General features: G+C 39.7%; 3 protein-coding genes across 14 annotated transcripts in view; 2 read left to right on the plus strand and 1 right to left on the minus strand.

Annotated features, from left to right (window-relative positions):
* FPR2 (formyl peptide receptor 2) overlaps positions 1 to 1237 on the plus strand; it is a 7167-nt gene extending 5930 nt beyond the window's left edge. Inside the window, exon 2 of the mRNA XM_045532614.1 lies at positions 1 to 1237. This exon is cut by the window's left edge and continues 238 nt beyond it. Coding sequence (XP_045388570.1) covers positions 1 to 829 — 829 coding nt within the window. The 3' untranslated portion in view covers positions 830 to 1237.
* A 9931-nt stretch (positions 1238 to 11168) lies between these two features.
* On the minus strand, positions 11169 to 38349 carry LOC123624622 (zinc finger protein 577-like). Of its 12 annotated transcripts, XM_045532625.1 has the most exons (8): positions 36527 to 38334; positions 35137 to 35299; positions 24297 to 24388; positions 23836 to 23917; positions 19494 to 19691; positions 17563 to 17689; positions 16413 to 16505; positions 11169 to 13494 (listed from the first exon to the last, which is right to left on the minus strand). In XM_045532625.1, exons 5-8 carry the CDS (start codon positions 19506 to 19508, stop codon positions 12326 to 12328), a joined length of 1404 nt encoding a protein of 467 aa, XP_045388581.1. In that variant the 5' UTR covers positions 19509 to 19691; positions 23836 to 23917; positions 24297 to 24388; positions 35137 to 35299; positions 36527 to 38334; the 3' UTR covers positions 11169 to 12325. The 12 variants fall into 12 exon arrangements, with proteins under 12 accessions (XP_045388581.1, XP_045388582.1, XP_045388583.1 ...); XM_045532626.1 differs by lacking the exons at positions 35137 to 35299; positions 36527 to 38334 and adding an exon at positions 31345 to 31402; XM_045532627.1 differs by lacking the exons at positions 35137 to 35299; positions 36527 to 38334 and adding an exon at positions 25970 to 25990.
* Positions 38350 to 42524: 4175 nt separating this feature from the next.
* LOC123624624 (zinc finger protein 613-like) lies at positions 42525 to 53245 on the plus strand. Its single transcript, XM_045532628.1, has 6 exons — positions 42525 to 42590; positions 43209 to 43252; positions 47217 to 47417; positions 48557 to 48683; positions 48966 to 49058; positions 51444 to 53245. The coding sequence occupies exons 3-6, from the start codon at positions 47403 to 47405 to the stop codon at positions 53126 to 53128; spliced, it is 1920 nt and encodes a 639-aa protein (XP_045388584.1). The 5' UTR covers positions 42525 to 42590; positions 43209 to 43252; positions 47217 to 47402; the 3' UTR covers positions 53129 to 53245.
* Positions 53246 to 62799: the final 9554 nt, after the last annotated feature.

Raw genomic sequence — 62799 nt, forward strand, 5'->3', positions numbered from 1 at the left:
CACCCTACCATTCCTCATAGTCTCCATGGCCATGAAAGAAAAATGGCCCTTTGGCTGGTTCCTATGTAAGTTAGTTCACATTGTGGTGGACGTCAACCTGTTTGGAAGTGTCTTCCTGATTGCGCTCATCGCTCTGGACCGTTGCATTTGTGTCCTGCATCCAGTCTGGGCCCAGAACCACCGCACCGTCAGTCTGGCCAAGAAGGTGATCCTCGGACCCTGGATTCTTGCTCTGCTCCTCACCTTTCCAGTTTTCATCTTCTTGACCACAGTAACTACAGTGAATGGGGACACATACTGTACTTTCAACTTTGCATCCTGGGGTAACACCATTGAAGAGAAGTTGAAGGTGGCCATAACCATGCTGACGGTCAGAGGGATCATCCGGTTCATTGTTGGCTTTAGCATGCCGATGTCCATTGTTGCCGTCTGCTATGGGCTCATTGCTGCCAAGATCCACAAAAAAGGCATGATTAAATCCAGTCGTCCGATGCGGGTCCTCACTGCTGTTGTGGCTTCTTTCTTCATCTGTTGGTTCCCCTTTCAACTGGTTGCTCTTCTAAGCACAGTCTGGCTCAAAGAGATGTTGTTGCTTGGCCAGTATAAAATCCTTGATGTGCTGGTTAACCCAACGAGCTCCCTGGCCTTTTTCAACAGCTGCCTCAACCCGATGCTCTACGTCTTCATGGGCCAGGACTTCCGAGAGAGACTGATCCACTCTCTGCCCGCCAGTCTGGAGAGAGCCCTCACCGAGGACTCAGCTCCAACCAGCGACACAGCTACCAATTCTGCTTCACCTCCTGCAGAGGCCGAGTTACAGGCAATGTGAGGAGGATGTCAGAGACATTTTGGAGCTTTGTCTCGTCCTACCCTGCTCCCAGTTCCAGCTTCATCTAACTTGAGTCACACCGAGCTTCTAGTATAAGTGGCTCAAGTGTTTACTAAAGAAAAATACTTTTGTACCCCTGATTTTGGGGTAAGAAATAGATAATGAGGCTATTAGCATTATTTTTGGCTTTTAGACCTCAGCCTGTACCACGGGGTAAGTGGAGGTGGGAAACAAGCACAAGTGAAAACAAAGAGTGGTGGGAATTTGTAAGGCTTGGATGAGATGGTATATATAAGGGGAAGACTTTAGTATTTCACCCTAAAGCAAAATGTTTGCTGTAGGTTTTTTTTTTTCTTTTGAGACAGGGTCTCACTCTGTTGCCCAGGCTGGAGTACAGTGGCATCATCATAGCTCACTGCAGCCTCAAAGTCCTGGACTCAAGCAATCCTCATGCCTCAGCCTCCCGAGTAGCTGGGACTACAGGTGCGCACCACCACCCCAGCTAATTTTTTAATTTTTTTTTTTTTTTTTGTAGAGATGGGGTCTCACTATATTCTCCAGGCTGGTCTCAAACTCCTGGCCTCAAGCAATCCTCCCACCTCAGCCTCCACAACTGCTAGGAAAACAGGCATGAGCAATCGCACCTGGCCTGCTGTAGGTTTTTTGTAGCTGTTTTTTAAATCAGACTATGGAAGTTTTCTTGTTTCTGGTTTGCTAAGAGTTTTCTTTTTCTTTTTTTAAAGTCATGAATGGCTGTTCCATTTTATCAAATACATTTTCTACATATATTAAGAAGATCATATTGTTTTCATTCTTTTATTTAAATCATCAGTTGTCCGTTTCATTGAAACTGTCAAAGTATTGGCATGAAACAGTGCAATAACTGTGTACAGAACTTGTGATTTCTTTCAAATAATGAGAATGTAAGCTATGTGAGGGCAGGGATTTTGTCTGTATTCCATGCTGAGGGATTCCCACTCCTGATGTGTAAAATACTTTCTGGCAGGTAATGTGCACTCAATACATATGTATGGAATGAATGAATCCACAAACAATAGTACCACCTAGGTGTCAAGTGAGGAACATTTAATGTCTAATTAAAATTATCCCCAGGCCTCATAACACGAACCAGGCCATGTCCAGCCCACAATATTTATAAATTCCTGTGTAGCTTACATTTTCATGAACACCTCTGGTTTTGAGTTTCTGATACAAATAAAGGACTCTGGCTAACTATTGTCTCATGGCTACGTTTTTGAAATATTAAATAAATCAACCCTCAAGGCTACTCAGCCCTTTCCCTTGCTTTCTTCAAATAGCCATTCACAAATGGTCCTTCACTGTGTAACTTACTTTCCTGATGCATTAGCAAAAGACACAACTCAAAATGAATATCACACGGTCCTGATATCAAAGCCTCTCACTCAAGCCACTGCTTTATCCGGTCAATTTTCTTCTCCCTTTCCCTCATGTCCCCCCTGAAGTTCTTTGCATTTCCAAAGCCGAGCAGTTCCCAAGAAATGTATACTTTTTAATGTCCAACTAAGGTGTGGCCATAGAAAATAAGGAAAAAGGAAAAACTACAAGAGGCAAAAGCCAGGAGACATGAAAAGAGGTGTCCCTCTAGGTGGGAGAACCGGTGCTTTCAGATTGGCTCCACTGCCAGGGCAAGGAATTTTTCCTCTTCCTGCCCACTGCCCTTGGTTAACTGTAATAGAATAGTGCCTGCTCCATCCTCCCTGGTATTTTCTTCATTGGGAATTTTCCTTGTGGATTCCCAATTCCCACTGCATCTTTGTGTATTGGGGTCTTTGGAAGCTGAGGATTCTTACAAGTTTATGGGATAGTTACCACAAAGAAACACTTCTAGACCTGACTGAGTCTGAAACTCCAAAGCAGAACTTTGGGGATATCACCCTTGGGAAGGATGAGATTACTTCCTCTGTTTAGGGAGAAGAGTGGAGAGAGATGTTGAGTACCCAAAGATGTAAGCTCTGGTCAAGATTGCCAGCTGCCTATGCAATATTCATCCCCCTTCTTCATTAACAAATGTGGGCGGCAATTTATTTAACTAAAATAATACATTTCTCAGTCATCCTTCCAGCTAGATGTGAATAAATGCTAAGCAATTAGATGCAAGGATTGTATCACATCAGTACATAAGAGGCTGCCTTATTTTTTTATTAATAAACTTTGGTTGGTCACTGTGTTAGTTATTTTTTGTTGCATAGCAAATCACCCCCGAAAACGTAGTGGCTTAAAATAACAATAATATAATTTATTATCTTTTACAATTACTATGGGTCAGAAATTTGGGAGTGGCTTTATTAGGCGTTTCTGGTTTGAGGTCTCTCATGAGGTTGTAGTCAGATGTCAGCCAAGGCTGCAGTCATCTGAAGGCTTGATTGGGGATAGAAGATTCACTTCCAAATGACATACTCCCATGGATGGTGAGTTGTTGCTGCAAGTTGCTTCCTGTCTACAGATTGCTTGAGTATTCTCACAACATGATTACTGGCTCTCCCTAGAATGAGTGATCTGAGAAAATGTTAGGTCAAAGTTTTATTCTTTTTATGACAAAGAATTGAAAGGTATATAGCATTACTTCTTCTGTAACTCCATTGGTCAAGGCAATTGCAAATTCTCATCCAGATTCAAGTGGAGGAGAAAACTCCCTCACTTCTCAGTAAGAGGAGGGTGAATTACCTGTAAAGAGAACATATGCCATATCACACACACAGAGTTGATCTCTGCTGCTGGCAGATTGGGCAACTAGCAGTGACTGTATCCAGAATGGTGAGTGAAAGTCCATGTTGCTGATCCCAAGTACAGTCTCCATCCTTGCCACCAAAACTAGAGGAGGAGCAGGGAATAGGCTGGAATGATCAAGGATAGAAATGAGATTCCACTGAGTGCATCCACTGTTTTTTCTGGAATACAAGAGACCGCTTAAGACATCTGTTAGTCCTACTGTGTTCCATGTTAAAGTCAATGGCAACTATAACAATACACTTCAAGGAAGGGCTGCTAATGGCCCAGACCTTTCATGAATAAAGGTTTGGGTCACCTAACTAGGCAAAGAATGATGACCAGCTTAGGTACTTACTGAGGAAAAACAGTATATATATAAAAAAAAAGTGAAGGAAGGTAGTAAGAATACCTGTCATGATCATGTGACCAGTTGCAGAATTGGAGATTGTAATTTTAATGACTATTTCTTCCTTATTTTGTCATGAATATGTTTGTGTGTATATCAAATGTTTTTTTCTTCCTTCTCTATTTCCTTATCATATAATGTAAAATGTATTAATAATAATAATGTGACATCATGATATTTATGTATGTTTGAGGATATAAAACAGAGGAGTGACTATCACTCCAAGACTATGCATCCTCTTCTGGAGAGAGCATGCATTCTTGGTTGTAGGCAGGATAGATGTATCATGTTAGGCTGAAGTACATTTTGTAATTGTCTTCCTTTGGAAATTAAATATGATTTAAGGAGAGGTACATGGGTGCCTAGCTGACAAAGATGAACTGTGATGGTTAGTTATATAAGTTCTATTTCTCTAGTGGAATGCCAACTTATACAGCGTGTATCTGCTAGTGTTTAAAAGGAAACAGACAAATGATAACTGTAAGTTTATGGAGATGGGTGGAAATGGGATGGAAGGAATGGGGGAGGTGACACTTCTCTAAGTATACGTCTTTGTATAGTGCTGACTTTTGAAACCATGTTAATGGCAAACAAACATTGAATTATAGTAGTATGTTTTACATATTAAAATGAAATGAAATAAAATGTTGGGGAAAACTTTAAAATGGAGTATGCAATGTCACACCTTTCAAACAGTCCCTTCTGACAGTATTGTTTCTCTCTTATTATCAGTTTTTCTTATTTTGTCATTATTATCAGTATATGGTCTATCTACTATCTTTAAAAAAAAAAACAAACTCTTGTACCACACACATCCGCCTGTACTTTATAACCAATTTCTCTGCTTTCCTTGACAGCAAACCCAAGGGTCACTTCCACTTCCTTTCTTTACTTCCTCTTTTCACATTTCCCCACAACCCATTTTACGGGGATCTGAGCAGGGAGTACGCCACTGAGACGACTCTCACCAAGAACAACAGCGACACCTGTTGCCAAGTTGCAGCACCGCAGGTTCAAACATTCGGTGCTTGGCTAAGGGGCCAATGGGGTAAAGCTACCTATCTGCGTGGTAGCAATGCAGTCTCTAACCCCTACACATATATGGCTGTTTACCACTCCTTTCATCTTTAAATATATCATTCTTTTAGTGACATCACACTTGTTTGATTTTCTTCTTACCTCACTGACTTTCTCAGTCTCCTCCGCTAGCTCTTCTCTGGCTTCTAAATGTTGGCATACCTAGGGACTCAATTTTAGACACTTCCATCTATTTTTATTAATGCGGTCATCCTAGCTGATGTGTTCCTGTAACTTGAAATACCACCTGTACACTGATGACCCCCAAATCTCCATCTTAATCGATAACCTCTCCTCAGAAGTCCACATTCACATCTACCTCCTCCTCTGCAGCTCCGCTTGAAAGTCTTAGTAATATCCCCGACGTGGCATGACCAGAACAGAACTGTCCATTTGACTCCCTCACAACAGCTGCATGCCAAGTCTTTCCCAGCATCCACATCTTTCCCAAACTTAGAAAAAGTCACCACCCTCTACCCAATGTCTTAAGTCCCAAATATAAACTATTCCTGATTCTTTTAATCAAATCCATCACCAAGTCCCATTGGCTCTATCTCAAACACATGAACCAAACCCGTGTGTTTCTTCCCTAGCCACTGCTACCACAGGAAACCAAAGCACCCGCCCCTCCGCGGGCGCCTCCGAGCCCCCGTGCCTCCGACTTCTCACCTTCGGCGTCGACTCAGTCGCACCTCGACAGTGAGTAACGGATCTAGCTACATATCCGATTCTGGTCCCCAAAACCGCGCGTGGAAGCTGCAGCATTGGAAGATGAGTTAGACGAACAGCGAGATGGCCATTTCTTGGCCGCTGAATTGCACCATCCTGGACAGGAAAGGGAACAATGGCAGCCGATCTTCTACTGTCCTTTGTCACCACTTCCGCAGCTGCAACCAGAGACATCGCGCATCCTCGGGAACTTGCACTCAGTGCATCCATACAGCCTCTCTCCTGCATGAGTTCTCTGGTGCAGAGTGAGATGACATTTTGTACTAAAAGCTCTCTGACATTCTATATGGCTTCTCTCCTGTATGAGTTCTCTGGTGTATGATGAGTTTTGACTTATACCGGAAGGATTTTGGAAGTTCACTGCATTCATAAGATTTCCTTTCTGTGTGAATTCTGTGATGTCTTTTAAAATTTGTCACCATGCTGAAAGCCTTTATACATAAATTACATTCATAGTACTGGCCTGGAGTGTGGGAGGTTTCAAGTATAGTATGGGAAAGCGATTTCCCATGACCATTTAACTCATCAGAGTTCATTTCTGAATGGCTTTTACTCTGAAAATTTGAATATGAATTTTGTTTCAAAGATATTTCTCTTGAGTCACATTTATGGGATCTTTCTATATGGATGGAACAAAGTTTTTGCTCAGAGAAAATATTTTTCCCAATGCGTTATTTTCACAATCTCTCTCCACAGGTTCTTCCTTCTCAGTATCTTCCTGATACCAATCATATACTTGCCACATTACTTCTAGAGAGAGAAAAAAAAATCAGTAAATGGTACTATTATCATGAAATGAAGAGGGATAGAATTGCAAGGCAATATTCAAAGAGAATTCAGAAAGTGATCCACAGGTACACAATATAAGTCTGAGACATTCAATAAAAGAAAAGAATAAGTTATGAACTAAGGGGACATAGGTGTCATCAAACTTGGAAAAGACTCTAGGAATATTTGAAAGCATACTACAAAAGGTATATGAATATTGGTAGGAGGTGGTGAAGGGTAGTTTTGTCTAACAGCCTTCAAAAGAAGAGTGACTTAGCAAAATAGCAAGGAACACATAAAATAGGCAAGGATCTGATCCAGGATGGATAAAAAAAGAGGTACCTCTTCTCCTAGGAGTCATATATGGAAATATGGTGCTATGGTCTCAACATGCCCCCTCCAAAATTCATCTGTTGGAAACTTAATCCCCAATGCAACAGTGGTGGGAGGGGAGCCTAATGTGAGGTGTTTAGGTCACGAGGGCTTCATCCTCATGAACAGATTAATGTCATGATAAATAGGGCTTGTGGGACTGGGTTTGCTCCTTTTTGCTCTTCTGCCATGTGAAAATATAACATTCATCTCCACTGCCCTTCCACCTTCTGCCATGTGAGGATCCTGCAAGATGGCCTTCACCTGATATCAGATACTGGCACCTCAATCTTGGACTTCCCAATCTCTAGAACTGTTTAAAATAAATTTCTGTTCTGTATAAATTACCCCATCTCAGGTATTTTGTTATAGCAGCACAAATGGATTAAGACAGATAGTAAGAGGAAGAGGAATCATTGATATTGAAGACCTCTTTTCACTCACTCTAAGTCACCTTTAAAGGTTCAGAGACTATAAAAAAATAAGTGTTAAAACAACAAGGATTCCAACCCATCAGTGGCCAATTAGTACTTTGGTTCCAATAACTCCCATTGCATTGGTTTCACTCACCTGGACTGCACTGATTTGGGAAATCTCCCTCTACTGTTCCTCGTTCTCTGTTCTCCAACTGGACTGCTGTTTCTGGCTTGGTAGCTTGATAACCTGTCAAGAAGCAGCCACAGAGAACCTGTGCAGTACTAAAGCCTGTGAGGAAAAGTTCTGTTTCAGGGAATATACAGTATAAATCTCAGCAATAAAAACTGTTCATTTGGAAAGTGAAATTATGTGTAATCACTGTATGATCATAAATAAAATACATTCTAAAATTCCGAGTTCAAAATCATTGAGGATATCAGAGTACTCATAAATTGTGGCAATAGAAAAAGGACAGGCAATTAATGGGCTTACACTGAGATATTTAGGAAAGTTATCTTTACCCAATGACATTAGGTTGCTATAATTCTCTAACATCACATCCCAGTAGAGGTTCTTCTGAACAGGATCTAATAACTGCCACTCCTCCCAGGTGAAGTCAACAGCCACATCATTGAATGACAATAAGCTCTGTGAACTGTAACCCACCTTATGAGCATTTAATGTTACCCATTACACATACTGCAAAAAAAACACACATAAGGAATAGTCCTTCCTTCAAGTAGTTTCTGATCTTGCAGAGAGTGGCAAACACAGTCCTTTGCAGAAACTTTATGTATTTCAAGGTATTATGGTTTAATAAGGATTAAGACAGAGTATTCTCAAACTAATATGTGGGCACAATTAGGTAAGGAAATAATAGTTCTGAAGAAGTCAAGCTGGAGCTACACCTAACATGTTTAGTATAAGATTAGCATTATGTGTTCTATAGTAAGAAGTGGAAGAAATGGGGACCAAGGGTCTTCCAGAAGGAAACAACATGTGTAAAGGTATTAAATATCATTCTAGATTAAAGGAACTCCAAATAGTTCACTGAGGCAGGAAAAAAAGGCTGAAGAGAACAGATGTCCACGTGACAGGCAGGAACAGGTCTTGAAACAAATGTATACATTTCCTGTAGACACTTGATAGCCACTGCAGTCTTTTTCACATACAAAAGTATTTTATGCTCAGAACTGCATTTTGGAAATTGATTGTGTTACATATTAAATCATAATACTCATTAAAAAACAGAGTACTATGTTCTATGTATCATTCTAAACATTTTACATATATTTACACAATGATCTGCACAATGTAGTATGAAAATTACATTAACAATGGCTGGATACTTTCTGGACATCCCTCATAAACACACACACACACACAAGTATATATATATGTGTGTGTGTGTATATATATATATATATATACACACACACACACTAAGAATTTTGTAACAGTTTTAACAATTGTTGAATATATAAGTGATATCCATATATCAAAAATTCATAGTGCACTGAAACTTATACTCTCCTGAGGCCTCCTAACTACTAACCCCACCAGCATCCCTAGGACCTACCACATATATCCATAGTGCCTCCATATCCCCACACCTCACATTTGTCCCTGTTCACAAAACCCCAGACATCTTTTTTCACACAGACCCTTCAAATCCTCAAACCCAGAAAACGGAAGCCCCAGATGACTAAGCCACCAGCCCTTGCTCTCCCTGACCATTCCCTGAAGGCTAGTGGCTCTACCTACCAGTGTCTGTCAACACCCACAGGAAACGACCTTTCACTCCTCTCATTCCTTTTCCACCCCAAACATAGTCTCCTGAACACACTGATCTTGGACACCTTGGCTGGTCTTTAACCAACCCCAGTGAATAACCTTCACACGTCAACTGTCACAGCCCTAAGTCATGGATTCCTACGGTGGCAGGTTCCAGAGCAGTAAAAAAAAAAAAAACTAATCTCGAACTCTACAACAGTGAACAAAAGCAGTCCGCTCACCGGCCTGGTCGGGCTATTGCGCAGACTCAGTAGTAAGTGGAAGGAAACCAAGTCCCTCATCCAAGCCCGAAGCCTTTAGCTTCTGGCTCTTCCGAGAGCTGATTTCAGTGACGCCCACAGGAGGCGGCCATCTTGAAAGAGGTGCCAACTGACAGCTGTGGCCGTGGCGCCGCCTCGCGGAGAAGGGAAACGGTTGCAACTGATCTCCCAAGGCACGTTAGCACTAGCCCAAAAGCCGCAAGCGGGGTTGCTCATGCTGAATAGCACTTCCGTGATCCCACCTAGCTTCGATGAACCTCAAGCCAACGTAAAGGAATCAGCAGGTCAAACCTAAGCTGACAGAGAGCTTACTTAGTCTCACTGCATTTTTGAAGCCTCTGCCATTCTGGAAGAGTGTTGAGGTATGGACATCAACGAACCTATTGGGCAAAGAAGGGATAGGGCAGGGTAAAATCTGAGGATGCCTCTGGCAAAGTCGTAACCTGGAGAAGTGAAACTGGCTCCGGAAAAGTGCTCCAGGCCTGTCTCTGTGCAGGGATCTTGACCATAGAAGTTCAAGAGCAGAGCGTTTACTGGGAATGGATAAACAGGGTTTCCAGAATGCTCCGTTGATCTGATTGGTATTACATAGTTGTCCACATATAGGTGTTTCCATTATATGTCAAACTGTCATATGTGTGTATGATTGCGTTTAGTGTACTTTTTTTTTTTTTTTGAGACAGAGTCTCACTTTGTTGCCCCGGCTAGAGTGAGTGCTGTGGCGTCAGCCTAGCTCACAGCAACCTCAACCTCCTGGGCTTATGCGATCCTACTGCCTCAGCCTCCCGAGTAGCTGGGACTACAGGCATGCGCCACCATGCCCGTAGTATACTCTTATGTAATGGTATATTTTACAATATGAATGTTTTAATGATTACACTTGCCCTGTCTTTACACAACTGGCAATTAGGTAAGGTGAGTGGTTCTATTTAAAAGTTTTCTTGTTCCCTACGCCTTATTCCCTTTCTCTAACTAAATACCATTTGGGTCTCAGTGGTCAGCTCAGCAGTTACAGAAACTTCATGGAACTCAATAGCCGAAATTTCCCCATAAAGACAACTATGTTTGGCCAGCCCCATATAAAAAGTGACCTAGGAGCCCGGAAGCTCATGTGAAAAGTTCCTAACATTTACCATTTTTGCTCCTTTTACCTGCTGGATCTTGAGTGATCAGCATAGTATGTCTTTTTACAGAGGCATCAGAGGATTTCAGTCCTCACGGGGTGGGGTGGACCTGTGGCCTTCTAGGTCCTTAATTGCAGCCTTTTGACTCAATCCAAATTTTACAGAACAAATCCTTTTATTAAAAGGGGTGCAGCAGAGAAAGATGAAGCTTTTCTTGCCTCCTTTGGTGCTTAAAAAAAGAACAATCTTGGCTGGGTGCGGTGACTCACGCCTGTAATCCTAGCACTCTGGGAGGCCGAGGTGGGAGGATCGCTCAAGGTCAGGAGTTCAAGACCAGCCTGAGCAAGAGCGAGACCCCATCTCTACTAAAAATAGAAAGAAATGATCTGGACAACTAAAAATATATATAGAAAAAAAATTAGCTGGGCATGGTGGCACATGCCTGTAGCCCCAGCTACTCGGGAGGCTGAGGCAGAAGGATTGCTTGAACCCAGGAGTTTGAGGTTGCTGTGAGCTAGGCTGACACCACGGCACTCTAGCCTGGGCAACAGAGCAAGACTCTGTCTAAAAAAAAAAAAAAAAAAAAAAAAATCACAGCATGAGATTCTCTGATTATAGAATAAAATATTAATGTACTTGGATTATAATTATTATAGTTAATTACGTCCCTAGGAATATGCTTTTCCAAATTTACTTAATGGCTAGGTGGGAATTTATCATGGTATGAATTTTCTGATATCTAACATCATTGTGGTAGGCAAGATAATGGTGTCCCAAAGATGTCCATGTCCTAACATCCAGAACCTGAGAATGTGTTAAATTATGCGGCAAAGATGAATTAAGGTAGCAGATGGAGTTAAGGTTTCTAATCAGATGACTTTAAGATAGGGAGATCATCCTGGTTTATCTGGTGGTCCCAATATAATCACTAGGGTCCTTAAACCTGGAAGAGGGAGGCAAAAGAACCAGTGTTAAGAGTGATGAAAAAGCTGAATGGCCATTGCTGGCTTTGACAATGGAAGGAGGCCACAAACCACAGAATTTGGGCAGCTTCTAGAAGCTGGAAGGGCAAAAAACAGATTCTCCCCTAGAGCCTCCAAAAAGAAATGCAGTCTTGCCAACAGCTTGATTTAGCCCAGGAAGATACATTTTGGACTTGAGATCTCCAGAACTGTAAGGTAATAACTTTGTGTTCTTTTAAGCCACCAAAGTTTTGGTAGTTTGGTGCAGCAGCCATAAAAAACTAACATAATTATACTTCCAGATTCATTATATTCATAGGTTTTCATTACATAATACAATTCCTAGTGTTCAAGATTTCATTTATTAGGGAAGTCTTTCCAAGACTCCCAAGGTATAAAACTGTGATACATGAATGAGTCTGGTGAATTTCTATCATTTCTTCCTTTCAGGGGTTTCTCTTTTCTATAAATTCTATATTTTACTAAAAATGTTTTCCATATCCACTGTCTACAGTTGTCTTTCTCTATTTCTCTGATACATGATGTGGTACAATTTAGGACTGGAAATACCATCACAATCTTATATATTTCTGTAAGAATTCTTTGATACCAATTCAAATTTATCTCTAGGCAAAGGCTGCCCCATAATACCTGCATTTCTACCCTATATGATTTCATTGATGCTTAATAAGTCTAACTGCTCACATAAATGTTCTCCACAACCACTGCATCCATAGTTTCTGCCCTAAATGAACATATAACATATGCTGACATATAAAGGTTAGAGGATTCTTGCTAAAAACTTTTCCGCTTTTCTAGTATCAGAGAATTTTTTCTTATACAATATCTGTAACATATAAGACATAATTTATTACCGAAGGTGTCACATTCACTTCATTTACAAGGCTTAGTCCCTGTTCAAATTCCTGATTAACTAATAAAGCTTGACTTCTTGGAAAAGATTGTTCCACAATCACTACATTTCTAGCCCCTAAGAACTCACTGATGTTTAATAAGGACTGGGTTCCTGAGGAAGGTGTTCCTGCAGGTATTGGGTTCATAGGGTTTGGTTCTTGTGTGAGCTCACTCATATATAAAGAGGTATGACTCCCTGATGAAGGTTTCTCCACCTTCAGTGAATTTACAGCTTTCTCTCTTGTATGAGTTTTCTTATGTTTAATGAGGACTGACATGTGGGCAAAGGCTTTGCCACATTCACTGCATGAATATGGTCTCTCTCCAGTATGAGTTCGCTGATGCTGAATGAGCTTTGACTTGCTTCTAAAGGCTTTTTCACATTCACTGCATTCATAAGGTTTCTCTCCTGTATGAATTCTCTGATGTTTGGTCAGATCTGACTTAAAATAGAAGGTGCTTCCACATTCACTGCATTCATAAGGCTTCTCTCCTGTGTGAAGTCTCTGGTGTGCAATGAGGTATGCCTTCTGAGAAAAGGCCTTCCCGCACACACTGCATCCATAGAGTTTCTCTCCAGTATGAGATCGCCGATGTCTATTGAGCCGGCACTTCCGGCTAAAGGCTTTTCCACATTCATTACATCCATAGGGTTTCTCTCCTGTGTGGGTTCTTTGATGTACCATGAGCTGTGACTTTCTGGAAAAGGCTTTTCCACATTCATTACATTCATGGGGTTTCTCTCCTGTGTGAGTTCTCTGATGTTCAGTGAGCTGAATCTTCCTCATGAATGTTTTCCCACATTCATTGCATCTATGAGGTTTCTCTCCTCTTTCAGTTCTCTGATGTCTAATGAGCTGTGCTTTCTTGGAGAAAGCCTTCCCACACTCACCGCATTCATGTAGTTTCTCTTCTGTAGAAGTTTTCTGATGGTCACTGAGCTGTGATTTAATGCTACTGGATTTAACACATTTGTGGTATTTAATTCCAGTAAGAGTTTTATCATGCTTGATACGGAGACATGACTTCCCACATCCACCAAATTCATCAGAATCCTTCCCTGCATGTCTTCTATTCTGGATAACAAGACCTAAATGAGATTTCAAACTTTTACAATGTGAGCCAAACTTATTGTATCTTTGTGTTAAAGGAACAATACTTTTGCATAAATCAAAATTATTTTCAAGGGCATAACTTTGCTGACATCTTTCTAAACTTTTAAGCTCATTTTGGTTTTCTGGGTGCCACTGCATATGGCCAATCTCCCACATTTCTTCTAGAAAAAATAATAACATCTATGATAATTTGGGGGCGGACCCAGAAGGAGGTACAAAAATGCCATGATTTTGGCTGGCTTTTGTAAGATTCCAGTCTAAGGAATGTACCCCATGCTCTGTGAAAAAGAATAGTATTATAAAAGAGCAAAAGGAAAAACAGATACTTCAGAAACAATGATGGGTTGTCTAAAATGAATAAATATACCTTGGGCTGCTTTCCAAAAAGGACCTTGCAAAATGGGGACAGAAGTAGAAACAGAAACACATTGTGACCAGAACAGATCACAAATAGATGGAGGGTATGGATCTATTCATTTAACAAACACTGAATGGGCTTGTATTTGGGACACTAAAGTGACTAATAATATATTCTCTGTCTCCATGAAGCTGTCATTCTAGTAAAAAGAGAATCGACAGGTAGGTAAAGTAAGAAAATTACAGAATGTGAAAAACAGTATAACAGAGGTGACAGAATAGTGGTAGGTCAATCTTAGATAAAGCAGTCATCCACAAGAAAAGTAAACTTGAGCTGACATCATAGGGTAAGGATGAGTGATGGTAAGCAAAGAACAAAATGAAGAACATTTCAAGAAAAGGGAATAGCCAGTGCAAAAACCCAAAGAAAGAAAAAACTTAGGTATGATCAAGAAATGTAAGAGAAGCTGGTATACATGGAATCTCCTGAGCTTGAGTGAGATGGAAATACCTAAGTTGCGCAAGGCTGGCAGAATTGAGAACATAGAGATTTTGTAGGAAGACTTTGTTAAAAATTGGAATTTATACCAAGAAAAATGGCAGTAAGCCATCAAACATTTTTTAGCAAGAAAACATGTTGTGAAGTGATAGTTCCAAAAAGTCACATGATTCTTCTATGGAGGATGAATTGGAGATAAAATTATACAATAGAAAAGACAGGAAGCTATGGTAGAGTTCACATGGCTTGAGCATGAATAATTATAATGGAGATGTAGAAATGTGAAAAAACAAAGGAAATAAAATGGAAAAGGAAAAGACACGTATGGAGAAGAAAAAGCTAAGGCTCACTATTAGAATGAAGGGTGGAGGTAGAAAAGGGAAGAATCAAGGAGAGCTCCTCACTATGTGGCTTCAGCAACTGTGTAGGTGCTGGTGCCATTTAACAAAATGAGAAAGATTAGAGGCGTAAGTCTGGCATCTGGGGGGAATCAAGTGCTCCATTTAAAAGTTCGTCAGGTTTGAAATGAATAATACATTTTCAAAATAGAATATCAAGTACTCAGGTCTGAGTGTGGAGAAAGTTCTAAACTTAAGACGGCAAATTTAAGTCATGAGTATATGAACATTATTTAAATACTTGGAACTGCATGGGACTGGATGAGATCATTTAGGAAGGATGGATGGAGAAAGAGGAAGGAGTAAGAGCTTCAAGCACTCCCAAGTCTTAAGAGTCCCAGAAGAGGGATATGCACAGAGAATATGAAAAAAACCATCAAGAGACATGAAACCCTGTCTATGCTAATCAAGTAAATAAGCAACATGGGTTTTAGCAACAAAGGTCTGGAACTGGAAAATCAGAGTGAAGACCTGCAGCATCTCATTCCAAGATTACTGGTCAAATATTCAATAATCAACTTGTTACTAAATCTTTCCCTTCTCATTCCAACTGCACACCAAAAACTAAACTTTCCCAAAACATCATTTTAGAGTAATACTATAGGCAATACTCCAACTTTCTATGTAGATGCTGAGATATTACGATATAATGATAAATATGTAGTTGGTCTTTGTCCCTGGCTCCATGTGGCCAATTTCAAGCTAATCTTTTGACAGTTCCCACATGGTCTTGCACATTGGCAGTTCCACACCCTCTAGAAAGATTTCACAGGATTACTGTCCTGGGTGCAGGCAAAATATAGAATTAGAGGGCGGGTGAGACTACCGAAAGGGAGATGTCAACTTGAGGCTGTCAGAAGACAGAGTTTCAATCTTTAGCACATATGAATATGCTCTATGATGGTGGAAATATCTCGGAGAGAGAATTCTGTCTTCACATTCAGAAAGCAGGAAATCTTTGGACAGCTGTTCTGGAAGCTGGCAACATTCAGGGGATGAGAGCACAGATCAGACATTAGTAGCAAAGATGTCAATTTGGGAGCCTCCAGCATAGGACACAGAGCTTGGGCTCTGAGAATGAATTAAACTTTTGATAGGAGAATCAAACAAAGGATAAAAAAACAGAAGCTGAAAAGGTAGGAGAGCAGGGGGTAAATAGGTAGATAAGAGCTGCCCTGAGAGACCAGGCGTGGGGGGCTTTCACATGAACTAAGGTGAGGTGATTGTCAGGAAGGAAAACAGAAAGGGGCATGGATATGCCCAAGGAGAGACCAGTGCCACACACAAAGCAACCTGCACGGGTAGTGAGGGGAATTTCAAAGCAAGAAAGGTGGAGAACAGGAAGTTCGACAAGCCATGAGCAGGCTGGGAAAAACAGAACCAGGTAAAAAAATCAAGGTCCTAAATGAGATGGGCTGTAATCAGATCCAGAACAGAGAAAAAAAGGACATTATCCTTTGACAGCAGATAAAGAACAGCCCCACTGGGAATGAACAAAGATACAGAAAGGTTTTGATTAGGATTTTGGGTCACCAGTTAGAAAAGTTCCCTAAATAGCCTTTCAAAAGCTGTAACAACTTCACTGAACAACTGGGATTTTCGTGCCATCCCCCCATTTTCTTAGTTTTCACTCACTTACCTGGACAGGTTTGACTATGGGCTGCTTCTACTATCCATGGGGGTTTTCCTTCTTCCAACTTGAAGAGTGAATCTGGTTTGGTACCTTGATACCCTATAAACAGGAAATCACTGAACACTTGCACCAAGTATGTATGCTTGCGGAATCTATGAAGACTGGAGAGAGTTATATTTCAGGGACAATATTACTTGTACTTTGACAGAGTAAAAACCTTTTACTCAGGAAAAGAGCACATATACTTTAGGCCAAGGAGGAAAATAAAAGTCTGTGACACACTTCACACCCCTTAGGATGGCTACAATCAAAAAAACCAAAATGAAACAAAGGAAAAAAATTTAAATAGAAAACAAAACAAAACAAAACAGAAAATAACAAGTGTTGGCAAGGCTGTGGAGATACTGGAGCCCTCTGTACTCCTGCTGGGAATGTAAAATGCTACTGCCACTGTGAAAAACTGTTTCTCAAAATATTAACAATAGAATTACCATATGATCTAGCAGTTCCACTTCTGAGTATATATCCAAAAGAATGGAAAGCAGGGTCTTTCGAGATTTGTACACCCATGTTCACAGCAGCATTATTCACAAGAGCTAAAACGTGGAAGCAACCCAATTAAGTATCCATTGACAGATGAATGGACAAGCAAAATGTGGTACATCATACAAAAGAATATTATACAGCCTTAAAAAGGAATTTCTGACACATGCTACCTCATGGATGAGGACATTATGCTAACTGAAATAAGCCAGTCACAAAAAGACAAATACTATACAATTATATTTATATGAGGTACTTAGAGTAGTCAAAATCATAGATACAGAAAGTAGAAATATGGTTGTTAGGGGCTTGGGGAAGGTGGAGGAATGGGTAGTTATTGTTTCATGGGTACAGAATTTCAGTTTTTTAAGATGAAAAGAGTTATGAAAATATATGATAGTGGTGGTTGCGTATCATTGTGAATGCATTAAATCCCACCAAACTGCATACTTAAAAATTGTTAAAATGGTAAATTTTATGTTATATATATTTTATCACAATAAAAAAGTCTATAACATACAATGCTTTACTCCAAACCATTAAATATTTAAGGGACCCTATGGACTTCACCCAGTGAAAAAGAAAAGGTAACTGACTATGATGCTGTCCTTACCTACAGACACTAGGTTGCTGTAGTTCTCCAACATTACTTCCTTGTATAGGACCTTTTGAGATGGGTCCAAAAACTGCCACTCCTCCCTGCTGAAGTCCACAGCTACATCCTCGAATGATAACGATCCCTGTAACAACACATTCCAATGCAATCTGAGGTGTGTATCAACAGATGATGTGGAAAAGAACAGGGACAAGTTCTGATCACTTTCTCCATAATAAGTTATGCACACTGTGACTTTTTCACGTACCACAGGACCCTGGAATTCCACAAATTCTTCCTACCCTAATAAAGCACTAAAGCAATATTTGCATAGATACGAAATAACATGCAATAAGAATGTTTATTATTTCTTTGTTTATAATATTAGAAAACTATCAACAACCTAAATGTCTATCAAAAGCAGACAGGGTTAAACTACAGCACATACCTCCATCTATAATATACCATACATCTGTTAAAATCAACAAGGTAAATGTATACATACAGATACCAATGATCTTCAAGGCATTCTCTGAAATGAAAAACTCAAGCCCTCAAATTATATATATAATATGATCCAAGACATGGAAAAAATTTTAACAATTTATAGTTATATATGGGTAGGTACACATATGTATATATACAGAAATGTACATAAACATAGATATATTCTACCATATGTCCATGATAAAAAGGGACTAGATGGAGACTCAAACTATTAACATTTGTTACTCTTTGGGTTGCAGTCCAGGCAGGAAAAGGGTGAAAGGGGATATTGTCTTTTGGCACAAATACTTCTGTTTGTTTGAATCTCTTGCATGCAAAGCCATGTTATCATCTGGGACCAAAACAAGAATAACTGGTACTGACTTCATTTTGTGGACCTGGGGTTAAGAAGGTAAGAAAGAAGCACTGTCAATATCTGTACTCCCAGGTGTTACCAAGGAGGAACTTTTAGCTGGCTCCTGTCAAATCAATACCAAAAATTTGACTGAGAGAATTCTTCACGGAGGACCACTCGAGGTCAAGCAGCCCATTCATTCTATTGGATGATCTAGGCTTTATCCCAGGGTAAAGTCAGACTACCAGCCAGCTCTGTTTTCGAAGCACACTGTTTTGTTTTTTTTTTCTTTTAGAGAAAGGGTACAGGGTCTCACTCTGTCACCCAGGCTAGAGCGCAGTGGTGCAATCATAGCTCACTGCAACCTCAAACTCCTGGGCTCAAGTGATCCTCCTGCCTCAGCCTCCCAAGTAGCTGGGACTACAGGTGTATATCACCACATTCAGCTAATTTTTTATATTTTTTTCAGAGATGGGGTCTCACCGCTGTCTAGGCTGGTTTTGAACTCCTGGCCTCCCCAAAGTGTTGGCATTACAGGTGTGAGCCATCACACCCGGCCAACGCATGCTGTTTTTGAAGAATTCTGTCCAATCTAGCTCTGCTTTGGCATTACCCGCTTAGTTGACTCCAAGGAACACAATAAGAAAAAACCAAAGGGAACATCCTATACCTTTATTATAAGGCTGATAATAAGGACACTGTTTAGCACAAAACCTCTCTGAAGAAATTTCTTAAGATCTAAGAGCAATAAAGTGTTTACTTCCGCTGAAGAACTGCCTTGCCTTCTCCTCACAGACAATGCGAATCATGACACTTTTGATATTATTCTTGTTATTACAGCTACCAAAAAAGGCGACACTGTTCAAAGCTGAGGCAACCTGCAGGGTCTTACAGTCAAGGTTCCAACATTAAGAACTTTGCACAAACCCCATGACCTACACATCTCACTTCTTAATTTGCCCATATTTTAAGATTATAACTTAAACTTATCTTCTGACAGATCCTGATTTTTATTAACATATACTGTCTCATTTAGCCAGACTGTCTTTCACAAGCTTCCACAGATCCATTGGGAAACAAAGGATAAAACAGGTATAACAAACCTCACCTGGGCCTTGGCCATTTTCTTCTGTTCTTAAGAAAGGGCTGGCAGCTCCAGGGTGTGCTCCGTCCTCTGCCTATTCCGGACCTGCCGGCAGTTGTGGTCAGGTATCTCAGGTCAGGCTACTACCAGAAATGATGATCTCCCTAGCCTGGAACCTCCTTTTGCTATTACTGAAGATGTGTTGTTCCTGTAGGCTAGAACCTGTGGATTCAAGACCAAATTCAATTACAATAGGACGTGCACCGGGGACCATAACTCTCTGATTGCCATTTGGACTCACACTAATATAAAGTCCCAATATTTTATCTGTCTCCTTAACATCCTGGAAGCTTTAACATCATGGGATGGCGCTCCATATGAAGATATGAAATGGACAAGAGGAATGTCTTTTTTTGGTAAAGCTGGAATGGAATGGATGTGAAAGAAAAGATGGTAAACAAAAACCACCTCATGGTATTGTCCACTGCCAGGTTCTCACATGGATCAATTTTAGGAAAGACAATGTATAGAATTAGTAGCTCTGGAAATCAACTTAAAATCACCTGCACCCACATGCTCCTAAATGTTTTGTTTACTGCACCAGGGCAATTACTCCAGTTCAAAGACCAAGGTACTAAACAAATCATATTTTGTCTTATTTAATCCTCAATACTATTTTATTTCCATTTTAAACACAAGTAAGCTGAGGCTTGGTGAGGTGAGTGTGTTTCGCAGGTTAACATCCTTCCTAATTAGCAATGTGGGAATTTGAATCCCCAGCCAGCTCTCTCCATCGTGACACTTCTCTGTTGTAACAGCCTCACAGTGCAAATTTGTTCTCTTTCCCACTTACTTTTAGAACTTTACTTCCCGGTGCCTCACACTGTGCGGTGGCCACATAGTCAGGGCTGAAAAACAGAGCCCCTGTGGTCACTGTACATGCTCCACCAGCCACTTCCACACAGGCAGAAATGAAAAGGCAGCCCCATTCTTGCCCCAGAAGCAGCAGATCAGAGGCCAACATCCCCAGAAGCCAAGCTCTGGAGTCATACTAACAACTCACAACTCTAAAGCACCAAGATGGTGAGATCAACTTGAATTTTGCTTTCACCCCGGCAAGTCATTCCCAAAGACCCTCTAGCTCTCCTGTATCTTCCACCCAGAGCGCTCATCTCCAACCCATTTTGTGACCTGCTGCTAAACACCCTACTGAACAAGCATACTTCCTCCATCTCCAATCCTGAGACTGCTTGTCCCATACTCAGCCCTTCAATCTCATCTCCCTGCAGTGCCAGTTCAAAAAGAGTGGTGCACAACTCAAATGTAGAACTCCATGTGGATGTTTGAGAGGCAGAAGAGGCAGCTAGGCATGAATGGGTTGGAGCTGAGATCTCTAGGATTGGAGGATCCAGGATACAACTATTTCCCAGAAGTTCGTGGCAGACTTTCCCTCACGTCTCATAGATCAGAGTTGCTCCAAATGCTCATGCCTGGAACATGTCAGTGAAACTGGGAATGGCTATATAAACACCCTGGTTGGCAAAACTAATCCGAATTTCCTACTGAACTGAAGTTGAGGTTAAATTCCCAGATAGATGACTGCCTAAATAAAATGGGAATTTTCTTAACAAAGGGGGCATGGATGTCAAGTTGGCAGCCAACAGTATCCAATAAAAAAACTAATAGGTTACAGGAGAAAAACCACATGACCATCTAAATAGATACTGGAAAAACATTTCATAAAATTTGATATTACTTTTGTTACAAATCCATAAGAGGCCAGGAATGGAGTGCCTACTTCCTTAGACTGAATAAAAGACACACATATATACACACATACACACATACACTCGTATGTATCTCTTGTAAAAGGATAAAGTATAACATCATTTGTATAAACTTTTAAAGACATAAACATTATATATTGTTTGTGGATGCAGATATACTTACAAGTCCAAAAATGAGTATAATATAAAATTTCACGTTAGTGGGAAGGAAGGAGGAATGGAGTTGGGACTTGCAGTTGGGACCTTAGTATTTCTTTCCAAAAGAGAAGAAAAAAAGAAAAAGATCTGAACAAAGAAACAAAACAATCTCAAATCCAAGACTGTATATGAGAGCCAGTGACACACTGGAAACATTCCTACAAAGTACAGAAAGGGTGCAGACAATCACCATTCTCATTCATCATTGGTCTGACCATGCATCCCAAGGTCATTACAAAGCAAAAATATACCTACAGGCACTGCCTAGGTCCACTGATAAAGGATTCATTGAATGAATAATTTTAATCCATCTAATAGAATATTACATAATTACTTAAAATGTTAATATGTACTTACTGAAATAAAAAGATACCCATAATAGGCCAGGTGTGATGGCTCACACCTGTAATCCCAGCAACTTTGGGAGGCCGAGGCAGGAGGATCACTTGAGCACAGGAGACCTAAGAGCTATATACCAAGCAAATAAAATGCACGCACATCACTTGGATCATGATTCATATGATCCAATATCATAAGACTATTTTGAGATGATCAGAAAAAAACTGAATATGGACTAGTTATTCAATGAAGTAAAGGAATTGCTATTAATATTAACTTGGATACATTTGCAAATTGCCCAGTGATTATAAGTTTTTTAAATGACCCTACCAGTTACAGATTCATATTGAAAGATTTACAAGTTTAAAGACATGATGCCTTGTATTTGCTATGAAATTCTCCAGAGAAAAATATAAGTGGAGGAGGCATAGATGAATATGACTGGCCATGAATTGATAATTGCTGATGCTGGGGGATGGGCACATATTATACTATTCTATCTACTCTCAATTTCCATTAAAAAGAACAGTCTTCAGGATTTGATTTCTATCTAATCTTTACAGTACAGTGATTCCAATATTATATAAACACTCACAGATTATAGAAAAAGAGGAAAAGTTTCTCCACCAATTATATAAAGTCAGTATTTCCAAACTGATCAATAGAATGGAAAAAAAGAAAATTATAGAGATAGATGTTTATTCATTGATTCTCATCCTTCCTCCTTTTCTAATACATACATTTAAGGCTATAAATTCCCTCCACTGACTGCTTAGGCTGATTTCAACAAAGGTTTAATACGTAGGATTATTATAAAATGCAATTCAAAATATTTCCACTGTGATTTTTTTTTTGGACTCATAGATTATTCAGAAGTGCATGACATAATTGCAAATCATTTGGTATTGATTTATAGGTCAATTCCACTGTAGTTAAAGAAAATATTCTGTATAATTTTAATCTTTTGAAATTTATTTAGACATGATTAGGTAGTAGGTATGATAGATACATAGATAAATATTTATTTAGACTTGCTTTTTAGCCCACCATACAGTGACTTTGTATAAATATCCTTCATGCCTTTGAGGAAAATTGTTGGGTGGAGTGTTTTTAGATTGGTCAAGTTAATGATGTCATTCTAATCTTTCAGGATTTGCCGCTATGGTAGGCTGGCAACCTGTTTCTGTAAATAATGTTTTATCAAAACATAGTCACATCCATTTGTTTATGTATCCTCTGTAGCTACTTTCACTCTACAACAGCAAAACTTAGCAGCTGCAGAGACCATCCCACTTTCAGAAACTAAAATATCTATTACCTATCTGCTCCTTTACAGAAAGTTTACTGACACCTGTCAATCTATAGCCTTTTAGCTTTTTTTGTCTGCCTGTCCTCTCAGTTACTAAGAGAAAGGTATGTTAAGCATCTCCCACTATCACTTGGCATTTGCTGTTTTTCCTTGTTGCTATACCTCAGGAATTCTACTAAGTATATACTCAATGGAACCTTTTAGGCACCAAAAAGACAGGTACAAAAATGTTCATATCAGCAGTTCTCAAAATAGTCACAAGCCAGTAACAACTGAAATGTCTATTGATAGTGGAATGGATAAATAAATTGGGGTATAATCATCAATGGAATACTATGCAGCAATGAAAAGAAATGAAGACTGCTATATTCAACAACTTAGGTAAAATACACAATGAAATACTGAGCAAAAGATAGCCACAAAAGAACATGTACCTTATGATTTCATTTATATAAAGTATACAACCAGACAAATCTAGTATGATGTTTTTAGGATAATTACCTCTGGAGAAGAGGGAAGGGATGAGGACTTCTGAGATGCTATAATATTCTATTTTTTTAACCCTGTGTTATACTTAAAAAAAAAAACCTTTTTAAGAAAACAGACCAATTTCACTTATAAATGTAGAAGCAAAAAATTTTTCATTATGTAGCATTAAAAATTTCAAGCAAAACACTAGTAAACTCAAATTCCACATATCCATCATATAACTTCAACAATTACCAATACACACCTATTTGTTTTATCTACACCACTATTAACTCGCTCTCCACCAAGGGATTATTTTGAAGCACTTCCAAGACATCTTTTCATTTCTAGATGCAAAAATATTAAATAAAATATTAGCAAATAAAATACAGTCCCAAATTAAAAGAACAAATCATTAAGGAAAAGTACGTTTTTTTCCCCCAGGAATATTAGATACTGAGAAATCTAGCAAAAATAAATCAAAGAAAATTTTAAAGAGAGGAAAATTATAAATTAAAATACCTTTAAAGTTAAAAAGCCCTTGAGAAAGAGAAATAAAAACTTGATAAATCAGTGACCATTTATTGAGACCATATTATGTACCAGCTACTATACCTTGTATGTACTTTAAGAACATTTGCTCACTTAATCTTAACAACTCCATAAAGTATGAATTATGACAGCTTTTTTTCACAAATGAGAAAACTGACTCAGAGATTAACCTACCCAAGTCAGAGGCAGAAGCAGGCTCTTCTTATTCCACAGTCCATACACTTGCCACCAGGCTAAAATTATTTGCAGTTGACAAAAATGCTCAACTAGAAAACAGAAAGGAATCAATTCATATGCTATATGTAATAACATGAGTAGATGAAGGGACTAAATATATATTTTCAAACTTTTGCTCTTGTTCATTACATAAAATTAGAAAACACGAAAAAAAGAGGAAGTGGGGGGTCTTATGCAAAAAGACACCATTTACAATTGCAACAAAAGTATAAACTATGTAGAAATAAGAATAACCAGAAATGCCCAAGATACATAAGGAAAAACACTAAAGCTAGTTAAAAAAAAAAATTGGTTTAATGGAAATCCATCACATGTTCCTGAAAGTGTTGTGCCTAGATCTACATCACTTCTACCCAAATTAAAGCACCCACTTGATGGAACATTACTGAAGCAATTTTTAAAGAATTAAAAAAAAAAGGCTGGGTGCGGTGGCTCACACGGGTAATCCTAGCACTCTGGGAGGACGAGGTGGGAGTACTGCTTGAGGTCAGGAGTTGGAGATGAGCTGGAGCAAGAGCCAGACCCCCCCACCACCCCTATCTCTACTAAAAATAGAAAACAATTAGCCAGGCATGGTGACCAATCGGAATGCTGAGGCAGGAGGACCACTTGAGCCCAGGAGTTTGTGGTTTCAGGGAGCGATGATGCCACAGCATCCTACCCCAGGCGACAGAGCAAGACCGGGCCTCAAAACAAAACAAAAAAACTTTCAAAGAGTTTGTAATATGGAAATACGAGTACGTAGTTAGTTGATAGGATGTGAGGTTAAATATGTATAAAATTGTAAGTCAGATGTTGAAACGGGCAATAAACAAATATGTATAAATTTATACCAATATCTACACACCTGATCCCAACACTAAACATGCAATATACTAAATTTTAACAAAAGTTATTTTCTGGAAGAGTATTCAGGATGATGGGATGTCATTACTTGGGTCAGAATAAACCTGAAAGCAAATTTTTACTAGAATATACAGGAAACATAGAAGCAAGAGGACCAGAAACCCCGTTTTTAAAAGTAAACAAGGGATCAACAATGAACACGAACTGTCCGGAGCTGCCCTCACCACCGGCACGACTCGCTCCCCCCGACGCCACTCTGCAACAAAGCCCTCCCAAGTGCTCGTCCCAACGCGGAGCCCCCGAGCTCCCGGTCCTCGGGGAACCCCCAACACGAACCTGCAAAACGAAACCCCCCGGCGAGGACGCCCACTCGCTTCCCGCAACGTAGCCCCCCTACGCGCTAGCGAGCAACAGAAAAACACCAACGCGCTCTCCCAGGCCCGGAAATGCTCCCCAAACGCAACAAAACACAGACCTGACAGATGACTCCGGTGGAGATGAGTCACAGAACCTCCGTTTCTTAACACTCGCTTCTGTGCCCGCCGCCCCTCGACTCACTCACGCCGCACACGGGACTCTGGGAGACTTTGGGGACGGCGGCCGGCGAGGGCCAGAAAACTTCTTTCCAGAGACCTGGAATCCCGCGTTACTAGCGCCCTTTATGATGCAATATGTCCGCGCCCGGACCAACGATATTTGCTGGGAGCAGCCATTTCCCAACTTCACGCCGTACGGCAGGCGAAGTCCCCTTGTTTCTGCCTTACCTGGGAAGGTTGTGACCAGGCAGAGCAACTGAAAACGACCCACGTCACCCTATTTCCAGGCCAGCTGAACCACTGGACCTCGACTTTGCGACATTCGCCAAGGGCGCTACACAAACTGCTTAGCTTCTCAGAGACTCAAGCCTGCCCTGATCTCTCTGCCTGCTGGATAGAGATGGTCGCGGACTTTTAGATGATTTGATTATAAGAAGCATAGATAGAAGCCAAGTGGGCGCCCCAAGTCTTTGAGGAATTTCAAGGGGGAGGGACCTCGAGCAACAATCGGAGGGGCTGTTATCCTGAGAATGCTTCTGAGTGGAGAGGGGGTTTATGGAGGAAACTGCATTTGAGGACTGCCTAAGATTTAGAGACACCTCCAAGGCAGGAGTCAGTCACAGAGTGGGTAAACCGATGGCGTGTTAAAGTTTTTGTTATCATTAGTGTGGAGGAGAATGGCAAACACTGTTAATCAGGAGTGGACAGGGCAGAGCGAAAGGAAAAGCGTGGCTCTCCCTGGAGAAGCCAAAGGCAGAACAAGCCTCTACATCCATGAAGGTGGGAAATACCTGAAATCAAAAGCGCTGAGAAGGGAACGTGATTCTTTTCAGTATCGAGGCCCAACTGATTAAATAAACCGATGAATTCTAGCACCAAACCTGCTCCCTGTAATTATACAACCAGATTCAGAGAGCCTTTAAAGGGGTTGATCATTCATCCACTCATTCATCCAATGAATGCCTACTATGTGTCAAACACTGTTCTGCACGCTGGGGATACAAAAGCTAGAAACACAAAGAGAGCCTTCTTCATGGAGATTTATATTCTTCTGGAGATTTCACATGAAGTTACTGATTTGATTTCCTCTTTACAGCAAGTATATTGTGATTCCCACTAACAATGTGACAACAAAGGTCAAAAACGGTAAGTCATTTTAACATCCTTCGTGTATTAACTCCTACACTTATCTCAAAACCAACTCACAATCACCCAGTCAATAACAGGTCCAACTTAGGAGAAATGAAAGAATGCAAAATATTAACCTAATAAAATGCCATGTTGGTCAATACTGTCAGATTACCCCAGGGTTGCCACAATTGTAAGGAAATGTTCATTTTTGCATACTTCTGGTGGAAATATAAACCATTGTTTTAAAACGTAACCAGGATTTGTTTTAATGAGATATGGTAAGACATACAAATACAGAAAAGTCTGTCATTAAGGAAGAAGTTCATGTTCACAGATCCCTAGAAAGAAGAAGCAGGGCAGGCCATGCAGGGAGGCCATGTGAGGTTGGTCACGAAGCATAGGGAGTGAGAGGGAAACATGGGCAAGGGCCTTTACGTGGTATCCATGGGAAGGAATGGGTGAAGCAGGGTAAGCAGGCCTAGAGTTGACTAGTTTGGATGATTTCAGTGGGCTCTGGGGTATACAGGCTACCCCAGTTGGCTGATACCTGGCCCTGGGATGATTAGGGCAGGTGGATAGTAGCCCCAAGTGTGAGAGCTAGGTAAAGAAGATTTGTGGTAAGCTCTGGATGGGTTGGTTTGCATATGAAAAGTATGTTCATAGTCAGTGGTTTGCCCTCTCTAGGAATTAGCTGGCCTTAAGAGAGGCTGTTTAGGGTCAGCAAGGCAGCAAATGTCAAAGTTTCAGAATAAAAAGACATCATTTTGATTAATGGTGATACATTCTGTCTAGAAGAAAATGTGTTGAAATGTAATACGAGAAAACACTAACTCAGAAATTTCATTATAAGTAATGTATCTTCAAGAAATAAGTAGACTAGCGTGCAAAGATAAGTAAATGAAGGTGGCCCCAATGTCTAAAAACAAGGGGACAAATATAAACCCCAATGTATATTAATCATCTTTAATTCAATCTTTTATCTAGCTTTTCAAACTAATAAATATAGTTATAATAACTGTGTATGCAGTTATAATAACGTCATTTACTCAACCTAACATCTATGTCAGTTTTAGGTCTGTTTTGATTGATAAGTTTTCCTCCTAATGTGTCTCACTTTCCTACTTTTATGCATGCCTGGTAATTTTTAGTTGGATGCTGGACTTTGTCAGCTCTAGCCTAGCTAATCAGTCCCTTGATTAAAAAATGAGTGAATAATCAAGATGTATTTCAGTCTTACACGACGAAGAATGAAAACCAGACCCTTGACTCCAGAGTAGCAAAGAAGCCTCAAGTACCACCAAATTATACTGACCAATATCCATAGGAGTATCTTGTGTGGTTGAGACACAAAGTAGAATGGGAATTTAGAGATGAGATTAAGATTAAGATTATGGCACTCAGAAGGGTCTTTTTCATCGTTCTGTTTTCCCAGCACTCCAGAAGCCATGGCTGGTAAGGACAGAGCTGATGGGGTCAACAAGACAATGGTTCAGACCCATTTACAAATACTAGCAAACACTAGGGAGAAAAAGATATGCAGTATTGTATTGAGATTTCTTACTAAAACAATGAGCCATTGTAGTTCAATGAAATTTATGTAGCATTATAAAGATTTACTGCAGATATTCTTTGGGAAGGTTTTATGTACATTTAAGCATGCGTATTATGTATTCACAATTGTTATGCTAAACATGCAATTCTCAATATGAACAATCATTTTTATAATAAAAATAGGTACAAAACACTTACATACTTGGTACTGTTCTGGTATATTTTTTGCATTGTTTTCTGACCAGCATATTTATTTACATATTTAATACTTTTTTATATCACAACAGCAGAAAAATGACTCCCCCTATAAAATGATACCCATGAAAGCATGATTACTCAGATTCGTTAAACTATAGAATTTCTTCCTCAATGGGAATGTAAATTCTTTGATACTGATGCAGCTGAATTTTATGCCAACAACATCTCCACAATCAATCCATACATATATGTTCCTTCCTGTTTGTTCCCTCTGGCCTATATTCAATTGATATTTATTAGGAAAGGCATTACCTCCTGACTGGCATTATACTCAACACTAATCCCTGATGGGAAATGGCACGTAAGTTTGCAAAGAAGCTTGTCCACATTTGCTGCAGTCTTGAGGTTTCACTCTTATGTATATTGTGTGGAATAATGAGCTATTCCCTCTCAATGACAACTTTCAGATATTCACTTGTTTCATGACTTCTTTCTGCTATGAGTTTTCTGATGTAGAAGGAGGCTAAATTTGTGGGAGAAGGTTTTCCAACACTCGCTGCATCCATAAGGTTTCTCACCTGTGTGAATTCTTTGATGTATAATAAGATGTGACTTCTGGGCAAAAGATTTCTGACATTTGCTGCATTCATGAGGTTTCTCTCCTGTATGTGTTTTCTGATGTAAAACAAGGCTAAACTTGATGGGAAAAGTTTTTCCACATTCACTGCAACCATACGGTTTCTCTCCTGTATGGATTCTCTGATGAATAATGAGGCTAAACTTGTGAGAGAAAGTTTTCCCACATTCAAGGCATTCATAAGGTTTTTCTCCCGAGTGAATTCTCTGGTGGATAAGGAGATAGGACTTCCGGCTGAAGGCTTTGTGACATTCACTGCATTCATAAGGTTTCTCTCCAGTGTGAGACCTCTGATGAATAGTCAGGTGTGACTTTTGAGTGAAAGCCTTCTGACACTGACTGCACTCATAGGGTTTCTCACCTGTATGAGTTCTTTGGTGTAGGATGAGACTAAACTTGATGGAGAACATTTTTCCACATTCATTGCATCCATAGGGTTTCTCTCCCGTGTGAGTTCTCCAGTGGGTATTGAGGAGTGACTTCACACTGAAGCCTTTTCCACATTCACTGCAATGATAAGGTTTCTCTCCTGTGTGAGTTCTGTGATGTCTAATGAGCTCAGATCTCTGGATGAAGGCTTTCCCACATTCATTACATCCATAAGGTTTTTCCCCAGTGTGAGTTTTTTGATGTAGAATGAGGCTAAACTTAAGGGGGAATGTTTTCCCACATTCATCACAACCATAGGGTTTCTCTCCCGTGTGAGCTCTCTGATGAATAATGAGCTGTGACTTATTGCTGAAGCTTTTCTGACATTCACCACAACTATAGGGTTTCTCTCCTGTATGAATTCTTTGATGTAAAGTGAGTTGTGACTTATCACTGAAGCCTTTCTGACATATATGACACTCAAAGCGTTTCTCTCCTGTGTGAGTTCTTTGATGTTTATTAAGGCATGACTTATCAGTGAAAGCTTTCCCACACTTATTGCACTCATAGGGTTTCTCTCCTGTATGGGTTCTCTGGTGTAAAATAAGATGGGATTTTCGGCTGAAGGCTTTCTGACATCTACTGCATCCATAGGGTTTCTCTCCTGTGTGTGTTCTTTGATGCTTATTGAGATCTGACTTCTGGGAAAAGGCTTTCCCACAGTCACTGCAGTCATAGTGTTTCTCTCCTGTTTGAGTTTTCCAATGTTTAATGAGCTGTGACTCACGGCTGAAAACCTTTACACACTCATTATATCCACTGCATTGTTTTCCAGTATGAATTTTCCCATGCTTAGTGTAAAGAAAAAATTTATCATATCCATTAAATTCAACTTCATCTCCTACATAGTTTCCATTCTGAATAACGTAGTCTAGGTTAGGTTTCAGATGTTTCCCAAGTTTGTCCAATGTATGAGATCTTGGTGCTAAAGGGACACAAAGGTTTGAGCTCAGATAAGATACTATTTTCCCAAATATATGATATTTGTGGTCACTATCCATAGTTTCAAGGCTGCTTTGGTTTTCTTGGTGCCGTTCTGTATGATCGTTGACTTGCCAGGCATCCCCTAGAAAGGAGACCAATGAATCCCCAGTGATCGTGTAATAGAAGGGGGTACAATCTCATAGCAAAGGCCAAGGACAGGAGAGGAAGTGAGACTGTGGGTAAAGAATGAAAGTCTGAGACTGTTATAAGTGGAAGGAAGAAAAACATAGAAGAAACTATAAGGGGTATGGGATACACACAAACTGAGAAGGGAGGAAAATTTATGAATATTGAGGGTATAAGAAAAGGGAGCTATGACTGTGAGTTAGGGGGATGGAGACAAGGAGAAAGCAGGTAAATGGAAGATGCCAGGGAAACAGATTGACCAGGAAAGCAAGTTCCAGAATGAGAGAGAGAGAGATCTGATCAAAGTACATAGAAGAAGGACAAGTATTCTTTTAAAAGCCAAGCAAAAGAGTTCTAGTATAGAAAGATTAAAAAGTAGAGGCAACATTAAGGTATGTGGGGAGTTTATGTCAGCTGTTTTGAGTCACATTCAGAGCTTAAGAACTTAAAAAAAATTTCTCCAAACAACATTTCAGAGGTGTATCGCTATTTCTAACCAACTAGGATATTACTTCCATCTCTCCCATGGGGTTGTTTTTTCACTTACGTGGATGAATCTGATTCTGGATTTCTTCCTCTATTATCCATGGTTTTCCTTGCTCCAACTGGAAGAATGCATCTGCTTTGGTAACCTGATACCCTATTCAAGGAAAATTATAGAGTACTGATAGACCCAAATACTTGAGCTACAAGATTTCTGAAAAATGGCAAGGATTACATTTAAGGGGCTGAATAATTTGCATCTTGGCCAAGTTAAGGCCTTTTACTTTGGAGGTAAGAGAAAAACACTCTGTTAGAGGCCAGAAAGGTACTACGAATCTATGATATATAAAACTCAAGTCTTAAAAAAGGCAAAGCATTTGTGAGGCCCCACTCCTTTATCACTGAGAAAGGAAAGGTAATTGATCACCTACACCAGAGAAGCTGTGCTTACCCACTGATAGTAGGTTGCTATAATTTTCCAGCATCACATCTTGATACAAGTTCTTCTGAACAGGGTCCAGTAGCTGCCATTCCTCCCAGGTGAAACCCACAGCCACATCCTTGAATGACAGTAAGCCCTGTGATAGAACATTCCTATTCATTCTAAAGGATTATCATTGGCTAATACTATAAAGAGAAATATTATGAAGGGAATTTCTTATAATAACTTTTCCCATGGTAAGTCATTTGACTGCCTTCCATGAATCTAGTTTTGTGTTATACTAATGTGTACTAGTTTTCTGTAGGGAAAAAAAAACATTTTTTATTTAGAATATCTGATCTTTGTGCTTCCATTCAATCATTCACTGACTCACATGTTCAATCATTTGTTCACAAAAGAGAAACACATCGTCCTTAAATCCTTTAATCTAGAAACCTAGAAACCATTTACAAACTATGTGTATGCACCTATGTGTCAGACACGGTAGTATGCATTCTTTATAAATAAAACTCACTTTTACCCTGAAGGATCATTCTAGCTTGCAAAGATAAAAATGAAAAGTGCATGAGACTACGATATATTTATACAGGGCAAGTAAGATATATATACCCTTGTCGGCACCAATGGGGAAGAGGAAAGATGATAAAGGTTAAGCTTTACAGAGATGACTATGGAACTAATTCTTATGAGATCAATTCCATGTTTTACAGTGAGTTGCAGAGGGGAGAGGTGGCATAGCATTCCAGAAAGAAGTAACATGAAAGATGGCACAATGAAACCACAACCATTCACCAGATAGGTTGACAAGAGAAGAGGGTATGGTAAGATAATAAGAAAAAGAGATAAAGAGGCACACTAATGCCAGACAACAATGCATCTGTCCTATAGCTATGGATGATCCATGAAAAGTTTTACATGTGAGGGAATAATATGATCAACTTCGTGTTTTAGAAATAGATCTCTGCAGAAAAGTACTGTCCAATGATGAAAATATTCTGTATCTGTCCTGTACAAAATAGTAGCCACTGGCCACCATAGCCATCAAGTAGCTATTGAATACTTGAATCCATAAATATACAATAAAGATATGTAAATAAAACACAAAGAATGGGATTGATCCCAGGATTGCAAGGTTGCCTTAACATTTGGAAATCAAAGTAATTTATCATATTAGCACAATGAAGAAGAAAACTGATGTGATCATTTCAACAGATGCTAAAAAATTTCTGACAAATTTCAACACCCATCAATGAAAACCACTCAGAAAACTAGGGGGGGAAAAGCTAGGAAAGGAAGGGAACTTCCTCAATCAATATTGAAACAGAAGAACTCTGTACAGGGCTTAAATATCTGACCTCAAGACTTACCAAAAAGCTATGGTAATCAAGAATGTTTGGCACTAGCATAAGGGTAAACAAACACATCAAAGAAACAGCCCAGGAAGACCCACAATTATTAGACCTTTCTGCAAAGGAACCAAAGCAATAAAATGGGGAAAGTCTTTCCAACAATGATGCTGAGACTACTAGATAAACATATGGAAGAGAATGAACTGCCTCAGATCACATACAAATTAAAGTGAACTAAAGAGACACAAACACTAAATCCAATGTGTATACCTAGATTTGATCCTGGGCTAGGAAAAAAATGACAATAAGGGCCATTTTAAGGGGAACTGGGAGAATTTGAACAGTCTATAAATTACAGAATAGTCTTGTATCCATAATAAATTGTATCAATTGGATAAAAAACCAATTTCCTGATTTTGACAATGTATTATGGTTAAGTAAATGCCCTTTTTTCTTAGGAAATACAGACTACAGTATTTGGAGGGAAGGGGCATGATGTCTACAACTTATACTCAAATGGGTTGAGAAAAAAATTATCTGTGAATACAATCATGCATTGCTTAATGACAGGGATACATTATGAGAAACACATTGTTAGGCGATTTTGTCCTTATGCGAACATTATAAAGTGTACTTACACAAACCTAGATGGTACAGCCTACTACATACCTAAGGTGTATAGTAGAGTAGGCTGCAAACCTGGACATGTTATTGTACTGCATACTGTAGCAACTGTAACACAATGGTAAGTACTTATGTATCTAAACATAGAAAAGCTACAGTAAAAATACAGTATGAAAGATAAAAAATGGCATACCTGTGTAGGGCACTTACCATGAATGGAGCTTGTAGGACTGGAAGTTGCTCTGAGTGAGTGAGTGAGTGGTGAGTGAATGTGAAGGCCGAGGACATTACTGTACACTACTGTAGACTTTATAAACACTGTAGCACACTTATGTTATACTCAATTTATAAAAAATTTTTCTTTCTTCAAGAATAAATTAACCTTAGCTTAGTGGAGGACCACTTCATATATACAGTTCATTGTTGACCAAAACATTGTTATGCAGTGCATGACAGTGTATGTATTCACTTATATGTTATGTATTATAAATTATACAGTTATGTTTACATATTCACACACATATGTAATTTTTCTGAGGTCATTTAAGAGTAACATATTCATATATATTAAATATGTATATATGTACACATACACACATACTGTGATACTGTGATATCATAAATATATATTTAGTCTCTGCTTCCAGTTCCTGACACAGAGCTCCTGAATCTCTTGGAATTTCTTGGGTGATAGGAGCACCTTTTATTCCAATGAGGCTGCTCTTGGGGGACTCCTGGACAGCCTCAGAATGAGGTCTGGCAGCCAGAGGAACCAACCACGCAATTAGCAGGTTGGAACTTTTAGACTCACCCTCCAACTTCACGGAGGGGAAAGGGGCTGAAGGTTGAACCAATCCCAATGGCCAGTGATGTAATCAATCATGCTTACGTAAGGAAGCCTCCATAAAACCCCAAAAGGACATGGTTCTGAGAGCTTCTGGAGAGCTGAACACATGGAGGTACCCAGGGGGTGGTATACCTGGGAGAGGGCCTGGAAGCTCCGAGTCCCTCCCCCACATAGGCATACCCTGCTCTATGCATCTCCTCATCTGGCTGTTCATCTGTATCCTTTGAAATATACTTTATAATAATGCAGTAAATACAAGTGTTTCCCTGAGTTCTATGAGCAAACTAATCTAATTCGAGGAGGGAGTTATGGGAACCCCCAGTTTACAGCTGGTTGATTAGAAGTACAGATCACAACCTGGGACTTGTGACTGGCATCTAGAGTGGGGTCAGTTTTGTGGCACTGAAATCTTTAACAGTAGGATCTGACACTACTGTCAGAATTAAATTGAATTGCAGGACATCCAGTTGCATAGAGTAGTCCTCATCAATATTCAGCAAACATATTATTCTTTTAATTATAAGTATTACTAAACTTCCTCCACTTTTCACTGGAAAACCAAGTAAAAAATCAATATATAAATGAACAACTCACTTGGGACTTGGACATTTTCTGGAGCCCTGAGACCCAGCCAGCAAATCCAATATTTGCTCTATTGTTGACTCTGGGTTCTTCTCTGAAGATGGTCTCTGGTCAAGGATAAAGTGCTGATCTTGGTACCTTTACTTCCTTCCCTCATATCCCAGGAAGCCAGGACCTAAGGATTTAAAGAAATTCACTGCTGTAATAAACTGTGAGTCTAACAGATTTTCTGAGTTGTGTGAGTCCTTATATGTATGTGTGTTTTAGATACACACACACAGATATTTATGTATAATTATCTAAAAGTTAAGTGTGTTTTCTTCTGGTGGTAGGTTAATATAATAATTTAAAGAAAAAAATAACACATATTACCTGATAGTTGATTTTATAATAAACATATAATTATTTTATAGTAAATACCACCAACAAAGTTATCATTAAATTATGGAATTTTGCCAAAACTATCTTCAAAACTGTGAACTAAAATAAAATTTTAAAGTTCACCCCCAACCGGCTGACTAAATGGACCTCCTCATGGCCAAAGGAATATCCTAAAATTAAATTGCCTGCCAGGAGGCAGGAGGTCAGACATGCCTTCTCATGCCCCTCTCTCTTCTTGGGGACATCCTTTGTAACCCATTAACAGGGCTAAGGTTATGCAAGACAAACCTACAGGTCCTCAATTTACACAACAGATATATGTCCCTGGCTTATCTCTGAAAAAGAGCTCCTATGTTAAAACATTCCAAGCCTTTAGACAAAGTTTCATGTCTTTAATCAATTACAAGCCAAAGAATCTTTAAACCCACCTATAACCTGTAAGGCCCCCCCACCCTTCAAGATGGCCCACTTTTTCGAACCAAACCAATGTATGCCTCCCATGTATTGATTTATGACTTTACCTGTAACCCCTGTCTCCCTGAAATGTATAAAACCAAACTGTAACCCAGCCACAGCGAGTCCACTTGCTCAAGGCCTCTTGGGCATGGCTCCGGGTCATGGTCCTCAAATTTCACTCAGAGTAAATCTCTTTAAAATTATTTTACAGAGTTTGGCTTTTTTATCCGTTGACAAAACCGATCTTCATTTAGAGAAAGACAGTTATAAAGAGAAAGGAGGAAAAAAAAGTCAAGAATGAGAAATTTTTAAAAGCCTAAAAACTCCAGAGAAACAGCTATAAAAGTGGAATACTGTTTGCAAATCTGTTTTGGGTATCTAATACATGCTGGACATGTTTACTATATGAGTAGTTACTACTGATTTTTTTTAAACAAAAGGGAGAAGGATCTCAGAGAGGTTGAGAAACTTGCCCAAGTTCACACAGTAAGTACAGAATCCAGACAACAACCTAGGTCTGCCCAAATCCCAAGTCCATATTCTCTTTTCTCTGCATCAAACTTACCTGCAGGTGTTCTGACTGCTTACCTAGAAAACCTACAAGAATCAATTAAAACACATGAGTAATAATAAAAGAGTTCAGTAAGGAAAGGAAAAAGAAAATATTTCTTAAATTAGTTGCTTTTCTACCTACCAGAAAATAAAAAATAACAAAAAGTTCAAGCAGAAAGAAAAGCCATTTGCAATAGCAGCAAAAGTATATATCATCTGGGAATAAAGCTAACAAGTAATGTCCAGACCTATATGAGTACTTTAATATGTCTTGTCTACCTAAATTATTGCAAAGATTTAATGTAATTTCAGACAACATTGCAAGGAGATCCACATATATAATATCAACAAGGCTTTGTACCAAAATCAGTAATGGAACAATTTTATCATATAAGTTGTTTTAAAAATCAAATTATAAACCACTTATGCAGTGTTAGCACATTTTTATAATAAAATAAATCACAGAAAAGTATGGAAAAGGAAATAAAACAAAATGCTAACAATGAATATCTCTGGGTATCAGGATTTGGGATGTGGGAATGTCCCCTTATGTATCAGAAGGACCTAAAAGGGAAGAGCCTAGAGAAATATGCAGTAAGTTTGAAGACCAGAGGGCCAGACACCACAACTTTCATAATAAGCATTTCACCTTAGATTTGTTTGGACCCTAGTCATTTCAAAGCAATTTTCATTGTTGTGGAAACATTAAGGAGAGGGGGTGATTCAGAGGACAGAGGAAGTTGGAAAGCAGGTTTTAAAGAAGGCAGTGTAGTCATCTATGAGAAGTCAGTGAGTTTTAAAATCCCAACGCCCTCCAAAACACAAAGACTTCTGAAGCTCCAACTCCTACAAATCTCTTGGATACCAATGCCTACCCACATCATACCTAAAATATGGATCACGCAGCCAGCCCAGATCATTCTGATTTTGAGTCCTACTATCGCTGACCATCCTATCAAGACCCAAACACTCGGACCCTCCAAGAGAAGAAACAAGGTTGTCCCAAGCAATGACCTCCGCACAAGGCCACCTGACTCACTGACCACCCCCAAGGATGCACCAATCACTGACCTCCCTCCCCCCAACTGTATCCAAACATTGACCTAAGCCAAGCACATCCCAAGGATTCGCCTTTTTCCAAGGATGCTTCAGTCGCTGACATCGTCCCTTTCTCCAAGGCTGCCCCAAGAACTGAGATTTCCCCACCCCAGAAGACCTTCTTAGGCATTGACACATCCCCAAAGACACCCCAACTTCCTTCAAGGGCACCCCAATCACTGACCCCAAGAACATCCCAATGACTGAACCACTCCCTAAGTCATACCAATCACTGATCCGCCTCCAAGACCACCCCAGTCCCTAACCTCCCCTACAAATTCTAACCCAAAGCACTAACATTCTTCTCCAGGCCACCCCAACCCCTGCCCACTCTCAGGCCGACACCATTCCCTACCATCCCGCTTCTCCACAGTGGCTTGCTACTGTCATGGACTCCCCACAGACTCCCCTACCAGAAATCCCAAATCTCCTCAAATCCAGCTCCTGGTTCCGCTCCCGGAACGCGAAACTGAAACCCGTTAAAAGACCCTTAGGGGACCGGCTGGGTCGAAAGAGCCACGGTCCATCACTGCTGCTTCAGACTCACAAGCCCGGGCGCCCCACCTCACTGGCCAAGTTTAACCTCTGTAGCCTCTGAGTCCGCAGGCTGCCAACCACCACCCGGGGCAGATTCGGTTCAGTTTTCGGGTTTTTTAGACAAAGACATTGAGAAAGAGTATGGCGGCCCCCTTTAACCGATTTATTTGGGGACCGCCATCGTGGGAAGTTGGCCGTACAACCGCTTTCCCCGCCCAAGATAACCATTGGTCCCTGTGAGGCAATCGCAAGGGCCGCAAACGGCGATGCGCATGCGCCTGCCCCTCTCGCGGGTCCAATCCCCTTCACATGACGCACCAAACCCAACATGGCCGCCTCTGCTTTGCCTCTGGTATGTACGAAGCTGCGCATTACAGTGGGCGCGGCCATCTTGATGAAGGTGTACATCCGTACAGAGAAGAGCGCCCCCCTTTGAGGGTAAGGAGCAAGTGAAACGGTCTCTGGGAATGCTTCTGGAGGATAATATAGGGTTTGGAGATCATTGTGCACAGTGGTTGGGTTACAGTTTGGTTTTATACATTTCAGGGAGACAGGGGTTACAGGTAAAGTCATAAATCAATATGTGGGACGCATACATTGGTTTGGCCCGAAAAGGTGGGCCATCTCGAAGTGGGGCTTACAGGTTATAGGTGGGTTTAAAGATTCTTTGACTTGTAATTGGTTGAAGACATGAAGCTTTTTCTAAAGGCTTGGAATGTTTTAAGATAAGGAGGTCTGTTAATCAGAGACAAGCCACCAGACACATATTTTTTGTGTAAATTAAGGACCTGCAAGTTTGTCTTGCATAGCTTTAGGCCTGTTAATGAGTTACAAAGGATGTCTTCAAGGGGGCATGAGGAGACATATTGGGGCAGGCAATTTAGTTTTAGGATACCCCCCTTGGCCAGGAGGGGAGTTCAGTCAGTGAGTGGTGGTGGGGGAGCCTTAAGATTTTATTTTAGTTCACAGGGTAGATAATTCAAGATTGTTGTCCAAAAATGTTCTATTAATAAATACGCTTTACTCTCTGCTATCCATCCTCTCCCAAGGACTCCAACTGAAAACTAATACCTAATGTTTAAGTGTATACACAGTTTTTGAACAGGGATCTATTATTCCAAGCGTAATAATTGCATTATCTTACACAATACTCTAAAAGCTACAGGTGGTAGACATAAATATTACCCTCACTTTGCATATGAATAAAGGTTTAGAATTAAGGCTGTCTCTTAGAATGCATGTTTTCTCACAACTTCATCCATCTGATCTCTGCCCATCTTAGGGGTGAATAAAAATCTTAGCTTTAATTCATATTTTATAAATTGCTTGTTTATTTACTTTAGGTTTTTTTCTATTTTAGATTGGTTATCTTTTTCTTAATCATATTGTGGATACTTACACCTGTTACTTCTATTCCCAGTCCCCCTACCTCTAAATTTGCCTATTCTGGACATTTCATATGAATGCAATAATATAATATTTAGTCTTTTGTGACGAGCTTCTTTCACTTAGGATGTTTTCAAGGTTTATGTTGTAGCATGTTTCAGTACTTCATTGCTTTTTATACCTGAATAATATTCCATTGCATAAATATAGTACATTTTGTTAGTGTGGAAAACCTGGTAGGTGCTCATGTCGCAGGTGGAGAAAGATTTCTCACACAGAGATTAAGGTATATAAAAGTAAAATTTATTTTATCCTTTAGAAGGACAGAGAGGATGAGAGAGGGAGGGAGAGAGGGAGGGAGAGAGAAAAGGGGCAGGGGGTGGGGTGGGGAGAGAGACAGCTGCGTGGCATCCCAAAGAAAGAGAAGGGAGATGCCAGCAGTTAGGCCAAGTGGCTTGTTGCTTTTATGGGGACGAAGAGAAAAATAGTTAATTGTTGTGAAGTGCCATATCTGCTCCTTCTTTTCTTAACCGCAAGCAGATAATGGAATCTGCTGTGTGAAACTGCTGCATCCATTCCCTTTGCTTTGGGATAAAGTGACCTTGCCCTCAAGATATGATTTTGGGCTGGGTTCACGTCTTGAGATTGTCCCCCATGCTGTCATCGAGGAACTTCTGAGGAACTACTCCAGGCTATAGAAACAGATGCTAAAAGGCAGTTTTAGTCAATAGGTCTAGCAACTGTAAAAAATTCACATTTCCTTTTTTGTCTGCTGGGCTCTTTTGAGATGTTCAGAGCTCTGCAGGGCAACTGTTAGCTAGGTGGAGAGGGCGCAGAGCTGATTTATTTCGCTCACAGGACTCGCTGTCTTTCACATTTTATTTTTCCCTTCTCCAGCTGATGGATATTTGAGTTGTTTCCATTTGAGGCTATTATAAATAATGCTGCTATAAACATTCATGTAAAATTTTTTGTGTGGAAATACATTTTCATTTCTCTTGGATATAAACCTAGGAGTGAAATTCCTGGGTCATATGATCAATATGTTTAAGTGTCTGAGAAACTGCCAGATTATTTTTCAAAGTGGCTGCACCATTTTACATTCCCACCAGCAGTGCATGAGGGTTTCAATTCTTCCTGAGGACTTGTTATTCCACATCAGTGGAATAACATAGTATGTACTCTTTTTCTGTCTGGCTTCTTTTCCTCAGAATAAGGTTGTTGAGATTTATCTATGCTGTTGCATGCATCTGTAGTTTATTCTTTTATTATTGCTGAGTAGTAATGCATGGTATGATCACACCACAGTTTGCTTATCCATTCATCTATTGATGGACACTTGGATTGTTTCCTGTTTGGGGCTATTAGGACTGAAGGTGCCATGAACAGTTTTGAGAGTCTTTGTGAGAACACATTATTTCATTACTCTTGAGAACTATCTAGGAATGGAAATCTGGAGTCACAGGGATCTTGCTTTTATTTTGCAATTCTTTCTTGAGACAGAGTCTCACTCTGTTGCCCAGGCTACAGTGCTGTGGCGTCAACCTAGCTCACAGCAACCTTGAACTCCTGGGCTCAAGCAAGCCTCCTGCCTCAGCCTCCCAAGTAGCTAGGACTACAGGCATGCACCACAATGCCCGGCTAATTTTTTTTCTATATATTTTTAGTTGTCCAGATAATTTGTTTCTATTTTTTTAGTAGAGACGGGGGTCTCGCTCTTGCTGAGGCTGGTCTAGAACTCCTGACCTCGAGCGATCCACCCGCCTCGGCCTCCCATAGTGCTAGGATTACAGGCGTGAGCCACCGCGCCCGGCCCGCAATTCTCTTGAGTCAAATAGTTTTGCAAGGCTTTTTACTCTTTTCACAGGTTTGACGTTTTAAGTAACGTGTGTACTTCTGAAATAGATTTTTCATTTGGGAGCACTGTCTGTAGTTTATCATGAAAGGGCTGTCAAAACAACTCTTTTAGCAACACAAACACTCCACTCCACACAGGAATTTCCTTTTCATTCTTTCAGTGGATTTATATCTTAATTTTGGTTGGATCAGATTTAGAATTTACATTATGATACATATGTAAATACTACTTATAGTTCAGCCATATAACATACTATAATTACTTTACCTATAGTGCACAATATTTTATTGTCCCTGGAGTTATCTCAATTGTTCCTGCCAGAATTTCTGGCTTTTATTTTCAGAGAGCCCCGACCTTACTATTGGTTCACACCCCCTCCTCGCCCCGCCCCCAGAAGGGAAGCCTGTAGCTCCCCTAAGAAAAATCCCGCCTCCCCTATTGGATCCCCTCTTCCCATTGGCTCGTGACTACTCTCTTCTCCTGTGCTGGGCGGTGACCATGTCCCGCAGATATAAACTAGGTTCCTCCCAGACGTTTTTTCACCTACCTTTGACTGCATGACCGCTATCCCTATGCCGCAATTGCTTTTCCAGACTTTTTTGTGTCCTCAAAATCTTCCTCCTGTCTTCCACGTGTACCCAGAAGCGTTCCGCCGTAATCTCCTATCGGCCTCTTTGCTCTTTTTCGTCCGCCGAGAAAGGGTTAACATGTGTACGGACACCTGACTTCTAAGATGGCCGCGCCCACCGTGTCATTTCCCAATGTTTCTCAGCGCAAAGTGGATCTTTTCTCCCCAGCCCGCCGAGGTGGACACAGCCCGTCCTATGTTTGTCTTGTGTAAGTTCAAGCCTCTAAGAATCAATGAACCTGCGGCCCGGGGCTTAAGGAAATGGGGTGGTTTCAGTGCTTCTTCGCCTTTCCGAACTCTGCCTGGCTACTTGGCCAATAACGGCCACTTTGCCTTCTGTCTGTCCGTACTGAAAGATGGCCGCCCCGGGATCCGTTACGAGGTGGGCGCGGCCATATTACCTGGGCAAAGACAAGCCAGAAATCCAGTCGTCTGTGCTCCGTACAAACGCTTTAGACCCTCGTCGGCTGCCGTAGGCCGGCTGGAAGGCTGGGCTAGGGCCCAGGAGTGGAAGAATTCACGGAAGTGTAGACTCCTAGGAGGTCCCGGTGGCTCCACGAAAAAAATCAGGTTAGTGTATGGGTCTCTCTGTGGAACAGGATGAGGGGACGAGGGTGTCTGTGGGTGTCCGTGTAGTGGGGAGCTGTGGGGTTTGTCGGAGGAGCGGAAGCAAATGGGAGTTTGTGATCGAGGTGTCTGTGGTTGAGGAGGTTAGGAGGAGTCAGTCCTGAGGGATTCCGGTGGTCAGTGATTTAAGGGGTCTGTCGAGATCAACGATGGAAAGTCCATAGTCAGGGTCACTCTTGTCTGTAAGGCTCAGTGATTGAGGACTGGCGTGGGGAATGGTTTTGTCAATGAAAGCTGTGTCAGTTTCGGATTCCGGATTTATTACAATATGTGGCTCAGTGAGAGAGAAGCTGACGCTCATCAAGGTCGGCGAACCCCGGTGTGTGGTCCAGGTTTCGGGATTGTGACCAAGGGAGTGTGACCAGTGTTTAGGGACGGCTAGATGTGTCAGTCGTTGGGAGACTTGTGAAGGCCGAAGCTTTGGCTGTCCAAGGACCGTGGTTGGTGTGTGTGTTCAGGTTCAACGTTACATATCCCCTCAGCCCTTTAAATTTCTTTGCAAGTACTGGTTTATAAATCTCCTTTGGCTTCTCACATTTCTACTTCCTCTTGTACCCATAGATAGGAAAGCTTTGGGAAGATCAGGATTAATCAGACCTAAAAAGGTAAAGTGTCTGTTAAAGAAAAGGATTTTGTCCTTCGTCCTGCAGGTGTACTGTGTGAATGTATGTATGTACACAAACAAGTATATTTCCTGTCAGGTTCATTCTGTCACAAGTAAAATAACACTTCTCTTACCCTAAAATATGTTCCCCAGTGATGACTTTTTATAACATTTTTGTGCATTTCAATTTCAGTTTTCATTTTTCTATGCTTGATTTTTCACAATTCAGATAAACTATGAAACATTGGTATAATTTTCCATATTTAATTTTATATCATAAACGTTCATATTGTAAACATCATAATTTTTGTTTAAAATTGTTTTTAAAAGATTTCTGTAATAATATACCATCAAGAGGAAAACTTGCACCATTATGACTGGAATCACTAAGTATATGCATATATTTAGATAGAATTTCAATAATTAAAAAGTTCAGTTATGACTTTTAAGAACAGATTATGATTCCAAGGGTGTTACTCCCTCACCCTCATTCCACCTTGATTTTTAACTTTTTTCTGATTGTAAACGGTGTATTTTTATTTTTGACCTTCTCTTCTACTTTACTGTTTACATAGAAGAGCGATTAGTTTTAAAAATATGTATATTGTTTCTGGTCACCTTACTGAATGCTTATTAAACTTTCCTGCCCTCCAACATTTTGTTACAAAATTTTTTTTTTTACTGATGCAAAATATTTATTCCAAGTTAGTTATTTTATGCAATACTTTTCCCCCTCAACAGACCTGTGATAACCACATCTTTTAAATCTGTAAGTAATGTTATCAAAACAATCTTAATCTTTGAAATCCCACAAAAATTTATATTTTACAACCCACCCTGAATATCAAGGCTGCAAGTATAACACAACATTTCTTATATCCAAATATTTCACAGCTGTACCCAAAAAGGAAAAAGGGAGAAAAACAAAAAACCACATATGCTTGGTTAAGGGCTAAAGTTACCCAAGCAGCCAAAAATAAAATAAAATATCCAAATTATTAGCATTAATTTAATACAGTTATAACTTCATTGGGCACTTTGTCATTGACAATGATTACTTGAGCACAGGGGTGAGTGCCCCAAGGGCTGGTAGTAGAAGCTGTTGGTGCAGACCAATGTCTCCTCTCTGCACCACCAGCTCCCACCTGTGCATCGCCCCATATATACTGTGTATGTATGTGTGTGTATTAAAGAATTTACAGTTGAATACCTGTATGCCTGCCACCTAGATTTTATAATTTTACTGTGTTTCTTTTATCTGTATCTCTCTCTCTCCCTCTCTCTCTATATATATATATGTATCACCCCCTCTACTTATTATTAATCCATACTTTAAAATATTGTTTTAGTTTTTTTGGTGCATTTCAAAGTAAGTTGCAGACATTCATACATTTGCCCCTAAATATTTCAGTAAGTATGTAATAATTAAGTTCTACTGATAGCTTTTTCTAATAACAGCTTTGTTATTCACATACCGTATAATTCACCCATTAAAATGTACAATGCAGTGGCTTTGTGTATATACAACCATCACCAAAGTGAATTCGTCACCTCAAAAAGAAACCCCATAGTCCTTTCACTACCACGCCTGATCATTCCTTGCTCCCCGCTCTCCACCACCTCTGAGGAACCACTAATCTACTTTCTGTCTCTATAGATTTGCGTATTCTAGACATTTAATATAAATGCTGTCATATGATATGTGACCTTCTAGGACTGGCTTCTTTCATGTAGCATAATGTTTTTAAGGTTTGCCCATGTTGTAGCATGTATCTGTACTTCATTTCCTTTTATACCTGAATAATAGTCCATGGTATAAGTATAGCACATTTTGTTTATCCCTTCATCAACTGATGGATATTTGGGTTGTTTCCCCCTTTTGGCTGTTATAAATAATGCTGCTATAAATGCCTGTGTACAAGCTTTTATATGGACATCTTTTTATTTCTCTTGTATATAAACCTAGGAGTGGAGTTGCTAGGTCATATGGTAAATATGTTTTACTGTTTGAGGAACTACCAGACTGTTTTCCAAAATATTTGAGGGTTTCCATTCCTTCCAATATTCACTAACACGTTATTTTGGGTGTTCTAATACCCACGTTCTAATGGGTATGAAGTGGTATCTCACTATGGTTTTGATTTGCATTTCTCTGGAGACTTATGATGTTAAGCAACTTTTCATGTACTTATGCTATGTATAACTTTGAGGTACATCTTTTTTTCACTAAGTGTAGATTGTTAGTATTTTTAATATTAATAGCTACATAGTATTTCATTGGATGTGTGTACTTTTACTCATCCAGGTAATCCTCTATTACAAGACCTAAATAATATTTTTACATCAACTTTGCATGTATGTGGCACTATTTCCTTTGTCAAGATTTCTAAAGTGGATTTGGGGTTTTAGTAATATCTCCATTAAAAGTATTCAATACAAAGTATTAAACTATTCCTGAAATTGTTTAGTCATTTTAAAGTGATAAAGAAGTATGTATGTTTTGGAATGCTCTCAATTTTTAGATATAGGTTCTGTAATCAGCCATCTGACTAAAAACTTATTTTTGATATATGTTTAGTTGAATCTGTGAAACTCTAACTCTTCCTTAGTCATATTGGGAAATATCTTATAATTTGTTTCCTCTTCTCTACTATTGATTATTCTTCCTTGATTCTTTAACAAATTAATTGGGTAGCATTTCCAGAATAGTTAAGATAATGGTGATGATACTGCTCATCCTTGCCTTGCTCTTGACTTTAGAGAAAGTACTTATATTATTTTACTAAATGTATGTGGGATGTATTTGATTTTTTTAATTGAGATGAAATGTATAAGACATTATGAATTTTCACACACGTAATGAAGTTAACCATCTGAAACTCAACAATTCAGTGGCCCTTAGTACATTCACTATGTTGTGCAACCTCCACTTCTATCTAGTTATAGAACATTTTCATTACCCCCAAAAAGGAAACCCTGTACCCATTTAGCAGTCACTGCACATTCCACATTCCCCCTTCCCCCAGACCATGGCAACCACCAGTATGCTTTCTGTCTCTACAGATTTACCTAATCTGAATATTTCATATAATGGAATCATATAATATGTGACATATTGTGTCTGGTATTTTTCACTCAGCATAATGTTTCTGTGGTTGTGCATTGTGTGCTGAGGTCCTCTAATCATTGATAGCCAGGCTGTCTACAACTCTGCCTTAGTCTTCACTTCCTGGTTGTACTTAGCCTAGACGTCAGCCAGAGGGAAAGCTTAGGGTTGTCTCAGGTCTTTTCTCAGTAGGTATCCTGCCGTATGCATGCATGTGGCTTTATAAATTCCCCAGTCTACACAAGTGCTTTTGAATGGCATAATTTCCCCAGGAAACTCTCTTCCCAGCTTTTGTATAGTGTGTGTTTTTGGACAGTGTAGTTAATCTCTAAGCCTTAAGTTTATGTTAAAATTAGAAATAATGATTTTTACCTTATAAGGGTGTAATGAAGCAAACAGTAATGAGAGATTTAGGTAAGACAGTGCCTATGCTTTGCTTAGCACATTTGCCTTCAGACTAAGGTGTGCCTGCATGTGAGGTGTACGACAACTTTTGAACAGGTACACAGACCCACATGGTTTTAAACAAACAAGTGTCCACGTCCTCACCTTCTGTATGTCCTCTTTCTAAGAATCTCTCCAAGATTCCCTTGGTGTTAGTTACGGCAGGCATCATATTGTTCTGGTTCTCCTTCCCCATCTCCCCCTTCATAGTCACCCCACTTCTTCACAAAAGAAAGACATAGTATCTGTCTGTACATCTAGAATCTTATGTTTTATTATCCCAGGGCATAAAAGCTTCTGGGGCCCCAAATAAAGGGACAGTTAGAGATGGCCTTGCGTTAAGGTGAGTGCACAGCAGCAGTGACAGCACCTGGGCTCAGAGGGAATGTACACTCAAAGTGAATTTACTCTTCAGCCCACAGGTCCCGGCGCCAGGACACATCAAGTGAAGTGACAAAGAGGTTCCAAGACCTGGATGTCGTCATTTGTGGGGACACCATTACCAAAGACTAAGATTTCTGACCGGAAATTTAGGGCAGTTCAGGAAGGGACTACAGACGCAGCGTCCTAGTTACTGGCTATTTCCCAATAACAGAAGAAAATGATCAAGGCCCAGGTGACTTTCGGTTTGTTTTATTCTTTTCTTCATTAAGGGACTGATTTCTGGAGGACTTTAAAAATCAATTGAATTAAATGGAAAAGTATACATTGGTAAAGCAGGATTTGTGCAGAAATAAACTTAGACTCTAACTTCAACAGCTAGACAAGGTAGGATCAGGAATATATTGTTCATAGATATGGCAGCATAGAAATACTTGGTTATCCCTGGTTTCTGGCACAGAGCTCCTAAAACCCTTGGAATTTCCTAAGTGATAAGAGTGATAGGAGCCTCTTTTGTTCTAATGAGGTGACTCTTGGTGGACCCCTAGATAACTTGAGGATGAAGGCTGGTTGCCAGAAAAACCAAGCTTTGATTAGAAGCTTGGAACTTTCAGCCCTACCCGCAACCTCCTTCAGGGAGGAGAGAGGAGCTGGAGATTGAGTTCCATCACCAGTGGCCACTGATTTCATCAGTCATGACTATGTAACAAAACCTACATAAAAACCTGTAAACAACGGGGTTTGGAGAACTTCTGGGTTGGTGAACACATCCAGGTCCTGGGAGAGTGGTGTGTGCAGAGAACACGGATATCCACACCATCCCCGTACCCAACCACGCCTTGCCCTGTGCATCTCTTTCATTTGGCTGTTACTGAGTTGTTTCCTTTATAAAAATCCAGTAATAGTAAGTAAAGTGCTTTCCTGAGTTCTGTGAGCTGTTCTGATGAATTATTGAACCTGAGGGTGGGTTGTGGGAAGCCCCAAATTTGTAGTGAAGTCAACAGAAGTGTGAGTAACCTGGGGACCCCACACGTGTGACTGATGTCTGAAGTGGGGTTTGTCTTGTGAGACAGAGCCCTTAACCTGTGGGATCATCACCAACTCCAAGAGTTGGTGTTGAAATTGAATCAAATTGTTGGACACCTTTTCGGGGTTGGAGAATGGAATTGATTGATGTGAGAGAAATCCCGTTCATTTGATGTCAGAAGTATTGTGAGTAAAAACAGCACAATAGAATTCACACTCAGTGACTGATGTTGCAACATAATGTGTGACGGGAACATCCTGTGGTGAAAGTAAAAAGAACAATGTCCTTCACATTCCATGTCAATAAAAGAGAAACACTTCATATTAAGCAGGACTCTGTTTTTGCAGGAATTGCTGACACTGGAGGATGTGGCTGTGGAGTTCACCTGGGAGGAGTGGCAGCTCCTGGACCCTACTCAGAAGAATCTTTACCGGGATGTGATGCTGGAGAACTACAGCAACCTGGTGTCAGTGGGTAAGGATAGTGCCCTGTGTTGATCAGAGAGTGCCCAGTCATTGTCCTTTCCTTCCTCAACTTCTGAAAGCTCTGGAGGGCCTGTGGAGCTCTGAGGTGGTAGATTTTTGAGTCTCTTCTCTGGCTCCAGATGAGAGAATATAATGTGCCCCCTTTTGGGAGAAAAGCCTTTGCTTTGCAGACATGTAAATTATGTAGTTCCTAAGATAGAACATCCTCCCATGTTGACACACCACTGCTTAATTCAGTGAGCCTAAGTCTTCTGTCATTTCCCATGAACAGGGTATCAAGCCAACAAGCCAGATGTACTCTCCAAGTTGGAACAGGGAGAACTATGGACAATAGAAGATGATATCCACAGTCGAATCTATCCAGGTGAGTAGGTGAGAGCCAGCAAGGAGGGCAGCAGAGCAAGTCACATGCTAGTTGTTTAGAAGCATCTCAGCCAGGAGGGGGTCTGAGGGTGTGTGGATAGAGCCTCCACGCATTCCTCTTCGCACACAAGAGCTCTTTTAGGTGTTTAGAGGAATGTCTATGTCTTTTTCTCCTCTTGGATTTGATCACTGTTTATTTCAGCTAGATCTTAATTTTTTTTTTCCTCAAGGTTTCTTCTTTAGGATTCTAAAGTCTCACCATTCTCCTCCCATTAGAACATCCCTGCCTGTTCTTTCTACCTCTCTTGCTATGAAATTCCATCTCCCATACCTTTCTCCAAAGAGAGATCTTTGATCTCAGCACTGTCTTCTAACTACGGCACCTTCCTGCCTCTTTGGATTGTGTTGTACACATCAAATCTATATAATCTTTATATCAGATATCAGTAATATCTCAATAAAGCTATTAAGAAAAAAGAACGAAGGTATGAAATTAGAAATGAACAAGTCCTTGTGGGGGCCTGTCGAAAGATTGGCCTGAACTCGGCCACATGAAGGTTAGAAATATTTGTAGGGGAACTAGTTGAGTGTGAACATGGGTAAATAGGGTAATCATGGTAAATTGGGGGGTTGACTGTTGTGGACTTTTATGTGCAATTGAGGTAGAATGGGGGGTTATAAGTTTGTTTTGTATTACCCTTGCATGTATAGTCATACTTTTAATGGGCTGGCAGGAGTGTAGCAACAATAAAGTACATGCAGTAGTCCTTAGCAAATAGAAGGCAAAACTGCTGAGAGTCTTGGTCTGAGATCAGAAATATAATCCTTTAGAACCCCTTAAATGATGGCAAACAAGACATTTATGTAGAATTTTGAAAGATAGTGGCAGGTTTAGGGATCATTACAGCAGCAACATTGAAATAGGAACAGTTCGAATATCACATGTATACAGGCACAGAGTGTGACTGGAAAAGCTGAGTTCCCTAGCCAGTGCCGTAGCACATCTACTTCTGAAGACTGTGTGGTCCAAAGTTCATAGGGGTCACTATTTTTCTCTTTCTGTATTGATATAGAAGGATGTGTTACAATAATCTAAAATGTTAGAGAGTTGACTACAGAAGTTTTCCTTTAAATGTAAGATTGATGCTTTGGGAAATTTGGTTTGATGGTCTACATATTGAAAACAGATAGCAAGTTAGAGGAATAAGATGGCCATACGAGAATCTATCAGTTATCTTAAAATCAAATGTTGTGTTTACAACATTCTGACTCACTTCTTTGGGATAATAGTTTCTAATACCTATGTCTGCTTATTTCCCTAGTCAGTATAGTGGTTGGTACTCCTGAATGGGCTTTTCCAAACCCAAATTTGAAATATTGAAATCATAAACTTAGTCCTGTGCCTTCCTCTTGTTTCAATCCACACACTTTTTCCAAACATCTCATCCAGTCCTCTGTCCTTAAATATTTACTTACTGATGATTTCTACATTGTTATCTCTAGTCAAGACCTTTCTCAAGATTTATATGTCTGAAACTAGAATTTGAATATCTAAAACCCATCTCAAGATTGATACGCTTTAAAATGCACACGTGGTTTCCCCCACATTTGGAACCTCAGTGTTAGTCCCCATCTCATTAAAAGGCATTACCCCACTATCCAGTGGCTCAATCCAAATAATTAGGAGTAATCCTTAATTCCTCACTTTTATTAATCTCTTCATATTGAAATCATGACTGAGCCTTATTTTTTCTTTCTCTAAGTTATATTCTGATTTCTTCCACCTCCCTCTCCATTGCTCCCTCAAACCACTTTTCATAATTTTTATCTACCTTCTTTATTTCATTGCTTCCTTATTCAGTTTTGCCCTATCTAGAATATCTGCTCAGAGAAAATGAAGAATATATTTCTCTCTTTTCATTTTTGCCAACACCTTGATTTCAAGGAATATATTTCTAATTATATCACCATCATCAGCGTAATGCTTGATCCATAGTCATAATTTAATAAGGATGTGTGGATCCTTATTTGTATGAATGTGTCCCTTATCATTTTAAAGCAAATAGTCCTTCCAACTTCTGTGGTCCAGTGCTAACAGTGACTTAATTTTATTGTTTTATAAGATCACATTTAGAAAGCAGCCAAACCTATATTTATTTATTTTGAATGAGCTAATATTGTAAACAGTGGCTTCTTTTACCTTTTGTTTTCTTTGTTAAATTATTGTGTTTTACCCCCATTCAAGTGACACTGAACATATCTACGTGGAGTTTTAAACTGAGGTAATAGTGTAGTCAATAAAGAGCCAGCCTACACAAAGCTATTTGTGAAATAGTTTTATTTTGTTCCATCTCATGGAAAGATTTATTGTTTTCTTCTTTTCTAGAAATCAAGAAAACTGATGATCATCTACAGGTGCACTCACAAAACCAAAGATGTCTGAAGAGAGGAGTACATAATGCATTTGGAAACATTCAACAGAGAAAAAGTAATTTTCCTTTAAAGCAAAATCATGATATATTTGACTTACATGAGAAAATATTAAAATCAAATTTAAGTTTAATCAACCTGAACAAAAGCTATGAAATTAAGAATTCTGTTGAGGTTAATGGAGATGGGCAATCTTTCCTCTATGACAAGCATGAACAATTTCATAATGAAATGAAATTCCCTGAGTGTGGAAATTCTACAAATATAAATTCACAACTCATAAAGCATCAGAGAACTCAAAAGATAGATAAACCCCATATATGCAATGAATGTGGGAAAGCCTTCCTCAAGAAGTCTCGCCTCATTGATCACCAGAGAGTTCATACAGGAGAGAAACCTCATGGATGCAGTATATGTGGGAAAGCTTTCTCTAGAAAGTCCAGACTCACTGAACACCAGAAAACTCATATTCGAGAAAAACGGTATGAATGCACTGAATGTGACAAAGCATTCCGCTGGAAATCACAGTTCATTGCACATCAGAAAATTCATACTGGAGAGAAACCCTACGTATGCACTGATTGTGGAAAAGGCTTCATCAAGAAGTCTCGGCTCATTAATCATCAGAGAGTTCATACAGGAGAGAAACCTCATGAATGCAGTCTATGTGAGAAAGCATTCTCCAGAAAGTCCAGGCTTGTTGAACATCAGAGAACTCATACGGGAGAGAAGCCATATGAATGCACTGAATGTGACAAAGCATTCCGTTGGAAATCACAACTCAATGCACATCAAAAAACTCATACAGGGGAGAAATCATATATATGCAGTGATTGTGGAAAAGGCTTCATTCAAAAGGGCAATCTCATTGTACATCAGCGAACTCATACTGGAGAGAAGCCTTATATATGCAACGAATGTGGAAAAGGCTTCATCCAAAAAGGCAATCTCCTTATACATCAACGTATTCATACTGGAGAGAAACCCTATGTGTGCAATGATTGTGGGAAAGCCTTTAGCCAGAAGTCATGCTTAATATCCCATCAGAGATTTCACACAGGAAAGACTCCCTTTGTATGTACTGAGTGTGGAAAATCCTGCTCACACAAGTCTGGTCTCATTAACCATCAGAGAATTCACACAGGAGAGAAACCTTATACATGCAGTGACTGTGGGAAAGCTTTCAGAGATAAGTCATGCCTCAATAGACATCGGAGAACTCATACGGGAGAGAGACCCTATGGATGCTCTGATTGTGGGAAAGCATTCTCCCACTTGTCATGCCTTGTTTATCATAAGGGAATGCTGCATGCAAGAGAAAAATGTGTAGGTTCAGTCAAGTTGGAAAATCCTTTCTCAGAGAGTCACAGCTCATCTCATACAAGTGATCTTATTCAGGATAAAAACCCTGTTAACATGGTGACTGTGCAGATGCCTTCTGTGGCAGCTCAGACTTCATTAAATAACAGTGAGTTCCAAGCAGATAGCAATGTAGCCACTGTGGGACAGCCAGTTGCCAGATATTCATCCTCAACAGACAACAGAATTTGCACAGAAGAGAAACCTTATGAATGCAGTAGTGCTTTCGGTGATCAATTACATCATATTTTATGTCACAAAAAACACAGGAAAAAACTGTGATACATTCAAGGTGGAAAAACCCTTGAGTAAAACCTAGTTCATTACAATTATGTGGCTAATAAGCATATGACAGCAAAATAGTGAGAATGCAGAGGCTGGGAAAGTCTATTATGGAAAGATAGACCCTATGCTAGAGTATGTCTTCAGTGAAGACATAGATCACAGGTCATCAATGAGCTTATAGTTGGTAGAAATATAATGACCATGGAAAAGTCCTTGCCCAGACATAAAACCTCAGTAGGTGTCAGAGAGTTATGCAGGAGAGAAACTGTTGGAAGACTGTTGAAGGCCATGAACGTGGCAGAGTTGGCAGTAGTATATCCTGCCTCATCAATTGTGAGAGGAAATCATAGAAATAAAACTATGAAAACACTAACTGGAACATCTCCAAAATATGAGAGAGAACACGTGAAACCACCCCTGTAAAAATGAATATTTTAAAGATTTCTATCATAAACCTAATACCATTATATAGCAGATAATATACAGGAAGTATATTTTAGGACAATACACCTTGAATCAAACTCCTAGTTGGTATGTCAGTGACTCCTTAGTTAAAAGGAGGTTGTCTGTGTTGCAAATCATTGGTTAAATTTATAACACAATTCATCCCTCCCCTGTTTTTTGGGCATGAGTCTTCTAGTCCCAAACAAGACCATTATATGATTAGCTCTTGTATTTCTTTGATTACTAAATTTATTTGTTACTTTGGACTCCGAAGTGCTTCAAAAGGAAACTTTGAATGTATTTAATTCTATAATGTAGCATACCATGTTTGGATGTGTTTACTTTGTAAATACAACCCCAGTGGAATGAAGTTCAAAATTTGTGAGTAGCCAATCAGCTATGCTCTTACCATAGAAGGTAGTTTTCATCCTAACTCTGTGGTTTGTCTTATTGTTGATACACACAACACTCAGAAACATTTTTTTTTCACTTATTCCCTGTAATAGGTACTGTAGGTGATGGCAGTGATAGAACTTTGAGCCAGCACTTTTTAAAGCTGGATTATATGCATGTAGCAATTTTACCCTCCAGCAAATGTATATACCCATACTAGTTGAAAGGGACATACAGCATAAGGATTAAAGTGTCCTGATAATTTCTGTTCAAAGGACATTATTATTTGGAGTGGGAAGGGGAAAGGACACAATTTTACTTACATAAAACAGGATATGAATACTTTTTTAAAAATGTTCATGTCTTATCTCTACCTAGATTTTAAATTCATGATAGTTTGTAGATAATTGTGTATTCCCCAGCACATACTAACATAGAAATCAATTATATGTAGATTTGGAAGGTCAATGAAGGTGCGTGATTGGCCAAAAGGACAATCAATCAAAACTGTTTTTGTCATTGAAGGAAAGGACCTACTGGAAAGAAATGCTAAGGATTAGTATTATTTAAAAAAATGCAAATAAAGTCCTAAATAGACACTTGTGTCTGTCAGACTATAAAAGGGGCAGATTAGATAAGGAATAGAATCCGCAGAATAAGCTCAATTAAAGGAAGAAAATAACTTCACTCTTTAAAAATAGAGGACAGTATGTAAGATAAAAGATGAGATCCCTTTGGATATCTTGGAGGAGAACTCTTAAATTTGTTGATAGGTCTATCACCTTTGAGAGTTGCCACTATTTCAAAGATCCCAGCTCCTCTGTGGAATGATGAATTGAGATGTGATTTATCTTCCTTCTCACCTGAGGATAGGGCCCTTGTCCTCTCTCCAATACTCAAGAGTTCTTTCCCTTCATCCAATAAAGATATATCAAAATTAGAAACAGTGGGTCCTGCTTATATGGCAAAAAAAAAAAGGTAGAAATTTGCCATAAAGTTGCTGCCTCACAACTGAACCCAAACTCTGGGTTATTAGGTAATTACAAGGATTTTTTTTTTTTTTTTTTTTTTTGCATCTGCATTGTGGCAGGCACTGTTGTACATACAGGTACACTGACGAACAAAACATAAAAATATACGAAGTATCCAGCCTTTAACAGGATGGATTCAGTACAGGTGCTCTCCAGTGAAGAATAAGAAAGGGACGCTTCAACCTAGACTCTAAATTCTCTCCATTTCTTGTCTTGTGAATCTGCACATGCTATAATGGCAGTCATAGTGTCTTTAATCCTTGAACTAATCCAGTCAGGGTCTCTGAATGGGTTGCCTGGGCCTGCTCTGCCAACCAGGTGTTGAACTCACCTTTCAGAAGTTGGCATCCCAGACAAATAAAAAATTTTAATTGGATAGACAATTTCAGGTTGCCCCCTTAGAAAAGGTACCTACTGCTTCATTCATCTCCCCACCTTCATAAAAGTTATAGCTAACATTCATTAAGTGTGCTGTTTGTCAAACAGGTAACTTTATTATTTCGTTATTTTATACTCTCATATGCTCCATTTCCATCTTCCTGTGTTTTAGGGAAATATTTGATTACATCTGAAGCCCCATCCCTTTCTCTTTGTGATAGGTAACCACATACTCTATTCAGTTGTGCATGGGCATTGGTCTTCACAGAGACTGTCCCAGTATTTGGCCTCAAGTCAGTCTCACCTAGACGAGCGTTGCCCGTTCTCGTCTCCATCCCCTGAAGGAGTCTCAAAACCTACACAACTGTGGTCCACTGTGACCACTGCCTCCCCATCCCCTTCAGCCATCTCACCTTCCGCAAGCGTGTTGGTTCTCCAGAGGCTCCCCTAAGCCGGAGGTCCTTCGGAGTAGTAGACAATTCTACCCTAAACTCCCACAAGATTGAATTTTCTGCTCAATAGAACCTGCACATCCCCTAAGATGACTGCGTCCATAGTGCTCCTTCCCACCAGCTCAGTATGGGGCAGAGCTTGGGCTATCTTATTTTTTTGCGCAGCCTGCTAAAGTTTTCACACCTCTAATCATTTCTGCATTTAGCGCGGTGATGGGGGTGCCCTGAAGTTAAGGCGGTACCTTCCCACAGCGCTGGGGTGTAGCAGACGTTACTGTGCTCAGGTGGAGAGCGCCGGGATGGGCGCGGCCGCATTACGTCACAATGCAGGGCCAACGGCCAGCGCTTGGACTTCTGGGAACACCCAGTTTCCGCCATAGGCCGGCGGCCATCAGCGTTCCTAGCGAAGGAGGGACTGCGTAGCTAGAGCACTGGAGTCGGAAGTCGTTTTGGTCTTGGGTTCAATCTTTGGTCTTTACTGGTGGAGACTGGGAAGTGGAAGATCAAGGTGCTGGCATTTGGTGAGGGCCTTCTTGCTGCATGACAACATGGTACAAAAATATCACTTTGCAGAATGGCAAGGAGAGGGCAAGAGAGGTCCAACTCATCCTTTCATAAAAAACCCACTCTTGCAAAAAGAACTTGCTCCTAAGAAAATGGCACTATTCCTTTCATGAAGGTAGAGCCCTGGTGGCCTAATCAACTCTTTTTTTTTTTTTTTGAGACAGAGTCTCACTTTGTTGCCCAGGCTGGAGTGAGTGCCGTGGCATCAGCCTAGCTCACAGCAACCTCAAACTCCTGGGCTTAAGCGATCCTACTGCCTCAGCCTCCCGAGTAGCTGGGACTACAGGCATGTGCACCATGCCCAGCTAATTTTTTCTATATATATATTTTTAGTTGTCCAGATAATTTTTATTTCTATTTTTAGTAGAGATGGGGAGGAGTGGGGGGTGTCTTGCTCAGGCTGGTCTCGAACTCCTGACTTGGAGCAATCCACCCGCCTCGGCCTCCCAGAAGGCTAGGATTACAGGCATGAGCCACCGCGCCCGGCCCTAATCAACTCTTAAATTTCCCACCTCTTACCAATGTTGCATTGCTGATTTAGTTTCCCACATAGGCTTTTTAGGGGAATGTGGAAACCATAGCAAGTCAAAACTGCACATTTGAATCTAATAATGTGGTAACTTTTTAAATCACATTCTCCCTTTTCCAAGAGTTTTTAAAATTTTTGTTTTTGGCTGGTCCAAACGTAGTGAGTTATCTCACTTGATTGTTCACAGTCAGTTACAGACTGAACTTGTTCTACTACTTTTCCCCCTTCCCACTACTGCACTTGACTAGTCTTAAAAATAATTTGTTTTTGTTTCAGTTTTTTTATTGTTTTAGATTGTGTCTGTACCAAGATCAGACTTAAAGATCTGCTCAGTGTGCTCTAACTCTGTGCCTTTCCCTGAGCATGCGTGGTGATTTTCTAAATTCCTCCATATATGCAGTTGTCTTTGAATAGCCTCAATCTTAAATGTCTGTATTCCAAAAGGGTGAACAAGACTAATGATAGGTGGAAAAATAACAAAGAGAAAATGTTCAGGCCATTTGAATCCCCAGAGGGGAAGTGGGAGAGATTTTCAACCATAGTGTGTGAGTGCCATAATGGCTGTCTGCCTCTGTTGTCTGCACCTCTGTGACCACAAGCAGCAGTAAACAGTTTGAACACAGGTCCCTGATATTTGGAGGACAGAGTTCTTATTGCACACCTTGGCTTCCCCAAGATGTGTGCAGGCTGCTACAGGAACACATGAACCACCCACTACCTCCAGAAATTAGCTGCAAGTTGCTGCTCAAACTTTTCCTTGGAAGATACAAGCCTTCCATGATATATGCTCCAGAGTTGCAAACTATTTACATCAGACAAATTCTACTGGTGCAATCGTTGCCTATGTGGGGAGAAGGATTGATTCCTGGGGAATTTCTTACTCCACCACCTTCACGTAATTAGGTCCCCCTGAAGAATTTGACATTAAGATGAAACTTGATTGTGTAGTGCAGTGTGGCATTAAAGAATGAAAGAGGCAAAAAGAAACAGAAAGACCAGGAAACTTGACAGAAAAATAATCTCTAAGGAAAAGTGAGGTTAACCTGGGTGAGGCAATGATAGGTGACAGCAGATAAAAAGAAAGCCAGGAGCAACATTTTCAGAATAAATTGAAATTTATTTCCTCAGGGAAAGGCACAGAGTTAGAGCACACCCAGGCAGATCTTTCAGTCTGATCTTGGTACAGACACAATCTAAAACAATCAAAAAACTGAAACAAAAACAATTTTTTTAAAAAAACTAGTCAAGACTAGTGCTTGATGAAAAAGAAGACAAATTGATATTCACACTTATAACAGAATTATTCTGAATGGGTTGCTGATATAAGTTTTAAGGGTATAAAATGATATTTTTAGAAGAAAACAGATAACATCCCTAATATCTCTTAATAGGAAAAGACTTTTTAACAGACAGGAAATATTAACCATAAAGGAAGACATCATAAATAATATGGTATTAAAATTAAGAGTTTCTTCAGGGTGTGAAATTCATGCAAACATTTCAGAATACTGTTTGTCAATGTCTCCCAAAGCTGAGGAGATGTAAACCTAGATCGCAACAATCTGCTGCCATATATATATACATATATATGTATATATGTATATATATATATACCCAACAGAAATCCATGCATGTATCACCAGAATATGTTGTAGAACTTCCATACAAGCACTATTCATGACAGCCCCACGCTGAAAATTACTCACATGTTCATGAACAACAATTATTATATTAATTGATATATGTACAGTTAAATTCTAGCACAAAAACAGGCAAACTTCACAAATACATGGATTTTTGAAAGCCAAATACAAAACAATTCATGCTAAATTATTCCATTTATATAAATTACAAAAAAGTGAAAGTGATCTATGCCATTAAATGCCAAACTCATGGTCACTCGCAGGAATAGTGACTGGCAGAGGCACAAGGAAACACCTCCCAAGCTGACAATACTCTGTTTTTTGATATAGGATCTGTGTGCAGAGATGTATTCAGTTTGTGAAATTTCATCGAGCAGTGAATTCATGATCTGTAATAAAACTTTTAAAACTATATGTCAATAATTAAAAAGTAAGTGATAAGAGAGTAAATAGATTAGTATGCAATGTCTTTAAATCATCTATGTCTAGAGTTGCAGTCTGTGGCCCGTTAGGAAAACAGGGCTGCGCCTGAGCTCCGCCTGCCCCCCCAGTTCACTGCTCGGCCCTACCCCTGCTCCCACTCCCCCGCCCATGGAAAAATTATCTTCCATAAAACCGGTCCCTGGTGCAAAAAAGGCTGGGGACTGCTGGTCTAGAGTATACATATTAAGTAACTTTACATTGTGATGAATTTCTAAAGATATAAAATGTTTTTACAGCCCACTGCTATATCTAGGTTGAAATCTAACCATTAGTAAATATACAGCACCAAAGAAGAGGAGTAAAATGTAGAAATTTAAAATAAATTAACAAAGAACAAAAATCAACACAGAAAGATAAGAAGGTAGTGCAGCTGTCAGGAAGACCACGCAATATTTGGTAAATGCTTTCCAAGTATGTCCATTATCACATTAAATAAAAAAGACTAAGTACTCCTGTTAAAGTAAATATTGCTTGACTTTATTCATTTGGACATTTTTTTTCAAAAGATACCCGGGCATGGTGGCTCACGCCTGTAATCCTAGCACTCTGGGAGGCCGAGGCGGGAGGATCGCTCGAGGTCAGGAGTTCAAGACCAGCCTGAGCAACAGTGAGACCCCGTCTCTTCTAAAAAAATAGAAAGAAATTATCTGGCCAACTAAAAAATATATATAGAAAAAAAATTAGCGGGCCATGGTGGCGCATGCCTGTAGTCCCAGCTACTCAGGAGGCTGAGGCAGTAGGATCGTTTAAGCCCAGGAGTCTGAGGTTGCTGTGAGCTAGGCTGACGCCACGGCACTCACTCTAGCCCGGGCAACAAAGAGAGACTCTGTCTCAAAAAAAAAAAAAAAAAAGAATTAACTTGATTTTGGGTAGAAGAACGCAGGGAAGCCTAGAACCCAGTGAGACACACAGAACTCTCTACAAGTCCCTCACCGCTCAGATCTTACTATTTCCTGCTATTTCTGTATGAGTCCCAGTGTGCCTTTAAGGATCATTAAAAAGTAAGAGCCTCTCCCAAACACTTCAACAGTCTCCTTGAAGGCAGACACAAGAAACTTGTAATTGATTCTGGTAATTAGCAACTGGGAAAAAGTTTTTCAGGAATGTTCTCAGCTCCCCAAGCCTGAACTGTCATTGCCACTAGAGGTGAGATGATAATTGCAGTTCTGAGGGGAGGTGAGGTCACAGAGTCACAAACCTTTATCTCAGGGTCTCGCTGCCTCCTTCCTTCATGGGGTGGCTGTCATCACCTTCGCACTGAGCCCACCACGCTGACAGAGGGAAGAAGTTTAGTAAGTATTTTCTATTTCACTCCGAGACACAGACTCTGTGAAGAAAGGAAGTCTGAGTCAATGCTCATGTCTAGGGTAAAAAGAGATCCAGTGGAAAAGCTAGACAAAAAGGAGGTATAATTCCTTAGCTATGAGCTGAATTAGTAAAAAGAGAAGAGTTCTAGACTCTATGCCAATCCCTGATGGCTCTTACTGTAATTTAATAAAACTTTCACTGAAGATGATTGTTAGATGGTAATTCAAGCGATAATGAAATCTGACATGTCATTTTGAATGTGCTTAAGGATTGTAGTCATGGAATAAATCTGCTGTTCACAGCACCTTATACAAATCATAGACTCAGTTTTCAGTATTATGATTATAGGTGTGTTTATAATGCCTACATGCTTATAATAAAGATTAGCATGGAACTATAAGAATTACCTAATCCTATGCAGAAACCATGATCTGCATTTGTTTGTGGAATAAATAATATTTTTTATATAAATCTAGGTTTATAACCCACTTATTGGAGGTAGTAATTGTCTCTCTGCTGAAACATCTGTGGTGTTATGATTATGGTGAGATTGAACTTCCTCTTGAAGGTGAGAACACTTTTAAGGCAAAAGTAACATAATTATGAATATTTAGCCCACAGTTGTCAGAACCAAATGTACCTTGTTTTATTTCCTCTGGTTTAATAATATTCTAACATCAATCCAAAGCTCATGAGACATTTTCCTATAATTTGAATTTATACATTGCACTAGTTTTCATATTCTCCAGATTTCATTTACATAAGTCCCTTGTATTTCATTTACATAATGTCTTTCACAAATCTCACTTCATTATTAATACTTGTGCTTAACCTAGGTATTAATAATAGGTAAGCATTTAGCCTGAAATTAGTAATAACTTAGATTCTATCCTAAAAACATATTGCTATTTCATGTTTCGTAGATTAGGGGAAAATTAATATTGCTCAGTCATTTTTTGATAGATGCCATTATACTTTTGTACTTAAAATGGCAGCAAATGAATCTTTCTATGGCCAAAGTAATATTGAGTGAATCTTGCATTTATTAAATCAAACTTGAACACAGTGCAGTTTCTTGGAGGATAAGACTGTGATTAGCACACTACACTTTTTTAGTATCTCTGACACTTAATTTAGCGTGGCCTAATTTGTAATTTAATTGATATAATGCATTTTCTGCCATTCAAGTAAATTTTTTTATTCTAATACCACAAAATATTTATTTTGTTTTCTAAAATTTTACTTATCATTAAAATTTAGATTGGCAATCCATTCAGAATCGATTTCTTGAATAGTGTAATTAGTAATTGCGATTGTCTTTCTTTTTGACTTACAACTAGCAAAAAAGGTTTATTCTGAAAATGTTGGATTATGCTTTCTTTTTATTTGCTATCACTTCTCATTGTTTCCCCCATGTTAACAGCACCTCATCCTTAGCACTAATGTCCATGAAATACACTGCTAATCGTCTAAAATTCTACTTGCATCTTGATGTCTTTGGCAATACCACAGGAGCATACAGTGAAAGTTGTGCTTTATGTCAGAAATCTTCAATGTGGCTTTTTGTCAATAAGAATTATTGTTGCCATAATTTAAAGGAAAATGTGCTGAATGACAGTGTAGCTTCCAAGGATATGGAAATAGGAATAATCTTCTTATCACAGACTACAATTGGAATCCTTGGAAATGTCTCTCTTCTATACCATTATCTCTTTTTTTCCCACACTGAAGGCAGGTCAAGGTTCAGAGATTTGATTCTCAAGCACTTGATTATAGCTAACTCCTTGGTTATTCTCACTACAGGAGTTCCCCAGACATTGACAGCTTTTGGATTGAAACATTTATTCAATTATTTTGGATGTCAATTTCTATTGTATGTTCAGAGAGTGGGCAGGGGTATGTCCATGGGCACCACCTGTTTCTTGAGTGTCTTCCAGACCATCACGATCAGCCCAATGAACTCCATGTGGAAGAATCTTAAGGTAAAAGTCCCAAAGTACATTGGCTGCTCTATTCTCTTCTGCTGGATTCTTTACATATTGGTAAATTTCATTTTTCCTGCATATCTGTTTGTCAAATGGAGCAGCAAAAACATCACAAAGAAAAGAGATTTTGGATCCTGTTCTATTTTAGATCATGACAAAATATTAGACTCACTGTATGTAGCATTATTGGTATTCCCTGAAGTCTTATTTTCTGTACTCATCATCTTGTCCAGTAGCTCCATGATTTTTATTCTTTATAGGCACAAGCAGCAGGTCCAACACATGCACAGGACTAATGTGTCCTATAGATTTTCCCCTGAATCCAGAGCCACCCAAAGGATCCTTATCCTGGTGAGCACTTTTTTGTCTTTTCACACCCTCTCCTCCATCTTCCATGCTTGTATTGCTCAATTTTATAATACAAGTTGGTGGTTGGTGAATACTGCAGCTCTAATTTC

The sequence above is a fragment of the Lemur catta genome, chromosome 19 (genome assembly GCF_020740605.2).
Source record: "Lemur catta isolate mLemCat1 chromosome 19, mLemCat1.pri, whole genome shotgun sequence".
NCBI classification, from domain to species: Eukaryota; Metazoa; Chordata; class Mammalia; order Primates; family Lemuridae; genus Lemur; species Lemur catta.

Bases quoted from the DNA above. Each gene is read 5' to 3' on its own strand.
- LOC123624622 (XM_045532615.1), bottom strand. From the start codon at position 31,882: ATGAATAGGAATGTTCTATCACAGGGCTTACTGTCATTCAAGGATGTG. The intron at 31,438-31,731 runs GTAAGCACAGCT...TTCCTTGAATAG, and splicing joins TAGCAACCTACTATCAGTGG to GGTATCAGGTTACCAAAGCA. The intron at 30,754-31,344 runs GTAAGTGAAAAA...TCTCCTTTCTAG, and splicing joins CCAGAATCAGATTCATCCAC to GGGATGCCTGGCAAGTCAAC.
- LOC123624624 (XM_045532628.1), top strand. The intron at 48,684-48,965 runs GTAAGGATAGTG...TCCCATGAACAG, and splicing joins CAGCAACCTGGTGTCAGTGG to GGTATCAAGCCAACAAGCCA. The intron at 49,059-51,443 runs GTGAGTAGGTGA...CTTCTTTTCTAG, and splicing joins CCACAGTCGAATCTATCCAG to AAATCAAGAAAACTGATGAT.